Source organism: Drosophila albomicans, chromosome X, assembly GCF_009650485.2.
Source record: "Drosophila albomicans strain 15112-1751.03 chromosome X, ASM965048v2, whole genome shotgun sequence".
NCBI lineage: Eukaryota > Metazoa > Arthropoda > Insecta > Diptera > Drosophilidae > Drosophila > Drosophila albomicans.
Window position 1 is genome coordinate 32,558,045 of NC_047627.2, and position 68,454 is coordinate 32,626,498.

Below are 68,454 nucleotides of genomic sequence, written 5' to 3' on the forward strand. Positions count from 1 at the left end.
CCTTCTGCATATGCCATGTGACGTTGCATTGCATTTAATCAAATTGTGGCAAGCCAACCAAAAATGAACCGCAATAAATTTTGAACGCATGCAACATAATCGACACTTAGCAAGTGCAACATAACTAAACTCATAACGCAGCAAAACAAAAACGTAGCTCAATATCGGGGATATTATGCACAGTACAGTATTAACACGACGATAACGAACTCGATGTAAATTTAAAAAAAAAAGGAGAAGGGAGAATGGCTTAACTTTGTGAGCGTAAACAAACGTTGTGGTTGAATAGTTACTTAATTGGATACACGTTAGTTTGCTAGTACGATAAATATATAAAATTTTATCACTCATACGTCATGTGGTGCAGAACGAGAGGGAGAGGGAGTGGGGGAAGGGGGGGAGGCGAAGCACATGAATTTTAATGCCAGCTGAAGCTCAATCGAGCGAAATATTGAAAATTACAAACGGGCTCATGTGCATAAAATTAAATGCCACCACAAACATCGAGTGCGAGTGTGTGTATGTGTGGGTGTGTGTGTGTGTGGCATGCAACATCAGCATGCCACAGCACACCGAGACCACCGCACATTGACAAGCCACGAAGAGCAGCCACTTTTGGGGCAAATTGAGCGCACCACCGCAGTCCGGAGTTGTCTTTCGTTTGCTTCTCTTTCTCTTCTCTTTTTACTTTTTTTTTTTTTGCGTTTTTAAACACTCTCAAGTTTACCACTAAGCATGTGTGTATGTGTGTGCGTGCGTGCGTGTATGTGTGTGTGTGTGTGTGTGTTAATATTGACTTGCTACTTTAGCGGAAATTGGGTTAAATGGAGCAAAGCGGAGATTGTCTCCTTGGTGAAATTGCATTTGAATTAAATCAGCAGGCAATCTGCAGTCCATATTGCCTAACACCCCCTCTCCTGCCCCCCTCTCCACCTCTACACCCTCTTAATCCTCAACGAACTCTGCTCAGGGCACAAGTTGCTTTTTTGCAGCCCAATGCTCACTGGGCTACCAATTATGGGTATTAGTGGTTAATAAGTCACAGTGCCCTCAATTTGGATGCAAACTTACTAATTGAACAGCCGTTGGCTCAGAGAGCGAGCGAAAGAGCAAGAGAGTAGTATGAAAAGGATAGAGACAGATGGCGAACAAAGTCTAGTGGGAAATTGCTGACGAAGGCAGACATCACTTCAATTAAATTGAGCCAAATCAAAGAGCAGCTTAAAGCCAAAAGAACAAGACAATGCTTTTTATTGCTCCAACTGACATAGATAAATGAATAGAGAATAAAAAAATAAAACTGCTCCTGCTGCAGTTGTCCAGTTAAATCGCTCAATAGAGCGACAGATAATTTAATAGTTAATTGTTGCAAAAGGTTAAGTGAACAACTATTACAAAATAGCCAAGTGATAAAGAATGTAACAGCCTGATGGCCAACTATAAAAATGTAATTGAAACTAAGTTAGAGAGAGAGAAATGACGAGCCAAGAACATCGATAAATACCACATGACTCGATTACTAAAAGTTTAATATTGAGCCGCCAAAATTAAGCATAAAAATGTTATTGTAATGCATAGAAATGGAAAGCATACAAAACGCAAAAATCGAATTATGCCATTTATAACTAATAACAATAAAAAGAGACTACAAATATAAAGATACAAAAATGGGAATAAAAATACGTTGGTAAATATCAAAATGTGTCACAATAAACTTAAAGTTTAGATAAGAAGAAAACTTAAGACAGCAAAAATACTAAAAATATACCGATTAAGATATTTGGCATATCGGCATAGTAATACACTAGATACACATTTTCAATAAAACCATATTCTAATAATATAACAAATTAATATACCGATAAAATACTAAAATATACCCATTTTCAAACTAAACTTAAACTATATTGATATAATATACCAAATTATATACAATAATATACCGAAATAATAATGGTGAAATATACCAAAGGTTCTATTTGGTATGTTAATATAATACTGCATTCAAAATATACCAAACTTCAAGTATATTGATATAATATACCGAATTATATACAATAATTTACCCAATTTTATATAATAATATACCGAAATGATAAGGCTGAAATATACCAAAGGTTATATTTGGTATGTTAATATAATACTGCATTCAAAATATACCGATAAAATACTAAAATATGCCCATTTTCAAACTAAACTTAAACTATATTGATATAATATACCAAATTATATACAATAATATACCGAAATAATAATGCTGAAATATACCAAAGGTTCTATTTGGTATGTTAATATATTCCATAGAGTGCAACATTTTTATCTAATTGCAACCAAATTTTCAGGAATAAGGAATCTAGCTTCAAAATTTGCAGGGGCGAAAGTCAACGTGAAACAAACTTGATCTACGTAAAAATATAATATCTTTATCTCTAATAATCACTGAGAACTGAGTGTTGATATGGACGGACGGACAGACAGATGGACATAGCGACAACATCTCGGCTGTTGACTTTATGGGGTCCTTCTGCCTTTTAGATACATTTCGTGGAGGCACAAAGTTAATATTTTAAACATTCTATACATATTATATTTAAAACAAATTCAAACAAAAAAGTAAAATAAACTAAGCAAGTTCAAAGAGAACTAAGTAAACACTTATGTTATTATGTTACACTATATCAACACTTAGTTTGAAGCTGACGAGCAACATTGGAAATCAATTAATTGTCAAACTACGTCACACAATGATATGCCAAGATGCATCCTTAAATATATCCTTGGACTTGGCATTTAATTGGCATTTCCATTAGCCGACTCATCCAAAGCTCCCCTTGAAAGCTGCGTCCAATTCCCATCTTTCTCTCTCTCTCTCTCTCTCTCTGTCTCACTCTCTTGCTCTGTCTTGCTCGCCTTCTGCGTGCCATTAATTGCTTTTTTGCGTTTTATGCTTAAGATTATTCTCATTTTCACTTTTCACCTGCACCGAGGTCCTCTACCTGGGTCCTCAGCTCGCATTTGGCCCCGACTTTAGCTGCCCATTTAATAAACCCGACGCTTTACAGCACTCGGCCAACTTTTTGGAGCAACAGCGGCAGCAGCAGCAACTTTTTGGCAAGTTAACAACAATTTTTGGTTATGCAAACTTGCAACTTTTTCCCACCAACCTTGCACAGTGGATCACAATGCACAATCAGTGGAAAATAAGGGCCTGTATCACAATTAAATGTTAACTAAGAAGTATACTTTTGTGGGCGACAAACTAAGACAGCTAATTTTCCATTTTTGTAATAATTGTAATATAAAATTTACAAAATATATATACATAATAAAACAAATGAAATAAAAATACTGTAAAATGAAAAAAATATAAAATAAAAACTAAATAAATAACACAACATAGCAAGGAAAAATAAAATTGTAATAAAATTTAAAATAAAATCAAAATGAGATGAAATGAAATGAAATAATATAAAATTAATAGAAAGGAAGTGAAATGAAATAGAACGGAATGGAACGACGTGAAATGTAAGGAATGGAATGGAATGAAATGAAATGTAAGGAATGGAATGGAATAGAGCATAACAAAATTGAGTGAAACGAAATGAAATGGAATAGAATGAAATCAAATCAAATACTATTAATAGCTAATTTTTCATTTTTGTAATAATTGTAATAGAAAATTTAAAAAAAATATATAAATAATAAAACATGAAATGAAATGATTTTAAATATAATGAAATAAAAGAAAATACTGTAAAATGAAAAAATAATATACAACAAACTAAATAAATAAGACAATATAATAAGGAAAAATAGAATAATAAATGAAATGAAATAATATAAAATGAATGGAAAGAAATGAAATGAAAGGAAGTGAAATGAAATTAAAACAAATGAAATTATGTGCAATAACATGAAATAGAACGGAATGGAACGAAGTGAAATGTAAGAAATGGAATGGAACGAAATGAAATAGAATATAATAAAATAGAGTGAAACGAATGAAATGGAATAAAATGAAATCAAATCAAATACTATTAAGATAAATGAAAATAATAAAACCGAAATAAAATAAAATAAATAAATAATACTATACTATGTAAAATAAAATGCTAAAAAGAGTTAGCAAGCTTCTATCGTTAATTCATTAGCAAACAAAAAAGAGCAACAATTTTTATTTCTACCTTTTTTGTAGAATATCTAATTTTTGATATATAATTTAGTTATTTTTTAATAAGAAAAAAGTTAAATTGAAATGCTATGTTAAGCAGTTTCTTTTTGTGAATTTTTGTTGGCGAAAGACTTTTTGAAAGTAATGCTTTGTTAATAATGTGAATAATGTCAAAAAACATGAATCAAAACAATGAAATTATTAAAATTGTATTTAAAATGAATTTCAAGAAAACGTTGTAAAATTATCGAATAAAATCGCTTTTGTGCCACTGTGCGTGCCCACTTGCAACACAGAAAAGTTTTGGCGTTTTACGCGGTTAATGCTGAGAAGCTGAAAACTCGTTGCATGTGACGTAGTAATTTATGTGTAACCTGCACCACCAACAACAGCAACAACAACAGCAACACCGTCAACAACACCTTGGAAAGAATCGCGTCTGCCTCGAACCTGCAGCTCAATCCGAATCGCAATCGAAATCTCAATACCAAATCCCCAACGCAAACGTTCTCAGCTCATACTATTTATGGCCATTATTTGCGTGCCTGTCGAAAAAAGAAAAAAACTTTGCACCCAAAGCAAAGGTCATGCTATTGAATGACTTTCTCTCTCTCTCTCTCTCTCTCTCTCTCTCTCTCTCTCTCTTCTCTGTCTTTCTCTTTCCGTTAATTGGTCGAACAGTCTGTAGAAAGGGTTCAGTTCGATGCATTTGGAAATCTTCTGTTTGCGACATCTTTACGAAAAGAACTCGTCACCTGATTTTGAGTTGCTTTTGATGCTTCCCACACATTGTGTCAATCTTATTGATAAGGGTCTCTCTCTTAATTACTCACAGTTACTTTTCATTGGCAGCAACAACTAGCATAGCTTTTATAAATTTAAACACCATTTGCCCTAAGCAACAATTCATTTCAATGTTTTCAAATATTCTAATCGTTGTGGTAAATTGCTTTAACTTTGTTAATCATATTTGAAGTAAATCATAAGTGCAATTTGCTAATTATGAATTCAATGTTCAGAGTTATTTTAATAATTATAATGTAATTTCAGCCTAATTTGCTAAAAATTTTATCTAAACTTCTTTCTGTACGGCAACTTTTAGAAGATGATTCAATTTTTGTTACTAAAAAACTAACAAGATGATTACATTTTTGGTACTATACTAAAAAACTAACAATTATGAGTTTGTAATAACATAGAAAATCAGTAAATCAGTAAATAAAACAAGTAAGAAAGCTACAGTCGAGTGTACTCGATTGTGAGATACTTGCTACCTATTTTGAATAAAAGAAATATATTTTGCGGTATTTTTCTCAAAAACTCGCAACTCTAGCTTTAAAATTACGCTTGTTATTCGATTTTTTTGATTTACGGGGGCGGAAGTGGGCGTGGCAAAAATTTGAAACAATCTTGATCTGCGTGCAAACATAACAAATGCTGTCGAAAAAAATTATAGCTCTATCTCTTATAGTCTCTGAGATATAGGTGTTCATACGGACGGACGGACAGATGGACAGACACACAGACGGACATGGCTAGATCATTTCCTGCCGGCACAAAGTTATAATACCCTTCTACCCTATGGGTAGCGGGTATAAAAACTGTGCAGAAAATATATTTGCCAACTTTCAGCAAGCTTGCCTTGAAATTTACTTTTATTGTTCTTTTCATTTTTAATTGAATTTCATTCATTTATTTTACAATATGTTAAAATTAATAATTGTCAATTTATTTGACATTATTTATTAATTTGAATATTACCTTACTATATTTATTTCATTTTAAAAATAACAAGCCACAAAAAGTAAATTCAACCTTAATTAGAAAAACATTTTTAAACATGAATTTTCGTTATTTAAAATAAACTTTTCTAGGTTAAACCTTAAATGGAAAATTGAATTCTAAATTTGAATAACTAAGCTCTTTACTAAACCAATATATCATCGAATTCAAGGCTCAAACTACTTTCTTATTGATTTATCGACAAGGACTAAAGAAAAATAAAGATTTCATATCAAAATGCATTGCGAAGTTAACCTATTATTATGGCCAGCACGCTTGCCAAAAGCATAAATTATACAGGACATGAAGTAAGCGCTTAACTATCGCTTCCTCGTTTATGCACACACACAGACACACACACACACACACACATGGACACATGGACACTCAAGTCGTATATCTATTAGGTGGAAATTTGATTTGCTGAGCAACGCATTTTGCAAATTTTTGAATTGAAAATTAAACTGTCTAATAAATAATTTAGGTGGAAAAGTCGCCGTTACAGTGACGCCCATTCATAACGAACGCCAACGTCCAAGTCACTTTTCTCACTCACTCGCCAAGCGTGTGCGTGTGTGTGTGTGTGTGTGTGTTTGGGTCTGTCTGCTTCCGGTGTCGAAAGTTTTCCAGTATGTGGGTTGGTTGGCTGCGGTTGGCTGTTGTCTAAATTAAATTATAGCTGACACCACGCAGACCCCGAAAGACCTCCGACTTAGTACAGCAGGAAGTAAACTGGTGTTAGCCAGGACTCCCTCCCTTCCCTTCCCTTCCCTCTCCCATTCACACTCCCCCTCAGGTGAGTGCGCGGCTTGCATTTGTCTGCCAGAGTTTACTTCTCGTGTGTTTTTTTTTTTTTTTGCTTCTCGTGAAAACCGTAAAATTGTTGTGCAAAATTTATAAGTAAATTGCTTTTTATTTTGTGCCAAAGTAAACCACTGAAAAGCTGTTTAGTCTCGCGAAGTGTTAGCAAAATACTTTCGGCGGCTTGTAGTTGGCTTCGCTTTTTGGGGTTCTCTCTGGCTCTCGTTTTGGGTTTTAGTTGGGTTAGTTACACACAGCTTGCAACGCGGATGTTAAACCCCAAACAACCAACCAGTCAGCCAGTCATCCAGTCAGCCAACAAGGCAAGGATTCCGACAAGGATTCAGTCTTTAGTAGTGATGGTCACCCCATCATCTAACACATCACGAAATAACAATCCAAGTTCTTCTAACAGCTCAGAGAAGCTGGGTCCAGTGATTTGAGATATTCAAAAAAAAATTGGTGCCCATTGCTTTAAATCGCTTAGTTTCAAAATTATAAAAAAAAATTTTTTTTTTGTATATACAAAATTAACTATAGTATTTGTGATTCCTGAAAATTTGGATTTCATTTCATGTCACCAGAAGCTGTAATCAAAAGGCCCAACTATGAGTGACACGGAAGATGAGATTATGGAAGTAATTGAGGACTCACCATATCGGGCAAAGGTGCAGCAGCTGCGTGCTTGGGCTCCCTTTGTCGGGACATTGATGACGATCTTCAGGCATAAGATGACCGAAGATAAGTGGATAAAACTGAAAAACCTGGAGAGCGAGTACTACTACACTATGCAAATGATCATAATTACAATGCTAATCAAATCTCTTTTATATATAGCATGTCGTCGGCGATGTTTGCGTGCTATACCGAGTCCAGACTGACAAGATTGGAGACTATGCTTAACGAAGCCAAGATCAAATATGACAGTGTAAGTTGATAGTTTACAGTCGAGATATATCGATCTCATCAGACTTGCTAAATTCATTATTTCATATCATTTACAGTTATATCATCACACTCAGTTGATCGTAATTGATGACGATGCTTATCTTCCACAACCAGCCAACTAGAAAACTGAGTGTGCGTGTTGCACGTTGTGCGCAGTTAGAGGAAATGCTCAAGGAGTCTGAGCAAGCCAACAGCCAGCCAGTGCCTGAGCTATGGATGGTACAAGTACGTGCAACAAGTACGTGCAACACTAGAACCATTTGGGAATTGTAACAGGCAAAGAAGTAAAATTTACTGTTTACGTTTTCAATTTATGTAAACAAACCTGCAAGTATGCAATACAAATTTAAATTCAGTACCAAAGATGGAGAAATATCTTATGTGGAATATTATAAGAAACGCTACTATAATATTTCACATAAGATATTTCTCCATCTTTGGTACTGAATTTAAACATCGGGGATGATTCAAATTTGTGCCAAAGTAAACCACTGAAAAGCTGTTTAGTCTCGCGAAGTGTTAGCAAAATACTTTCGGCGGCTTGTAGTTGGCTTCGCTTTTTGGGGTTCTCTCTGGCTCTTGTTTTGGGTTTTAGTTGGGTTAGTTACACACAGCTTGCAACGCGAATGTTAAACCCCAAACAACCAACCAGTCAGCCAGTCATCCAGTCAGCCAACAAGGCAAGGATTCCGACAAGGATTCAGTCTTTAGTAGTGATGGTCACCCCATCATCTAACACATCACGAAATAACAACAAACAAAACGAAGCCAAGATCAAATATGACAGTGTAAGTTGATAGTTTACAGTCGAGATTAGAGGTGGACAACTATCGATGGCACTATCGACGCTATCGATGGTTTGGCGCTATCGCACCGCCATCGATGGCAGCCCTGCACTATCGATAGTTTTACACTCGGCGTCTCACATCACAAAGAAAAAATATAGCTGAAAGTGGACATCAAAAATATAGCACAAAGCAAAAATATAGTGGAAAGCCAAAATATTGTTGAAAGTGAAGAGTAAAAATAAGTTATAGCATGGAGAAGTTCCTAACAATTGTCGAAAAAGGTAAGTGCAAGTGTATTAAGTGAAATTCAGTAAATTCAGTTTTTTGTTTATAATTTCAGATGAACGAAACGGATCTGGAACTTATAAAAACCGGAATGTTTAAATTTTTGTGCGTACCCGCCACATCAGTGGAGTCCGAGCGCATGTTTAGCAAGGCCGGACAAATAGTCTCCGATCGCCGAACTCGACTGAAGGAGGAAAACATTAACATGTTATTGTTCCTCAATAAGAACAAATGGCTCTACCAAGAAGCTAAATGAAAATGTTTGTTAAATAAATGAAATGATTTATTAATTTGCATAACACAAAAGCAACAAATGAAATGTATTTTTTATTTTTAAGAGTTAAGAATGTAATAAAGTTTTGTTTAAATTTCATATTATAGCTTTTTTTACATTTAACAGTTAAAAAGCATGGCACTATCGATGGCATTATCGACACTATCGATGGTTTAAGAGAAAAAATCGCTCGCTATCGATGGCGCCGACTATCGATAGTTCTCCACCTCTAGTCGAGATATATCGATCTCATCAGACTTGCTAAATTCATTATTTCATATCATTTACAGTTATATCATCACACTCAGTTGATCGTGATTGATGACGATGCTTATCTTCCACAACAGGCTTTGCGTTGGCAGTAGGGTTGTCGAAAATTTTAAAAAATATCGTATCGATGATATTGATTTTATCAAATAATATGATAATAATATTTCTAAATATCACCGAAAAATATCGATATATTTGATATTTTTGATTTTTTTTAATAAAAATGTTTTTTCCTGGATAATAAAAAGAAAATAAGTTTTATAAACATACATTTTTTAATTATATTTTTAATCAATATATATATGTATATATATATACATGTCTTATGTCTTAATGTAACATCAAGCCCAATTGGCAGAATTTAAAGATTTTAAAAACACTCTTTACTTTACGTGTATGTCCGTCAAAAATTGCAAAAATTTCGCTATGCTTATTGCGCAAGTGCGACGACAGATTCGATGAATTACTGCTGGTTTTAATTGTTTTCTCACAATGAATGTACTTCGCGGTGCCGCCTGTTATGTTTGTGTAATTTGATTTAACATTCATTTTTCCCTTTATTCTTCTGTCAAATTTCAAATTTAATTTAAGTTTAAATTGAAAGTTTCAATCGACGCTTTGAATTTAGAGTGACCAAAGAAAAAATATAAAAAAAAATATCGTGATTTCGATATTTGGGCAAAAAAAATATCACGATATAAATATATCATTTTTAGAAAAAAATATCGATATATTGATATTTTGATATATTATCAACAACCCTAGTTGGCAGCCAACCAAAAAACTGAGACTGCGTGTTGCACGTTGTGCGCAGTTAGAGGAAATGCTCAAGGAGTCTGATCAAGCCAACAGCCAGCCAGTGCCTGAGCTATGGAACACTAGAACCATTTGGGAATTGCAACAGGCAAAGAAGTAAAATTTACTGTTTACGTTTTCAATTTATGTAAACAAACCTGCAAGTATGCAATACAAATTTAAATTCAGTACCAAAGATGGAGAAATATCTTATGTGGAATATTATAAGAAACGCTACTATAATATTTCACATAAGATATTTCTCCATCTTTGGTACTGAATTTAAACATCGGGAATGATTCAAAAGCGACATCATCTACTCGATATGTTTTATTAATAATAAAGGCGCCCTGATAATCATCATGCTCTCGAATGAATTTTTCATATTTCAAACCAATATTTTGATTATTTTGAATTTTTAAGTAATTATAAAAAAAAATAAGCACATTTTTTTTTTAGATTCACGTCCTATTTCTAATAAATTCGATCAATCAATGTGCACAAGCAACACTCACAAAGCCAAGTTACGCATAGACCCCAAAATTTTGAAATTCTAAAGGGTGGGCAAACAAAAATAGCGAATGGGCAGTCTGAAAAAGTCAAAAAAATTTGAAAAATTTTGAAATTTGGCAAAAATTTGAGACTTTGAAACTTGGGCAAACGATGAATTTGTATGGGCAATCAGAAAAGTTGAAAACCTTCATATTTCTCAAAATTTTGAAATTCTGAGATATGGGCAGACTTGAAAACACTTGAGGCTACCGTTGTAGAGCTTTAGTTTTCATATTTTCGTGGTGTGGGCGATTGATTTTGAGTCATTCGTGCCGAAAAAATGTCAAAATTTTTCAAAATTCAAAATTTTGAAAACGAAATTTTTTTTTTAAAAACTAAAAGATGGACAAACATGGGCAAACGATTTTAAAGCGATTTCCGCAAAAAAAATTTTGAAAAAAAAAAATTTTCGAATTTTCGAAAAAAAAAATTTTGAGCCATCGATAGTTTCGATAGTGCCATCGATAGTCTTTCACCTCTACTAAAGCATCAATCGTGAGAATTAAATCAGTCGTCAAAGGTAAAATAGCAGAAGTTGTAGCGAAGTCAGTCGTTAGCAGTATTATTTAAGTTCAATCAAACTGTTTTACAAATACTATCAAATATCCCACATATTAAACAATCAAAGGTTATATCTATAACCAACATTAAACAAATAAATAAGATAAAGAAAACTTATACAGTACAAAATTATTCCCTCACTTTGAAATTCATTTCAAGTTCAAACAACTCCTTCATATTTTTATGCATAAATTAATCATGCAACTAATTCACAGCATTAAACTGTTATATGTTTCATTGTCGGACAATCAAAACAAAGGTTACTCAAACTTCAAAGAACATGCATTTAAAGGAATTCTCTTAAACATTATTAAACTGTTAATGGTATTCTCAAAATTGTATCATCTAAATAATGTCCAATTCTTTTTTACATTCTTTTAAACATTACTAAACTCTTAATCTTATTCTCCAAACTTCAACATTTAAATAATTTCCATTTCTTTTTTAACATTATTAAACTCTTAAACCAAACTTCAACATCTAAATAATTTCCATTTCTTTTTCACACATCTCAAAAATTTTATATTGAACCGAACGAAGGTTCAATAAATACAAATAATTTAATTGAAGACCTTAAAAATAAATACCTAAATTCATTTTCATTCTATAATTAACCTTTAAGTTTGTTTGTTTCTTTCTTTCTAATAATAATTTAACTAATGACGTTAATAAAGAATACCTTAACTCATTTTCACTCTATAGCTAATCTTAAACAAAACAAAAATGCTTCAACAGTTTTCATTACAAGCGATTCATAAACGCGAGCATTATGTTTTGGTTAAATTACGTATTCAGAAAATTGCATAATTATTGCATAACTATTAAATACAATAGTCATGGCGAGTCAAAGTTTAGCGCAGTTTTCGAGTCACGCACTCATCTCTAATGCTTACACCTAACTAACTTTTATGCTGAAGTTGCAACTGAGGTGGAGAGAGAGGGAAGGGAGGTGTTGAGGGTCAGAAGGTGAGTGGAACAGGTGATAGGAAGAACCGCGTAAATGCTCTCTCTCTCTCTTTCTCTCTTTGAAGCTTGTTTGTATTTTGTGTGCGCGTAAGCAAAAGTGACGTTAAAAGGTTTATCCCATTGAAGTTTCAGTTACATTTTTGGCGTACAAAATTTTAAGTCAACGGATTAAGTGTTGCACTTGACTAAGCAGCAGCTAGGGAACTAGGCAACAACTTTCACTTGAACTCTCAAGTGTTTGGCAAAGTTAAAGATCATATACATGTATGTATAGCATATAGTATAGAATGTGCATTAATTGCAAACTTACCACTTGCGTAATACACAGCTACTGAAATTCCAATTTGCAGCCACAGCAAATCTGTGTGCTTGTTGGTTTGATGCATATCAAACAGTTTACAAGTTAATATATCACATATATAGATAGCGACTGCAACTGACACGACTGCAACACACACACACACACACACACAACTTGATGATAGACGGTGGTACAATTAGTTCCCAGCATACTTAATGCGTTGCCAAGACTTGTGGCAAGCACGAACATGATTCAAGATTGCAGAATATAGTTGTTTATGAAAGTTCAAGGCAGCATAAGCTTAATCGCTTTGTTTCAATTTCATTATTGAGCCAGCTTTCAGGTCTCTCTAATATGAATGTGTTTTAGTAGAAAGAGAGGCGTCTTCTAGGTCTTCCAAAAACGGATCATATTGAAGTTAAGTTTGAAGTTACATATGTATGCTTGGTGACAGATAGTTAAAGTTGAAGTTGAAGTTATGCTTGATGACAGATAGTTAAAGTTAAAGTTGAGGTTGGGTTTGGTGACAGAAGATGTAACGCGAGTGTTTAAAGAAATTAGTTGTTGATGTGTGTGGAACGTAGTTAGTTGAAAATTCCAATTAAAGTTTGTCCAAAATTACAAGTTGATAGTTAAGAGTTAATTGATGAAAGATGAAGTGTGATTAATATTCCATTATCATGCAGAAGAATACTTTATAAAGGTAGTTTAGATGATGATTTTGTTGTGTGTGGTCGAAATTAGTTTAAAATTCCAATGACAACTTATGATTGAATGGCTCTTTCACTATTGGTTTGTTGCAGATGAACAAAGGTATTAGAAGATGATAATTTAGAGTTGGATGATGGAAGATATAGTGTGATTAATAATCCATTATTATGCAGAATACATTTTAGAGGTAGTTTAGATGATGATGCTGTTGTGTGTGCGTCGCAAACTTATGACTCAATGACTCTTTCACACTTTCTTTTTAGAAGATGATAGAGTTAGGTATTGATGAAAGATGTTTCATTAATAAGTGTTTAAAGATGACCATGATTAAAGGATGTTGTATAATTGAAGATGATAATCAATATCATAGTTTGCAATTCCAATACATATTTCATGTTGCTTCAAATGACTTTTGCAAAACGTTTATTCAACTGCATCTATTATGTTAGGTAGTTACTACCAAAAGTTTCCAGAGTTTCAAGTTCAATTTGATGTATAAATTTTGAAATACGTCGATCTACTTTTTGCGTTTCTTTGGCTTGGAGACAGCAGCTTTCTTTTCTTTCTCTTCCGTTGTTGATTCCTTTTCCGACTTGTCCTGAAACTGCGGCAAATCGGCGCAGAATAAAACCTGCAGTCGAAACAAATCAAACAAAAAGTAACTGCGTAATTCTTTTAACTCTATATTAACTAGAAAAACTTACCGCCTGTGCCCATCCAGCGTATTTGCCATGCAGCTGCTGGAAATGTTGCGCCACCTCGGCATAGATCTTGTTGGTGACGCTCTTTTGCCCCACCAAATGTGGCATATAATAACGCTGAGCAATCTTATAGATATGTGTATCAATTGGCACCGACTCCAAATGTCCCAAAGACATCAGGCAAATGCAATCGGCCACCTTGTAGCCAATGCCTGGCAGTTGCACCAAAGCCTCGCGTGCCTCCACATACGGCAGCTGACGCAGTGCCTCAAACCAAGCCAAACCGCCGCGTTCCACAATTTGTTGCAATGTGCGCGCTATAAACTTGGCGCGATAACCAAATTTAGCTGCACGCAGCTCCACATCGAGCTCTTCACAGCTTCGCGAACTGAGGGCGTCAAGTGTGGGAAACGTATACTCATCCTGGCCATGGAAATGACCAATTTTCCGCCCATATGCGCTGCAGAACCATTGAATCATGGACGAGATGCTACAAATTGAGAGCGAACGTTATTAAAGGGTAAAGTGAGGTAAGGAATTTATAGCCTACCGCTTGATGTTGTTATTCTGGCTGCACATGAAGCACACAATGTTCTCCAGTGGCTGTTGGCACAACATGCGCACAGGCTTGCCCACAAATTTAACAAACTGCTCGTCCGCTTGCATCCAAAGCGCCTGTTGCTGCTGCAAATCGAAATCGGCCCGCAAATAGTCGGCTAATTGGACATCAAAGTCCTGATCCGGCACAACCGTATGCGCCTCATAGTCAATGTGCTCGCTATCGGGCGTTAGCACCCAATAGGTGTCCAAGGCGACGCCACAATATTTTGGCTTTGGCGCCTCGCATAATTTGCGCCAACTGTAAATGCGCCAAACGTTTATCGATTTGCACCTTCCGCAAGTGATTTATGCGCTCACCGAAAACTTTGGCCGCCAAGCAGTGTGCGCTCCAGATCACACACATTCGTTGCCAAACGTATTTTACCGCATTGTTTAACAACTTTCGTCATTTGTCGTTTTAAATTGCAAATCAAAAGAACACAAATTGCGCGTGCAGCGACTGCATTACCGATAACTGATTGTTATTTTTTTTTAGCCGATAGGCTATCGGCAAGACTACATTCGATAGGTTTCTTGTTCAGCGCAGGCATCAATATACTCAAAAATACCAAAATAAAATACACAGCTACATGCACCGATAACCATAATATAAAGTTCGATAGATTCTTGTGCTTGGGCGCGTGACAAAATTCCAAAAATATTTACCAACATAAGCGCATCAGTGAAATTTGTAAGCAAATAATGGTTTTATTGAACATTTAATTTATTAACACCTTGCATTTGTGATTTTGATATGTTGTGGAGTAGTGTAAATAGTGGCGCTCACATCGTGCTGTGAGTGCTTGTATCACGCGCTCATCTCTAGTTTAAATTCATAGAGCTCTATGGGAAATAACTTTGATTTAGTATTTTAAACAAAACGATTGTGAAGCAGCATTAGCAGCAGGCTCACACATCAACAACAATAACAAGAACAGCAGCAAGAACAAACGGGGGCCTCATAAGGAATACTACACCATAGAAGGGGCAACTGAAAGCGCACGCAGCACACACACACACAAACAACTACACATACCACAACATATTATGTCAGGCAGCATCAACAATTACTCAACTCTAATGTAAGTATTATATGTTTAGCACAAGTATGTGAATATTAACTATACTAATCATAATACCACACACCCAAGGCATGCAACGAATCGGGGCTACGGCGAGGAGACGCAGTCACAAGCCGAGGCACTCAGAACAATGCAAAAGCTGCCGCACATCGTCAGTGATCCCGGCATGCAGCTGACGCACAGGTAAAGCATTTTAATATACCCAGCACTGCAGAGAGGAGCGATGGGCATATGCATGGACAGCTGCTCCGAAATTCCATACACTTCCGATTCTCTGTCTGTCCGTCAAAATAAACACCCAAATCTCTGAGACTATGCAAGCTATAGCCTTCAAATTCATTTGCAGGGAAACAACAGAAAGGAGCGATGGGCACATGCATGGACAGCTGCTTCTTTAACTCGAAATTCCATACAGTTCCGTTTCTCTGTCTGTCCGTCCATATAAACACCCAAATCTCTGAGACTATGCAAGCTATAGCCTTCAAATTCATTTGCAGGGAAACAACAGAAAGGAGCGATGGGCACATGCATGGACAGCTGCTTCTTTAACCCGAAATTCCATACACGTTCGTTTCTCTGTCTGTCCGTCCATACAAGCATCCAAATCTCTGAAACTATGCAAGCTATAGCCTTCAAATTCATTCACTATATAAACAACTATATATCAAGAGTCTATTGGCCTCTCTAAATTACAATACTGTCATCGACTATACGCAGACCAGATCCGTCGGTCCATCTACAAAAACACCTTGAAATTTGCGACAGTCTCATTGCAATCCTTCGATATTATTATTTTGAACTATAAATAACATAACATTCTGCACTCGTTTCTGTCTTCAGCATTGACGATCGCGAAAAGGCAATTGTGGACAATATAAATGCGGATCAGAATGCCGTCACACATCTCAAGTACATCAACTCGGAGCGGGACAAGATGCCGTTGGATAAGCTGAACAAAGCGCTGGACAAATACCTGGATAGCCAGGAGGAAGGTTAGTAGAAGGCCATAAAAGATGAGCAATTAAAAGTAATATTGACTCAACATCTGCTTCTTTTAGCAGATGTGTCGCTGCGCAAGTATCTGGTCTTTGGCGTCCAATGGGTGTCGCTGGTCACGGAGAATCTGCTGAGCCATCCGTTCATTGTGCTGCGCCGGCAGTGTCAGGTTTACAATGCCTCACATCGCTATCACTTGCATCCATTTCAATTGCTGCCCAGCATTGTTCATCTGCATCGACGCCAGGGCGTGACAACGCTGTGGAAAGGTCTGGGCAGTTGTCTCCTGGTGCGCGGCATGACGCTGGCCATTGACGATGTCATCTGCAAGGTGACCAGTTGGCCCAAGGAAGTCGACAGTCGCACCACACTCAAGCGCTTCGGTCAGCACATACTGCTTAAATGGTAAGTGCTCCAAAATGTCCAAGATCGTATCCACTCACTCCATCCCTTTGCAGCATTAGCATTGGCTTGGTTGTGCCTTTTTATGCCGCCTCGCTGGTGGAGACGGTCCAGAGTGACATTGCCAGCGAGAAGCCCGGCTTGCTGGACGTGTTTCGCGAGGGCAGCCTGCGACTGTTCTACTGGAGTTCACCGCAAAAGGGACGCATGCTGCCCGCTTGGGCGTTAATCGGTCCCAGCGTCTCGATGGGCATCACGAAGTATCTGTTCAGTTTGGTTATACGCGGCGTCTCGTCGCGCATCATGCGACGTCGTCTCACACAGAAGCAGGAGCAACGCGGCGCCAAATACAGAGACGATACGCTGGAGCATCAGAATGCCGAGATCTATGCCAGCCTCATTGCCATGCTGACCACCGAGGTGTTGTTCTTTCCCTTCGAGACCATATTGCATCGGCTGCAGTTGCAGGGAACACGCACGATCATCGATAATCTGGACAATGGTTATGCTGTGGTCCCCATACTAACCAATTATCAGGGCGCCATCGACTGTTATCGCACCACATTGGTCACGGAGGGATTTAGTGGACTGTATAAGGGATTCGGTGCGATGATTTTGCAGTTTGCCGCCCATGTTGCTGTCATTAAGCTAACCAAATGGATTGTTGGCCAAATCACGGAATGTGTCTCGAATCGACCGCCAGCGCGTATTGTGCAATATTATAATCTGGATCGTGGTGCTGGCCATTCAGATTCAACGACCATCTCGCCAAGCATTTCCAGCACCGAACTCGACGTTCACAGCGTGGGACAGAATTCGCTTGACTAGTTTTTCCTTCTCCTCCTTCCCCCGATCTTTTCCAAAATTCAATGTACCAACTTTTTTTTTTTTTTTGTTTTTAAGGGGGTTTCTACTCTATATATATTCTGTTTTCATTTTGCTGTGATAACTTCCGTGCTCGTCCAAAGCAAGCGAGACGATTTGTTTGATTTGCATTCAATTATCATTGATATTGAAGTGCATTATATATCGTAATATATCTTTTTTTTTCTCCCCCCTGCACTATAAAAGAAGACTAGCCAAGAATGTTATTTATTGAGTACCGAATAAGAGCCAAATTTCAATTCGAAAAAATAAAACACAAAACATAATAAATTACAAAAGTCATAACAAAAAATAATAGAAAATTTTCGAAAAACCCAACAAAAGTTAAATTAAAAAAATGTTTTGCTTTAAAATTGAAACGAAAATTCTTGGATTTTTATGGAATGGGACTTATAGATATGGAAGACTTCCATCTATAGACAATTTGGGCTATGAAAGTGAGATTCACCTCTAAATTATTAACCTTATGAAATCCCCCAGACTTTTCTAAAAGTAATAGTTAAATAAAGAATAAGAAACTATATAAAACAAGTCGAAATGAGTGAGATTATACTCTAAATTATATAGTTTATAAAATACCACAGGATATTCTAAAAGTAGTTTAGTTAAATAAAAAGAAACTACAAAAAAAACTGAACTTAGTTTACTTCAAAATATAGTAAAAGTAAATAATTTAGTTCTCAAAATGAGCTTTAGTTAACTTTCTGAAAAATTCCGTATAATATTTTAATATATCCGAAAGTTATGCATAAAATAGTTCTCAAAATAAGTTGTAGTTATCTTTCTGAAATATTTCGTATATTATTATAATCTATCCAAAGTTTCGCTTGCCAAAAAGGAAAGAATCGTTAACATGACGTAATTTCAGTTTGCCGAAATCTTTTTTCTAAAGTATTTCGAATATCTTTATAAAAACGTATTAAAACAAATGATATAGATTTTTTTCTCGACATTACGTTTATCTAGTTAGATTTCTATCAAATTATACAACAAATGTGGGTTTTTTGTTTTTGTTTTAAACAAATTGGGCAGAGGAACATGAAATGCTTTACTCTGGCTTATAGGTGATGGACTCCTCGTTGAAATTGTGCACCTGCTCATGCCAAATATCCTCGGGCAACTGCTCCTCCGCATCATTGTCGTAGAGTGTGGGAAATGGAGGCGCAAGCTGAGGTCTGCGCAACGGCAATATCGTATCGTAGATGTAGACGAGGCCATTGGTGGAGCCGGGCACCGAGCTGCCCTGCACCCACATCACATTGTATTTGGTATTGACGCGCCAGATGCGCAGTCCCTTGATGATCCGCCAGCGATTGCCCATGTGTCCGGGCATCTTGGTGCCGGGCCAGACGCGACCCTTCTCACCGCCGCCGCCAATGTTGCCGGGGCGACGATGTGTCTTCGTCACACCGTGGGAGGCGGGCATGCCCTTGAAGCCGTGACGCTTAACCACACCCTGGAAGCCATGATCGACACTGTGAAGAAGCAAAATACAAGTTAGAGAGTGAGCTGAGAAAGTTGAAAGCATTTAAAATTGTAACTAACAGAATTTGTAACATTTACATTACAGTTTGTTTACTTAACAGCTACGTTGCATGTTAGATAACAGCGCTGTTAAATTTAACACTGTGTCTATCCTACATTGTTTCCTTAATAACTCACAAGTTTAACATGCGATTGCAATGAAATTTTCAGAAATTATTTATGCTTTCGTTAGTAATGTGTGTGCGTAAATTAAGCACTCTAACTTTAAGCTTGTAACTAGATCTTAGAATCTCTTGAGATCAACACAGACGGACAGACTGCTGTCCATCACTTATATTCTCTACCTTCAACCAATTGATCAACTCACGTCTTGCCGCGCACATCGACAAAGTCGCCGACGCGAAAGTGTCCCACGTTGAGGGGCGTGCCAGGCGCCAGGGCCGCCTGTGGCGAGACAATGAAGCGTGCCAGATTCTTGGTGGGCATGACACCCGAGTCCTTAAACAGGCCGCAATACTCCTTGGTCAATAGGGCGGGATTTGTGCTCTCGGCACCAACGACAAGGCAACCATAGCGATGCAGATGCTTCACATCGGGCTGCTGGGCGGGACGATACTCCTCAGGCGGTATGTACTTCACCACATGATTGTCCACCACCTGCAGCAGTGTGGTGCGCACACGTTCGCCATTCTTCAGCCACAACGGATATTGGCCAATTTTGCGTGCAATTAAACCACAACGACGCACATTTGGTGTCCAGGGCTGAGCATCCTCGGTGGCGGATGCTTGTGGTGTCTTAATCAGCTGTCGCTGTTCGTAGGTCTGCACGCCTTTGATGAGTGCCGGAACGCCGTAGGTATCATGGATGACCTCCTTGATGAAGCTGCGATTCTCGCCCGTCACCAGATCATCCGTTTGCTGGGCAGTGATATATCACATAAATAAGTATATGATATTGTCAGTATCGGTATTATCACTTACCGAGCGCTGTGGGCGTATAAACCAATACGGATTCCGTAAACGAGGCCGGCTCAAATGGCCCTTCTCACGGACTTGTGTAACCACAACAGCGGCCGAACTTGCGGTGCTGCCACTTAGCCTGCCGAAAATGCGAAAATGGGGTTATATTAGGAGGATTAAGGTGTTTAAGTTGTGTGTTACGTACCGTAGGCGAGCCAGATCGCATATGACAGTGCGCAGCATATTAATTATATAATTGTTTAATACAATAAATCAACTAAAATACATAAATAATAATAACAACATGCAGCGCACTCGAGTTTGGGAATTTAGTTATGCGCGAATGGAGCTGGTTCAGTTGAACGAATCAGCGGCTAAAAGTTATCGATAGGTCATTAGCAGCAGAGGCAGCTCATCATTTAATATATTTTTATTGTCAATAAATAAACAACTGCAATAAGCAATTATAATATTTTATAAGTGCGTAGCATATTAATTATATAATTGTTTAATACAAGAAATCAACTAAAATACATAAATAATAATAACAACATGCAGCGCACTCGAGTTTGGGAATTTAGTTATGCGCGAATGGAACTGGTTCAGTTGAACGAATCAGCGGCTGAAAGTTATCGATAGCTCATTAGCAGCAGAGGCAGCTCATTTAATATATTTTTATTGTCAATAAATAAACAACTGCAATAAGCAATTATAATATTTTATATTATTTTATTTAATTTAATTTCAAATTTAGTTTATACTTGTAATTTACAAAATGCATTTAAATTAATTGAATCGCGCAGCGGCTATCGCTTATCGATAGCACATAAACAAAGTGGCAGCGCTCGCTCACAGCAGCTGTTCGATCTATGTGGCATCGCTCGACAACCGAGAATTTACAAACACGTGCGCGCCTGGTGTCGGCGTGTTTCTTATTTCGCTGTGAATTAAGTGAATTTTAAATACATTTTGATTGCATTTGCAAAGACGACACCAGCCACAGCACAATGGGCAAGAAGAGTAAAGTTGGAAAGACGCGCAAGGATAAGTTCTATCAGTTAGCCAAGGAGACTGGCTTTCGATCGCGTGCCGCCTTCAAATTGATCCAGTTGAATCGCAAATTTGGCTTCCTTCAACAGTCGCAAGTATGCATCGATTTGTGTGCCGCACCCGGCGGCTGGATGCAGGTGGCCAAACAGAATATGCCCGTCTCCAGCATTGTGGTGGGCGTTGATCTGTTCCCCATTCGTCCCATTGCCGGTTGCATTGGCCTCGTCGAGGACATCACAACGGAAAAGTGTCGCCAATCGCTGACCAAAGAGCTGCAATCGTGGAAAGCCGATGTGGTGCTTCACGACGGTGCACCCAATGTGGGTCGCAATTGGCTGTACGATGCCTATCAACAGATTTGCCTCACGCTCAACGCTCTCAAGTTGGGCACACAATTCTTGCGCAGCGGCGGTTGGTTCATCACCAAAGTGTTTCGCTCCAAGGACTACAATGCATTGCTCTGGGTGCTGAAGCAGCTGTTCAAGAAGGTGCATGCCACCAAGCCAAGTGCATCGCGTAAGGAATCCGCCGAGATATTCGTTGTTTGCCAAGGCTATTTGGCTCCCGATCGCATCGATCCTCGCCTGCTCGATGCCAAATATGTGTTCGAGGAACTCGATCTGGATGGTGGCAAACAAAAGAACAGTTTGCTGCATCCCGAGAAGCAGAAACGCATCAAGGCCGAAGGTTACACCGAACAGGATATTGCGCTGCGCAATGATTTGGCCGCCTCCGAGTTTATGCAGGCGGAGAATGCTTTGGCTGCCCTGCAGGGCATCGGCTCCATAACCATCGATGATCCGCGCATTGCTCAGCATAAGCGCACCACCACCGAGATACTCGAGTGCTGCAAAGATCTGAAGGTGCTCGGTCGCAAGGATATCAAGGGTTTGCTGCTGTGGTGGAAGCACATCAAGCAGGATCTGTACAAAACAGACAAGGAGGGCGTCATTGAGGATGCCGACAATGAGGCGGAGTCCGCCCCGCAGCCGCTGACGCAGGAGCAGCTCGAGGACATGGAGGATGAGGAGTTGCAGCAACAGATCGAAACGTTGGCGGATGAGGAGCAAAAGGAGCTGAAGCGTAAGCGCAAAAAGACGCTCAAATCGAAGGCGAAACTGCACGAGAAGATGAACCTCAACATGGTGATCAAAGGCGACGATGGTCCCAAGGAGGAGACAGAGCATGAGATCTTTGATCTCAAGGATATCAATAGCAATGCCGAGCTCGATGATATGCTGGATGTGGAGCCCGATTTCGATGTCGAGGGCGAACAGCAAGAGTTACCCAAGCTACCCAAGTACAAGAAGTACGATAAGGATGACAAACGTCTGGACGACGATGCCAACTATGAGAACGACGATGAGCCCGAGGTGAGCCAGGACGAGGACAGTGAAAGCGACTATGACCAGCAGGGTCTTGGCCTCAGTGACAACGAGGATGAGGAGCCACAGAAATCCGGCAAAGCGGGCAAGGGCAAGAAGAAGCGCGGCGATCATCCGCTGATCAAGTCGGGCGATTTTCGCGACAAGGACACAAAGCGTCAGCAGCGTGTGCAGCTTTGGTACGAGAAGGATGCACTGCAGCAGCTCGACGACGACATGGACAATGACGACGAGGAGAACTACGATCTGGACAATTTGGCCAAGGCGTACAAAGCCAAGGGCGTCGCAGTGCTAGGCGAGAATCGTCCGGCGCCTGTAGAGACTGGAACATTGGCGCTGGGAAAGAAGGCGAAACGTCGTGCCCGCCATGATGTGGCCAAGGATGAGAGCAGCAGTGAATCGTCCGATTCGGAGGAGGAAGTCGATGAGCAAGATGAAAACGTTGCTGGCGACATGTCCAAAGGTGAGAGCAGCACAACAACACACACATATTAGAGCGAGAGGGAAATAGAGAAATACATTTTAATACTGATGTCTGTCCGTCCGACTGTTTGAGAGTCTATAACTCTGAGAATACAGAAGCTAGCGTCTAGATTTTCTACACTCATCAATGTGAACATCTTCTAAATAGTTTATGAAAGTTTCATTTCATTCGAGAGTTATTTAAGCTATAATTTAATAGCTCAAAGATTAATTGTTAGTCATTACTTGAACTAATCCTTCAACTCTCTCTTTTCGCAGCACCCAAAGCGAAGAAGATACGTCTCAGCGAGGAGGAATTGGCGCTGGGTGCGCTGCTTGTGCGAGGCAAGAAAACGCGTCGCGATCTCATCGATGCCGCCTGGAATCGCTATGCCTTCAACGATGATCATCTGCCCGCCTGGTTTGTGCAGGACGAACAGGAGCACATGACGAAACCTCAGCCGGTGCCCAAGGAACTCACCGAGGAATATCAGCGCAAGGTCCAGGAGCTGAATGTGCGCCCCATCAAGAAGGTGATGGAGGCGAAGGCGCGCAAGAAGCGTCGTGCCACCAAGCGTATGGCCAAGGCCAAGAAGATGGCCGAAAAGATCATGGAGAACGCAGACGCAACGTCCCAGGAGAAGGCCAAGCAGCTGAAGAAGATCTACAAGAAGGCCCAGGAGAAGAAGAAGGAGATCACCTATGTGGTGGCCAAGAAGCACACAGCATCCCGACGTGCTCGTCGTCCGGCCGGTGTCAAGGGACGTTATCGTGTCGTTGATCCACGTGAGAAGAAGGACAAACGCTCCATTGTGGCCAAGAAGCGGCGTGAGAAGGGCAGCAAGGGTGGTGCCAAGGGGGGCAAGGGACGAGGCAAGCGTTAAATCGTCGACCACACACTTCCACACTTCTCCATATGTAAATGATAATGTGTAGCATAAATATAAATCTAGTGCATAATCCTTTAAAACTGCTTAACGCTTATTTCGTGGGTAGGGAACAATCGATTGTCGAAGATAGTAAAGCCAAGAGTGCCCTAAAAATTGAATTTATATACAGATTTCCATGTTTCAATCTTTTCAATATAAAAAACTATCGATAAACGGCGATAGTATGCCCGATATAAGAGTGATAGTATATTCAAATTACAATCAAAAATGTCCATTTATGAAATTTATATTAATATTATATCTTCAACATAAGCAAACTCTACTTTAGAGTTTTATGTTCGCCTACATTATTTTTTTTTTAAATCATATATATTTAAAAATTTATTGCAATTACAATATACAATTATTTTAATTAAAGTTTTGTTTTAAAAAGAACAAGTTTGCATTTTTTACATTGCAGAAATTCATTTTAAATAACAATTTATAACTTTACAAAACGTCTACAATCGATAGAGTATCAAATCATCGATAGTTTCAGCTACAGTTCTCCAGCACGACTCTAGAGGGCGCTGTTTGCTTGGTAGCTGTAGGATTTGGCGTCATCGTCACTGCTGTTCAGCTGCAGTTTCCCCTCTTTGTGCAGCTTGCTAAGATGATGGTCCACATTGTAGGCAGCCGCTGGCCACAGATGCTCGGGCGTCTCCTTGTACACCACTTTGACCACATCCATGGCCTGCCATGGTGCACAGGGTCGCTCCACAAAGAACTGAAGTATCTGCTGTTCGCGCTGATTGCGATGCTGGATGTAATACTCGATTTTGCCCAGCGGCTCCTCAATCACATTGCCATGGCCGGGGAAGATGCGTTTCGGTTCGATCTTGAGGATTTTATCCAGACTGCGCATGTAATCGAACAGATCCTCGAACACAGCGGTGCCTTCGCCTAAAGATCGAAAGTTGTAAATAGAGGACTAGTTGTCTCTCTCTCTCTCTCTCTCACGCTTACTCACCCAGTATACAATCGCCGCTGAACAAAGTGCCGTCATCTGTGGTGAGCACAACATGATCTGTGGTGTGGCCAGGAGTATGCACAATGCGCACCTTGGCGCCATCTACCGCAAATTCTTGGCTGTCGGCAAGCGGTTGTACTTGGATGTGACTTGGTATCTCGGGGCAGAGGTCGGGAGTTTGATCGCTGCGCTTGAATTTGAACACCTGGCAATCTGCATTGAGGCGAACTTTAATGGGCAAGATAAAGAAACGTACACAGAGATAGTATGTTCATATGCATGTAATGCGGATGGCGGACGTAAGCACAGTTTTAAGCGTTTGTCAATGTCTCTTCCTTTTTTTTTGTATACACATGAAATTTGGCAACACTGCTCCACTCTGCTTAGTCTACATGTATTCTAAGTGTATACACACCCTTGTCGGCCAACGTGCTGCCCACAATATCCTTCACACCCCCCACATGATCGTGATGCCAATGCGTCAATATGATTGTGCCAATGGTTGCCTTCTCCTGCTGCAACACTCCATTCAGCTGCTCTATGTACTCCGGCACATTCTCATCGCCCGTGTCAATTAATATGCGCCTGAGAAGAACAAACACCAATTTTATTATAATTCAAGTGAACTTTGGATTCCCCAAAATAAATTGGCGGCTCACTTTTTACCGTTGCCCAGCAGATAGGTGTTGGTGCCTTGCAATGTCATGGGACTGGGATTGCAGCCCAAGATCCGTATGATGGAGGAGGTGAGACGTGTTACCGGCGGTATTAGTGCCATGATTCTGCCACTTTTAATCGCTTCTTAAAAGTTGCCCACACAAAACAAGCAAACAAGCAGCAGCTTATCACGTAAATAAAAAACAAAAACAATGCAAACACTGCACAGCTGCTCCGCAACAGTTGCGCTTCTAACGAACTGGTGTGTACACACTGTTCTAGCCGTTATCGGTGTGTGCGCGCAGTTTGCACAAATATTTAAATAATTCATTTTATTATGTAATTCTCAATTAGTTGTCCAGCATTGTGGAGTTAAAAGTTGCCCACACAAAACAAGCGGCAGCTTATCACGTAAATAAAAAACAAAAACAATGCAAACACTGCTCAGCTGCTCCGCAACAGTTGTGCTTCTAACGAACTGGTGTGTACACACTGTTCTAGCCGTTATCGGTGTGTGCGCGCAATTTGCACAAATATTTAAATAATTCATTTTATTATGTAATTCTCAATTAGTTGTCCAGCATTGTGGAGTTTGAAATTTATATAATAAAATTTTTAGTTTACCCCTACTAAAAACTTTAACCTACGCAGTTCAATGCTCGATTTACCTGTTATCGATATTGCTATCGATACACAATAAGCTTTCTTATCGAATTGAAAAATTTGAATTGCATTTTTGAAGTAATTGAAACAGCTTTTAATTTTTGTTTATTATTTCTCGTAAGTTTTGTTTATTTTTGTTTTGTTTGCTTTTCTTTTGACTAGGATGCAGATGCTGTATACATACATATATATATATAAGTTTATATATATGTATACTTGTATATATAGATAACTATTTGTTTTATCTTCTTAATCATTTTGATGCGTTACAAATTACAATTATGAACTTAAATGTTTCTCAAAAAGTTCAGCTACGTCATTATTTGTGTTTCATTTTCATTTCACATACATACGAATTGCAATTGGTAATATAAAGAGACGAGACGCATTTTATTTAATGCATTTAGAGATGATGATCATGAATAGAGAAAGTTGTATGAATGCTTCCAAGCAAAAGTATTGTACACACATACAAAATAAAATACAAAAAATAAATACAAGTCAAATGTTGCCTGCATACAAGGTAAAACAAATACAAATCATTATCAAACAAAAAAAAAACTCGTTAGTTAAAAGTATTGAAAATGCAACTGAGTACGCGATGAGTCTCTGCATAATATACATAATAATAGTAGTAATACATAATAGAGAGATAATAGTTCGTGAATATAGTATAATTAACTTGTGTATGTATGCTTTTAAAATATGTATATATGTGTGTGTGTATATATATATTTATATGTATTAATATGTATATTCCATATCAAGCTTAAATCAATTAATAAGACGAAAAGTATTTTCATAATATTGCATTATTTTCATTCATTATTAAATGTACTTATTTTTTGTTATTTTTTTTTTTTTTGTTTTCTTGTATTCTTTTTTTTGTTTTGCTTTGTTGAATTTAATGGCCACGCGTGTTTCTTATGTCTTTTTATTTGTATTTTAAAGACACAATTGCAAAAAAATGTATAAATACTTTTTGTTGTTGTTCGTTTCGTTTTCCTCTCATCTTTTCCCTTTTTAATCAGATTTTCAGTTAGTTGTTGCTGTTGTTGTTGTTGTTGCTGAACACATTTTTCGACCTGGCTAATTACTAAATTACTTTATTTGCTTTTTTTTCGTTTTAGCTGCTTGCTGCATTTTCATAATGTATAATTTCGATTTGTATAAAAATAAAAAAAAGACACACACTATACGCTATACATATAATATAATATATAATATACATACATATATTATATTTGGACTCTATCTGTACTTTCACCCTAGATAGAGAAAGAGCGAGAGAGAGAGAGAATGTGAAAGTACAGAAAGAAACCAAAACGAAAAAATGCCGCGAGAAAAGCTTGACTAATCCTACTGGAACTATTCTCACAATATGCACTAAGTAATTTCTTGATTTCTGATTCTGTTCTGTGTGTGTGTTTCGGGCGATCAACTGTCTATATACTATATATGTATATGTGTGTGTGTGTGTGTGTTGTATATGTAAATATCTATATAAAAATGTAATATCTATATATAAACTGACTGTTGCGTTGTGGCTCTTCTGCTTTCTGTTTTCTGCTTTCGGCCTGTCTCTATTCCCCTTCTGTTCCTTCTGTTCCTGCTGCTCCTATTCCTCTCCTCTCCCTTAGCTGATCATCTCGCGATACTTCAATTTGTGCTTGGTCAGCATATCGGTGACCGTGACGAGCTTCTTGATCGACAGGATATTCGATAGCTCTTGCAGTTCCGGCAAATAGGAGACACAAATGTGATGCAATGTCGCCAACTCACGTCCTGCGAAATCGAAACGGAATTTGCATCAATCGAAGAATCGAAGAAATAATAAGGAAATTATGCTACTTACCTGTGTCCTGTGCATTGTGATTCGAGTTCTGTTCGACAAACATGCCCAGCGGCGGATTGGGATCGGTGACCAGCGACAATTGATCCAAGAACACAATCATGCGCTCCTTGTTCTTCAATATAAACGGATTGACCACCTCCATGTATTGCTCCTGCAGTGATTGATTCGATTTTCAAATGATTATTCCTAGTTTTCATTCATTATACATTACCTTGCCACCGAACTCAATGAGATTGGCGAGATTCTGCAGACATTTGGCCACCATGATGAGGGAACGCGTTGCCGCCGTTGGCGGTGTCTCGCTGACAAGACCAAACTGGCGCGGATTAAGCAGCGCCGGGCAGAGCAGACGCAGGAATATAAAACCGGAGACGACACGAGTGCGCACCAAGCGCTCCGTTGGCCATTTGGCCACCACCGCCTTCTGCAGGCAATTGCAAATGTATCGCACATTGCGTGGACACGCATCCGGTGATGTGAATATCGATTGGGTCACCAGATCGAGTATCTGCAGCAGAAATTCCGCATTTGTGCACGCATCATCGTTGACATCCATTTTAGTGGGATTCAATTCGGCTGACTGTTTGCTCTCCAGTATGCGTTGCACCGTCTCGCTGACCGCTGACTGCAGGAATCCGCTGCACTCGGTCCGCATATACAAATCCATCAGCGTGGTGGCCAACGAAGCGCCCCGAAAGAGTGTGGTTGTCTCATTCTCACGCGCCACTTCCGCCTGACACAGGATGCGTATCAATTCCGTTTCGCGTTTCTCGTGCCGAAATACGCGCAGCAGCGCCGTCGCCAACGGAACACGATCGTTGTGACAGAGCTCAGCGAGGGCTTTGACCGCATACAGCTCGGGCTCGAGGAGCAGCTGCTGCAGTGGACTGTACTCCTCGCAGGGCATGATCAGATCGTCCAGATAGCGCATGCGCAGACGCAGCGATCCCCATTCGCCCATCGGTGTCATGCCCGTTAGCTGGTACCATCCCTCGGTCTCCTGGCCATTCTTCAAGCTGGCCAAATCGATGGTCAGCTCGGCCACCTCCGAGTCCTTGCCGCGTTTGCCGCGCGAGACTAGCGTGATGGTCAGGGAGACGACATCGGGTGGCACGTCGCTACAAGAGAGAGAGAGAGATATAGAGAGCGGAAAAGTGAAAATTTAATATGGAACGAGATGGAATGAAACATTGGATATAGTGAAACGAAAGCTAAGTGAAATGACATCAAATATAATAAAGAAAAGTGAACATTTGCTTTGGAACTGTGGAATGGAACAAGAAAGTATAAAGACTTGCGCAAATGGAACAGAGTAAAGTGAAAATTTAATATGGAACGCGATGGAATGAAACATTGGCTATAGTGAAATTAAAGTAAAGTCAAATGACATGAAATAGAATAAAGAAAAGTGCATTTTGATTTTGGAACAGTGGAATGGAACAAGAAAGTATAAAGAAATGCGAAAGTGGAACAGAGTAAAGTGAAAATTTAATATGAAATGCAATGGAATGAAACATTGGATATAGTGAAATTCAAGTAAAGTGAAAAGATATGAAATAGAATAAAGAAAAGTGTGTTTTGATTTTGGAACAGTGGAATGGAACAAGAAAGTATGAGGGAATGGGAAAATGGAACATAGTAAATTGAATAGTAGTGAAGTTAAACATATTAAGGGAGATCAAAATGCATTAATAGAAACATTGAACTGGAACAGCAATAAGAATAACTTAATGAAACAGTTGAATGGAGCAAGAAAGTATAAAAAGTATAAAGGAATTGGGAAATAGAACAGAGTAAATTGAAATGTAGTGAAATGGAACATGGAACACACAATCAGAACAGTAATAAGAATAACTTTGTGGAACAGTGGAATCTGATTCCAGTATAAAGTATAAAAAATAAAGGAATTGGGAAATGAAAAAGAGTAAATTGAAATAAAATATGTTGTGAGAGATTACAATGTATAAGTAAAAACAAAGAAATAGAACACAATTAGGGCAAACTCTATGGAACAGTGGAATGGTACAAAGGAATGGGAATATGGAACTGTGCAAATGGAAATGTAGTCCAATGGAAGATTACAATGCATATGTACATAGGAACTTAGAATAGATATAGAAATAAGCAGAACTCTATGGAACAGTGGAATGAGACAGAAAGTATAAATAAATTGAAATGTAGTGAAATGGAACATGTTATGGGGAAATTACAATGCATTAATAATGACAACATAGAATGCAGTACACTCGAAAGCAAATGAATACAAGGCATAAATGATAGCTTAATAAGGGATAAGTAGAATCCCAACTCACTCGAGCACAAACTCCTCTTCCCAGACGGGCTCGGGTGCAATCTTGACGCGTGTCTTGCCCACCTTGACCTGGTTGAGCGAAATACTGCAGTAGGGATGTGGCACCAGTTTAAATGGCAATCGATGCGCCTCGAGCACATGCAAATTGAGGCAACGCAACTCGCGCAGTCGCGACACCTTCTTCTGTGCCCGACTCAACTGCGAATCGCATTGGGCCTTCAATGCATTTATCCACTCCACATAGCTCTCCTGGCTGGGCGCACACAGATACGTGACGGTGGCCAAACAGGGCAACGCACGCTCCACAATTTGGAAGCAATAGGGTCGCTCCCAGAGCGAATCATGGCACTGATACAAATACGCACACGACAGATCAATTAGACCCTTGGGCTTAGTCTTTTTGGGATTGTCATAGAAGCACAATTGGGTCTCGGTGCCATCGTTGATGAGGGCAAAGTACAATTGCTTCCATTTGGTTGTCTTGTCAGACTTTTTATTCAAATGCCCATGATGCTTGATGCCCTTGATCTTCTTGAGGCCAATCTGATCGCGACATTCGCGCAGCGTGGCGTAAATCTTCTCGGCGGCCTTCTCAACCACATACTGTTGATTGAACTCCGGCTGTGAGCCATTGACCACGGGATGATTGAGTGAATGTCCCTCGACAATTTGCTCTTTGCGATAACGATTGATCACAGCGTCGAGGCATTCGAATGTCCGACCGCCCATCAGATAGCGAACGCCTTTCTTCTCGATGCGAAATCGTTGGATCTGATTGTTAATGTGGAAGAAGAGCGAATAGTCCCCGGGAGAATTGTCACTGGGGCGCACCAGAAAGCTACCAGGACCAGCTGCAAGCAAGAAAGTGATTTAGTATTCACGATTTTACGATATTCAATTGAAGAGAGTATTAATATTGATACCGAAATATGAAATAGCATACTAAATCAAAATTCAAATACTATATTACAATATTTGTTCGTAATTTTTAGTTACGATATTCGATAGCAAAGAAAGATATTACATTTGCGATATTCATATGCAATATCGTAACATCGTTGGTAAATTTCCCATATTGAATTGATGTCGACTCATAATTTATATATTAAATTTCATAGAAAATTGAAATTTTTGTTTAACTTTGTAATTAGTTTTCACTAAAATTAAATTGCGAATAAAAATAGATATGACACTATTTTAATTAACAATATTCCATTGATTCATGGCTGACGTTATTTAGTGACATTTGGCATTAATCAATGATTGCAATCAACAATGTTGTCACGACATTAAATAGCAATTAAACAGATGTACAATTAGTAATCACGATTTATATTAGCAATTTACGGCATTACGATATTCATGTCTACATGAATTCCAACCTAAATTTATGTACATATGTATACTTATTATTTGCGATATTCAATTCAAATCCTATATTAATGTTTAATACTTGGTACTCACCCTTGACTAGCATGTCGACGGCCTCGTTTTTGGTGCAATTGGGATGGAACCAGGGAAACACGGTATTCGGATCGATGGAGACATCCAAATCATCGACAAGCTCACGGAAAATCATTCCCTGTTCGCCAGTACGATGAGCAGTCACCCAAAGCCAACCGTCGCCCATGTCGTTGTGCACAAAGAAGATGTCGCCCTTCTGGAAGCTCAACTCATCCGTTTCCGGCATTTTCGTGTACGGCAAAATGGCCACCACACGTTTCTTATCGTTAACCGGCTCCGGCGGTGCAACGGGAAACACAAGGCGTTCACGCTTCAACAGATCACTGCATGAGGTGTAATAGCCAACGAGATCGCTCAATGAGATAAACTGACGACCGCCAATGTAAAAGTCACCGCATACGGCCGTAATTCTACGGAGAAGAGAGAATGCGAAAAAAACAATAGTAGTTAAAAATACAAAAGACGACAATCTGATTAAAAACAAACCGGAAATGATTGATGCCCGTGCGTCCATAATAGCTGAGCACATAAGAGCCGGGTTTCCGATCACTTTCGCGCACTGCAAAACCGATCGATATACATGTTATGTTGTAATTATGTTGAATGGGAATTCTGTGTGATCGATAAGTATTGATCATCACACAATGAGAGTTACGCACCTAGATAACTGCCCAATTTGCCGCTGCCGCGAAGACGCGCCTCTGCCGAATAGCGATCGAGTCGTCCATGGTACCATTCACTTTCCGGCGGCGCAATTATCGCCGGCCTTTCGCCTGCAAACAAATAATGTTGAAAAATGTGCCAAATTAACAACATTGCACAACACACAGCACACACGCGACACGAAACTGTGCAGAAAGCACAAACACATTTCGATGCTTGCATCAAGAAAAAAACAAAGAAAAACGAAGCCAATACCCTGCACTAATACTTTAAGGGGTAGATAAGTTTGACGAAACAAAAAACGTACAAATTCAAATATACTGTTATCAATAAGTTCAGAGTTATCGTTCGCCGATAGCAAGACATGTTATCTAAAGTATAGGGCATCGGCTAGTCGATCATGCATCAACATGAATTTAGTTCTGCATATCAAATTATAGACAATAAAAACAAAAACAAAAAATGCCGATTCTATTGGACACCTGCAATGTACAGCAGGTGAAGACATCGATAAATATCGATAAATGTCGACAAGTTAACGACAAGTAGGCAGAAGTTTCAACTTACAACTACTGGGGGACATTCGTGAGTACGTCCGTGTGTGTGTGTGTATGCTTGCAATTGTTATAATTAACAAATGCAAAAAACAAAAACAAAAATACGCAAAAACGAAAACAAAGCGCGCACACACACACACACACACGAAGAAAGCAAAAACAAAGCGATTAAACGCGACCGCAACAGCGCAGCCTTTTGTCATAAATAGAAACGTGACGGCGTCAAGAAACGTTCTGAAAATACTGAGTTTACTGAAAAGCTAGCGTCGTTTTCTAATCATTTGACGACAACGCTGCTGGCCATTAAACATTAATAAAAATGAAAATATATAATATACATTTACATTGATATGCATGTGCATATGCGTGTGCTTGTTTATGTGAATGGCGATAAAAACTAATGGCTAGACATACATACGTATATGTATGTATGTATGTGTGTGCGTCATTCAAACAAAACGACAGACAATTGATAAACGATAGCAATTTGGAGACGAAATGCATGTGGACCACCATTTTGCTAGCCAACAGCTACGATCAATTGTCAACAGTTGAGAAAATGTCGTTATCGATTACCAATGCATATACAAACGTTGTACATGCGATAAGCGCAATGTACACATAGCTAAAGGTCACGGCACGCACACTAATGCAGCCAATGAGAGCAAGCGTCAAGAGACTGAGCGAAGAGAGCGAGAGTGTTGGCGCATGCGCATGACTCACACAGCTACGCAGACGCAATAATTGCCAAGCTGTTGTTTGTTGTTGTTGTTGTTATTGTCGTGGTCGTTTTTGTTGCTGTTCTTTTATGACGCACGGCTGACACAGTAGCAGTGCATTGCACCTTGAAAGCATGAAAGGTAGCAGCAAATCTAGAAGCTGGAGGCTAAGCCAACACAGCTGATGAATCACCTGCTGTGTTTACTCATACACACACAATGCTACTACTTACGATTGCTTGTGTGCGTACTATGTTTGTGGTTTTGTAAAATAACCGCAAATTTATATGTAATTTGCTGGTAATCGATAGTTGTGTGTGGTTACTCACCATTTAGCATGTGCGGCCCATCGAATTCATCCTGATCCAATTCCTGTGCCAGATCGGCCAAATCAATGCCGCCAGCTGCCATCATGGCGCCGAGACCCGTTATACCGCCCAATGCCGCTAGGTTGCCGTCATCGGAGCCGCCCGTTGGCGAGCCAAGTTTATCTTTCTGAATGACAACGTCCACATTACCCAAACGCATTAAATCTGCCATTGATTGGTATTTTGTTGTTTGTTTATGTGTGCGTGTGTGTGTGTGTGTTTTGGTATTTTTTGGTTAGTTTTCTAATGCAAATGCGCGTATATGTATGTATGTATTGAATGTTTATGTATGTATGTATGTATGTGCGTAAGCAGCTGTGCAGTTGTTTATGCGTACGTTTATGCGTGTCTAAAAAATGTTCTTGTTCTTCTTGCTTGTTGTTTGCGGTTTTTTTTTCTTTGGCGGCAGCAGCAGCGCGCACGCTGCGCCTCACAATAATAAATGTCGTATGAGTTTTGTTTTGGCTGTTCTTGATGTTGTTGTTGTTATTATTGTTGTGATGCCGGGTGATGCGGCGCGCTGTAATAATAATGCAAAATAGATGCAGGCAAAGAAGCCACAAAGTGAGAGAAAGAGAGCGAGAGAGAAAGCATGAGTGAGTGAGAGCTGGTATATGCATGTAAGTGTGTTGGTGAGTCTATGCGAAGCGACTCTTGACCAGTGCTGCCAACTTTTCGGATAATTAAGAAAAACAGCTGTTTTTAAAGGCAATCAAAAATGAAATAAAGAGTATATAAATACGCATTTCTAACTCATTCAAAGTGTTATACAGAAAATAGCAAATGTTTACAAAAATAAACAAATGAGAGATGAGAATATAGGTTGGATGGTTTGCAAATTGGATCCACAAATCGATTATCAACAAAAAAGCTAGATTTGACAAAGGCAAAAACTAGCAAAATTGGCAACACTGCTCTTGACTGTGCATGCGTGTGAGAGAGACAGCAATGGGACTTTGCATTTATGTATGTGTGTGTCTGTAGTTGTATTTGTGTGGGTGGCGAGTGAATTTTTACAAGCAATTTGTTATAAACAACAAAGTGCAATATGCTTGACTGCCGCTAGCACACGCGTGTGTGTGTGTGTGTGTGTCTGCCGGCAAAAAAGCATGCAACTGTAAATTGCAAGCTCGCTAAGCGGCGCAACAGCGCAGCGCAGACAAGCAGACGTCGCGCCGCCGTCTCGTCATTGTCGCGCACTCTTGCGAGTATGTGTGTGTCTGAGTGTATGTATGTACATACATACATACATGCATACAAGGAGCAATGGCACAATAAAAATCAAATGGAACCAAGAAAAAAACGTTGAATGAAAATTTCTCGTTTCCGTTTCGTTTGTTGCTGCATCTCGCTCGCACCCCCATGACATCCCCCATCCCCCATAACACCATCATACACACTCAGCAAGAACGACGAGTGAAGTTTAGTTTTTATGAGGGCAAAACACTTCAGAGTGGAGCCAACAATGATGATGGCGATGCTTATGATGATGATGATGATGATGAGTATGTTTATTTCACATGTTTGTGTTACTCTCGTGCCAACAACTAATTGCTAAACAATTGTGTCTATTTAACGGATAAATAAATACACAAAAAAAAAAACAGGGTAAAAAGCAAAAAACTAACGGATAGAAAAGAAGAAATATACTGAGACTCCACCCTCTTGGGGTTTGGGCGGCCACCCCTTTTAAATACATACAGATACACGGACAATATGCGACACGCACACAACGAAGCGACGACGTCAGATCCACACACACACACACACACATACACTAACAAAAGATTCGAGGGGGGCAATGCAAACGAATAAGGCAACAAAAGAAAGCAGCAGAAATTTTCTACACTTACAATGTATACGTTTCGATATATGTATGTGTTTGTTTGTTTGTATTTGTGTGAGTGTGTGTGTGAGTGTATGCGTGTGTGTTGTGTGTGTGTAGGTGGGTTTGTGTAAATTTTAGCACCATACACGAGACGACGACACACACACTAAGAAAAACACACGAAACGCACTCTCACTGCACACACACGCTCTTCTCGCTTAACAACAACAAAGGCTTTTGTTGGTGGCAAACACTTTCAGGACATTTCCAATACGTTTGATTTTGTTTTGCATTTATTTGATAAAAACAGTAAAAAATTCACCGTCAATGATTTGGTTGCTCACAATTCACAATTCACACAAAATATACAACACTTCGTAAATTGCCTTTCGCTGTGTGCGCCCGCACCGTGCCCGACAGACAATACGCGTTTTGTTTTTGCGGCGCACACACACACACATTGGGTAGAGCTGGAACCGATTCGATTATTAATCGATTCTAGTCGATTGCTTTTGTATTCGGCAAAATATCGATTGCCTTTGGTTTTGGGTAAATTCATCTTTATTAATTTTTAAAAACTATTTCAAAACAATTAATTAACTGTCACTTTATAAAACAAACAAATATTTGGCTCATTGAAAAAAAAAGTCTGCTTGTAATTTTCTGATTGGAATAACTAAGGCCTGTATTGATAGTGCATTTGCAAGCTGACAATAGGCGTCCAATTAAAAATAAAGACAGATATAACAAATAAAACGAATTGAAAGTGAAATTGTCGGTCAAGTTCCCCCAAAAGTATAAACAAACGGTTGCAATATTATTGTCGTTGCATATCGATAAGCTTCATAGTGCATGGTTCAGTGTGTTTGAACTTGTATCGGAATTTGTGTTACATGAAAAAGCCGTTACTTCTTATATTCCTATTTGCCACATTGCGGATATAATACAAGTTTGGTAATAATCCGATCAGTGCGAAAAAAAAAAATTATATTGCTCTAAAAAAGGAGTAATCTGTTTTTTTTTGTTATGTATTAAAAAAAATAATTCAACGAAACAAACTGCAGTTTTCAAAAACTACTGCATGTCTAATAATGTGACCAGTTGACGATGGTGCAAAAGATGCATGTAGTATATTTTTGGCTTTAAAAAGTACATTTTAAAATACTACTTACGGTAACTTGCTGCTGACTAAAATAAATGATAATATTTTTGACAATGCGTGCGCGTTTTTAGTTTTTTTTTGTACTATTGCGATGAGTGCTGAAACGTGCGCGTAAATTTAGTTAAATGTAAGCCAAAGTGGATAAATGCAATAAACAAGTAGAACAACGAACGACAGCAGAGAGTGAGATATAGAGAGGAGAGCAGGGCAGCTACATACATATTTATTTGGTGCACTGTGGTGGGTAGCCAGCGACCATCGACCAACAAAAAAGTCCATAATTGGCTGCAGGTTGCTGCAGCTGCTGTAGAAAAACGTAACAACGGCGACGTAACGATTGTCAATATGATTAATTTGGATACGACAAACAAAATTCAATCGCCAATAATGCAGCCGCTACCCTATTTCCAGGTAAGATGAGAGACCGAGGTCATGCAGCGGCAACAACAAAAAATCATATGTTCAAAAGTTGTTTGGTCAAAAAGCACCAACAAAACCTATTGCGCATTGTTATTTCATGATTGTTCCATGACAATCGCACGTTGATAAAAACAAACACACACACACACACACTCATACACACACATACACGCACCCACACCCACAAACATACACAAGTGTATGTATTACAACAAGGCTTCTGGCGTATCAAGATTAACTACTAGCTTAAAGCCCAGCCCCAAAAACAGCTGCGACGCACTTTACATACGAAAAGGGGCACGGCAAGCAATGAAAATGTAAACAAGTAAACACTAGTTTCAAATTGTAGCAAAACAAAAGCAATTCCAATTCCAATTCCACTTGAACAGCAACAACAATAACAACAGTGACAGAGAAGCTACGCTTTAATTTGACTTTGCCTTTGATCCATTTGCCATCTCGCTCACTCACATGTTGTTGTCTTATGGCGAAATTGAATTAAAAACAAATAAATGTACTGCAGCTCTTGTGTGAGTTTTCAGTGATAAGCATTTGATAAGCAAAACTATTTGCTTATAATATATGATTTTTAATGAAAAACTAAAATATAACATGCTAGCTGTTGTCATAAGCAAAGACAGTAACAAGGCGAAAGCACAAGAATAAGCGTTAAAATGTTATTGATAGCAGAATGCAAACTGTTAATGGGCTGTTAAGTGAATGACGTTTAGAGCAGCGCTGTTACACACACATCCACACACAACTCATACACATGCACACACACTACATGCAGAGATATTCAGCAAGCAATAACAAAAGAAATACCAGACGTTTTTTTTAAATTGCGTCGTCACTTATTTGAGCAGCAACTCTAGCCAGCAGCAGCAATACGTTGACTCACAACAAAATACAAAATAACAGAACAAAAAAAAACAAATCTGCGTTCAGCCGCCAGCGCAGCTGCTGCTGGTGGGCCAACGGCACCTGTAAATTCAGTTTTTATTGCTGCTGCTATTAATGCGGCCGCTTTCAGTTGTTGTTCTTGTTAAGTGATGGCATTTTTAGTGTCCATAACAGAGGTACGAACACTGCAATTAAACGCCTGTTAATTAACAGTTGACACTTCGTCTCTCTCTCTCTTTCTTTTCTCTTTTGCTCTCTTCATACAGGACGAGGCACTGCGGCCCGATGTGATTAACGATGCCGAATTCAAATCGATACCGTTTATCAACACAAACGAATACGATTCGATAGACAATGCAAATGGGAGCGGCAATCGAGGATTTCTATTCCTCGATGCCGATGAAAATCTACAGATTGCCACACCGGAGCTTTTCTGCAAGAAACTGAAATGCCAGGAAATGGACAAAATCAAAGTGATCTCAATATTTGGCAACACTGGCGATGGCAAATCGCATACAATGAATCAAGTATTTTTCGATGGCGAGCCCGTATTTCGCACCTCCACCGAGCAAAGCTCCTGCACCATTGGCGTCTATGCGGCCATGCAGCGGGAGCAGGGCGTCCTCTGTCTGGACACTGAGGGGCTGCTGGGGACCACGGCCAAAAGCAATAAACGCATGCGTATGCTGCTCAAGGTGAGTGGCGATAAGTTGCAGGTGTAATCGATAAATCGATCTACGCTATACTTTCTTGCAGATACTCGCGATATCGGACATTGTTATTTATCGCACACGCTCGGAACGCTTGCATAGCGATATGTATGAATTCCTGGGCACCGCATCGAAGGCATTCTGCTTGCATTTCACCCAAGCGCTGCAGTCCATGGGCAATGGCAGCACTCTGGGACCCGCTGTGATCATTTTCCACGAGACGCACTACACCAAACCACTCGAGAGCAGTACGTAGATACTTATTAAAACCGAGCAATCGTTGGGTAGAACGGTATTTGAGCTTAGGGTCAATCGTTCTTCCTAATCTACAAGTTATTAATGAAATACTATGAATCCGTCTGTCTGTCTGCCCGTTGACATTATCTTATATGAATCCGTCTGTCTGACCGTTCACAATATCATCTATATCTCAGAAACTAAATGAGCTAGGGATATGAAATTTGCTATCAACATTCTTTACACTGAAACGCAGCTCCACATTATTAATGAAAGTTATTAATGAAATACTATGATTCCGTCTGTCTGTCTGTCCGTTGACACTTTCTTATATGAATCCGTCTGTCTGACCGTTCACATTATCATCTATATCTCAGAAACTAGAGGAGCTAGGGATATGAAATTTGCTACCAACATTCCTTATACTGAAACGCAGCTCCAAATTCGAAATTCACTCGTTGGGTAGAAGGGTATTTGAGCTTACTACAAGTTATTAATGAAATACTATGATTCCGTCTGTCTGTCTGCCCGTTGACACTTTCTTATATGAATCCGTCTGTCTGTCTGACCGTTCACAATGTCATCTATATCTCAGAAACTAAAGGAGCTAGGGATATGAAATTTGCTAGCAACATTCTTTAAAATGAAACGCAACTCCAAATTCTAAATTCACTCGTTGGGTAGAAGGGTATTTGAGCTTACTACAAGTTATTAATGAAATACTATGATTCCGTCTGTCTGTCTGCCCGTTGACACTTTCTTATATGAATCCGTCTGTCTATCTGTCTGACCGTTCACATTATCATCTATATCTCAGAAACTAAAGGAGCTAGGGATATGAAATTTGCTAACAACATTCTTTACTGAAACGCAGCTCCACATTATTAATGAAAGTTATTAATGAAATACTATGAATCGGTTTGGCTGTCTGACCGTTCACATTATCATCTATATCTCAGAAACTAGAGGAGCTAGGGATATGAAATTTGCTAGCAACATTCTTTACACTGAAACGCAGCTCCAAATTATTAATGAAAGTTATTACTGAAATACTATGAATCGGTCTGTCTGTCTGCCCGTTGACACTTTCTTATATGAATCCGTCTGTCTGTCTGTCTGACCGTTCACATTATCATCTATATCTCAGAAACTAGAGGAGCTAGGGATATGAAATTTGCTAGCAACATTCCTTGCACTGAAACGCAGCTCCAAATTCGAAATTCACTTTAAATTCTTCTTTTAGCTGTGGAGGAGAGCGCCGAGGATAAGTTGCGAAATAGTTTTGCGCGCTTGAATTACGAGACGAATGCATTCAGCTCATTGCGCTATGTGGGCATTCAGACCGATGCGAAAAAGTCGACGAATTTCCAAAAGATCAGCGATGCACTGCGTCTGGAGATTGAGAATACCGCCGTGCGTTCGCCGCGACAACCGTCGGTGGTGTTCAAGGCGATGAAGTTGTTGAATCAGAAATTTGCCGGCGAGATCATTGAGAAGGCAATCAATCCGTTTCCCGAGCAGTATTTCACATGTGGCGCCCACTGCGAATCGTGCAGTCGTCGCTGTCAACGCTCCATGGGCCATGTGAGCGATGGTGAGCCGCATTTCAATACACAGCACTGCAACTATCAGCATCAGTATGAGAACAAGCTGTATCTCTGCAAGGCCTGCTACAACAATGGCAAGGAGATTGTCGTCAGCATACGGGCGCAATCGCAAACGGACACCGCGTGGTCCGGTTGGGCCAAATACATGTGGAAGGGCGATGTCATCGAGTGTCCCTATTGCGGTGAAATCTATCGTGCTCGCCAGTATTGGTATGGCAATCGATCACCCGAGGTTTCGGTGGTGCAGTAAGTCTGCTATTTAATAAATTTCCATTCGATGGTTAATTAAATGTTCTCTCTCTCTCTTTGACAGCGTGCAAGTGGTGCATGTGTGGAAGGGCGGCAGTGCGGCGCAGCGTGCAAACGCACATTCGGCTCAGATGGTGCTCGATAGCGTCAACAGTCTCAGCGAGGCGTTCACAAACATTTCAGGGCCCTGGGCGAAGGCCTTCAGCGATCTGCTCGCCGACAAAGTGGCGCCCAGCTATTGGCGGCCCAATCAGGAGATCATTGTGAGTAGTTCTTAGACTACGCGGAGTTCTCATTCAGCTCGACTTTGGCAACATTTTGACTGTATTTTTTCTACTATTCCTATTTCATATTTCTATCTTCACTTGTATTTAAACTTTGATCTTTCTCCTGTCACTATTCCCATAATTATTATTATGCTTTATTTACTGTCAATTTAATCGTATTCCTCATTCTTACAGCTGTGCCACGCTTGCAAGCGCAACTTTGAAAAGACTGGCATGCCGAAGCACCATTGTCGTGGCTGTGGCGAGGGATTCTGTCACACGTGCAGCCAACACAAGTTGCCTGTCCCAGCTCGTGGCTGGCTTCAGCCAGTGCGTGTCTGCAACGATTGCCACCAACAGTTGCAGCGCAAATCGGATGCAACGCCGGGTAAGAAACAGCGCACATCCTTCATCACTTCTTGCTTGTGTCAATTGTAATTCCTCTTTCCCACCTTGGATTTGAAGTTCTCGTTTATTAAAACCCTTTTTCAGTTCACCAAAAGTTAAGGGTCTCCAACTTTACTATCGTTTTCTTGAATTCCTTCTGTACATACATTGACTTTTTATAGTTTATTTATTGTAATTGCAACTACTTATTACAAACTTTATAGATCTTTTTCAATTGTTTATGAAAAATGTCTAAAAATTCGTATTCTTTATTCTTCTAAATAATTCGTAATTTCCATTTTCACGTTTGCTTTTTCTATATTGTATTTACTTGAAAGTAATTGCTTTTTTAAATTTCGATAAACTTTTTCACTTTTACCAAAACTATCTACAACTATATTTTACATAAATTTCACTAATTTCAACTGTATAGACTTTCATAGACCCTTTTTCATCTCTTTAAGATGTAAAGAACCTACAAATTCGTATTTTTTATTCTTCTAATTAATTCTTATTTACTGTTTAGTTTAATTTCCATTTTCACCTTTTGCTATTTCTATATTTACTTTGCTCTTTTAAATTTTGACAAACTTGGTAGACTCTTTTTCACATTTGTAACAAGTTAAGGGTCTACAAATGGAATTTCCGAATGATTCATAATTTTAGAATTTGTCAATAAAAGTATATTCTTGTTTAGCTTAGACATTAGTTGGATTCAATATCTCTTTCATCATCACATAGACTTTCATATACCCTTTTTCATCTCTTTAAGATGTAAAGAACCTACAAATTCGTATTTTTTATTCTTCTAATTAATTCTTATTTACTGTTTAGTTTAATTTCCATTTTCACCTTTTGCTATTTCTATATTTACTTTGCTCTTTTAAATTTTGACAAACTTGGTAGACCTTTTTTCACATTTGTAACAAGTTAAGGGTCGACAAATGGAATTTCCGAATGATTCATAATTTTAGAATTTGTTAATAAAAGTATATTCTTGTTTAGCTTAGACATTAGTTGGATTCAATATCTCTTTCATCTTCACACTTCAGTCTATCTATCTCGCTCTGCTTGCACAGTCTTTGTTCCTCTCTCTTTCTTTGTCTGCCTTCACACGTCTCTTTCTGTTTCTATTGCTGTTGTCTGTCTGCCTTTGGTGTTGTTGTTTGTCACAACGTTTCTTCGTTTGTTACACAGCAGCTGAAGCTGACTTTACTTATTGCAATTCCCATCTGTCTGTTGTCGCATGCACAGGATCGAAGCCAAGCAACGATGAGGGCGATATCCTGGTGCGCAAATACGGCGAGACCATCTACAACACGATCAGCAGCGTGGCCGCCGTTGCCATCGACTATCCCAAAGGTAAGTCACACTTTATATCCGACTTCACTTCACACAAACTTACATCTTTCTTCCATACACAGAGATGATCAAGGACAGCGCACGTCCATCGTATTGGGTGCCAGATGCCGAGTCGCCCAGCTGCTTCATTTGCAAATCGATCTTTGGCAGCGCCGAGGAACTGGAGCTAGGTCAGCATACCAAGCCCAACGCAGCACAGTCAGCGCTCAAAAGCCAAAAGGAACGCAATGCGCCTTTGGCTGTGAATGGAGGAGGAGGAGGAGGAGGTCCGTATGTGCCGGGTGAATGCCGGCGACATCATTGCCGCCGTTGCGGTCAGGCTGTGTGCAGCGACTGCTCCAAGAACCGGATGCCGGTGCCGGAACGTGGCTGGCAAACGGAGGTGCGTGTCTGTGATTCTTGTGCCTGTGTGCCGCACTCATCGTCGAGCAACGGCAGTCGCAACAGCATCTCTAGCGCCATCTCGGATGCCATCAATGGCGATGATTCCATAACAGAGAGAGATCAACAACAGCAGCAGCAGCATCAACAGCAACAGCAGCGACGTCGCAGCAGCAGCAGCAATGCGAGCTGTCAGCAAGACTATCGCAATGGCAATGGGAATGCTGGCAATGGCAATGGCAATGGCAATTGCAATGCCAGCGATGATGCCAAGGCCAAGACCGAATGAGACGCGGCCCAATGGGGCAGCAACGATGTCACAACAATCTGGAGCAAATGCCCAGGCAGGCATTAGCAAACAGCAAACGACAACAACGATTGCCGCCGGCTTTCTCCTAAGCTTAAGCTGCTGCTCAACAAATCGAAGAATCGTACAATGTGATACTATATGTTCTGATACATCAGTTGTCTATATGCACGAGATCACAGTACTAAAATCTACAACCAAGGCATATAGCTCTGATTATCACCTTTGCCTGTACATACATTTAAACACACTAGTTATATCTCTATGTATATCTTTATCCTATACTCTGTATTCAAATATTACCTGCATCTCTTAATCCTCAACATTTCTTACTTGATCTTTTGTTTTCTTTTTTTTTTGTACCTATACATATACATATTTTTGCCTGATCTTGAAAGTCACTTAGTGTAATTGTTTGAATTGAACAAGTCCAATAAATTGAAACCAAAAAACCTCGAATAATCAACTTTTTTTTGTAAAAGGGGGAAGGGTATCTTAATAGTAATATATTATTATATTAAAGAAGATCTAAATATATTAAAAAACCCATACCTATTTTTAATGCAAAGTAGAGGGGTATTAATTTTTAAATATACCGAATTTATATACCACAAAAATACTGAAAGACTATGTTTGGTATATTGACATAACACTACATTTGAAATATACCATAAAGTGAAAAATATACCAGATGACCAACCAAATTAGTCTAAAATATACCAAAATACTGAAAGGCTATATTTGGTATATTGATATAACACTACATTTAAAATATACCGTAAAGTGAAAAATATACCAGATAACCAAATAGTCTAAAATATACCAAAATACTGCAAGGCTATATTTGGTATATTGACATAACGCGACATTTGAATTATACCATAAAGTGAAAAATATACCAGATGGCCAACCAAATTAGTCGAAAATATACCAAAATACTGCAAGGCTATATTTGGTATATTGATATAACACTACATTTGATTTATACCATAAAGTGAAAAATATACCAGATGGCCAACCAAATTAGTCTAAAATATACCAAAATACTGCAAGGCTATATTTGGTATATTGACATAACACTACATTTGAAATATACCATAAAGTGAAAAATATACCAGATGGCCAACCAAATTAGTCTAAAATATACCAAAATACTGCAAGGCTATATTTGGTATATTGACATAACACTACATTTGATTTATACCATAAAGTGAAAAATATACCAGATGGCCAACCAAATTAGTCAAAAATACACCAAATTAACATACCGTTAGGATATGCCAAAAGTTATATTTGGTATATTGATATAGTCCAACATTTAAAATATACCACACAGTGCAAAATATACCAGATTGTCAGCCAAAGACAAGAAGAATATTTCCACATATGCAAATTCTGAAACAAATAATTCATCATACATATATTTAAAAAAAAGAAAATACGCAATATTATTTGCCACAATTTTGTTGTTGTTTATTTAATTATAATATAGCATTGTTTTGTTTTCGTATTACTTTAAAATAATTATAGTTTATACCCATATATAGATTTATGTATATACGCGTATATACATATATATTCATGTATATATATACTATATATATTCAGATCTGTTGTGGTTTAACAGTTGGCTGACAATTATGCGTTAGTACAATACTTTTTCCATCGAATACTAGGAGGAAGGAAGTTAATTATATTTTGTTTTTCTTTTCTTTTCGTTTCGTTTTTCTTTTGCGATTCTAATTATTTTTTATGTTGTAAATTATATTGCATTCATAAATCATTATTTTAGTATTTATATATACCAAGATTTTGGGGATTGTGATGTTTAAGTATTTTTTTTGTGCAACAAAAACAAAACAAAGTGAACAAATATATATAAGAGAAAAAAATATATATGAAAAACAGAGAAACAAACAATTGTTAAATTGGATTTACATCGTATACATGCTTTTGTTTTTGTTAAATTGTTTTTTCATTTTTTTGTGTGTTTGTTTTAAGTTTAATTTGCCATAAATATTTAATAAAAAGTTGTTCGTTTCCGTGTTTTCGTTAATGTTATTCGTAATACTTTGTTGTTTTTGCTGTTTTACGTTAACGTATCGACTGTTATACGGCAGCGTATAACAGTTTTGTTTGCTGGTATACAATTGGTATGGTATTTTCTTTTCTTTTTTGTTTTTGTATATATATATATTTATGATAAATGGGAGTTTCGTACTAGTATACATTTGTTCTTGTTCTTCTTAAGCGAAGGTATACAAATTTTCTTGAATCGCAAATCGTGTGAAGTATACGTATTTGTTTTTGTATATATATTTATATATAGAGTTGCTCTTCTTCGTATTTAATTTTTAGTATACATTGTGTTGTTGTTGTTTGTAAATTTAATTTTAGTATACAATTGTTTACGTTCTGCTCCAACGTCTAGTTAGTTTTTAGCGGCTTAAAGACTACGAAAAAAATATATAAACTATTTAAACTAATGCCTAAGTCGAAAGTTTTCGTTTTCATTATTTTTTTTTATAATAGTTTTCATTAGTTGTGATTTGTTACGTATTTGAGGTTCACAATTAACGTTAGAGCGCAAAAAGCTAAAAAAATTGATTCGTTTTATATATTTTTTTTGTGGTTTTTTCTTTTTTTTTTCTTGTTTGTAATCATATTTCTCATTAATTTTCTTTTTATATTATTATTTTCATGGCCTTCGTGGGGGCGGCAAACGAGGAAGGAAAAAGGGGAGGCTTAGAAATAATACAAAAACTTTAGTTACTTAAGCTAAGCACACACAAAAAGCTAAATGAATAATAATTATTGTTAAAAAAAAAAAATAAACACCAAAAATTACACAATTTGTTTAGCAAAAAAAAATACAAATTTGTTTTTATTATGTATTTTATTATGTATGTATATTATATGTATATGTTACGTATGTATGTGTGTGTGTGTGGGAACTGAATTTACAAAGCTCTGGCACAATGTGTATGTGTGTGTGTGTGTGAGTTTCGTTAAGTTGATTTTCAGTACATAATACTAATTAAGACATAATCGTATACATAATTGATTGTATGTTACATACATGCACACACACACGCACACACACACACACACACTCGACATACACACACACACACAGACAGTCGATCGACTGTTATACATAATGTAATATGTATGTTTGAAGAGTTTTTGGGGGGAAAACATAAAAAAAAAAATGATTTCTATTAATGATTACGCACACACACACACACACACAGACACACAAACAGAAAGTTATGCAAATGTTTGTTAGCTTTGGCAAGCCTATCCTCAAGGGCTAAGATCCTGATGCAAATTGGGATCATAGCCGCCCATGCTATTGTCATACGGCTGCTGTTGATCATAGCCACCGGAGCCCATGGGATAACCCATTGAATCCTGTGGCGGTGCGGGCGACATCATTGGCGTTGTGGTGCCACTTGGCGGACCGGCCATCGAATATGGCGAGGCGCCGGCTGCCTTCTTGGCCGCATACAGATTGGCCTCCTCCTGGGCCTTGCCGATGTTCTTCTTGTAGCGAATGCGCTTGTTGCCAAACCAATTCGATACTTGCGAAACCTAATAATGATGATGCAAGGGAAAATGAAATGAAATGCAAATTTCGTTACAAGGCAAAAATGCAATTTTGCTCACTGTTATGCCGCATTTGCGCGCCAACTCCTCCTTGGCCTCTTCGGATGGATACGGATTGCTCAGATGACTATAGAAATACTCGTTAAGGATTTCGGATGCCTGCTTGCTGAAATTGCGACGCTTGCGACGGGCGTCAAGGAAACGTGAGCGAAGGATCATAACCGCCTCGCATGTCGATTGCTTCAGTTGCATTTGAATCGAACTGAATTTCTTGTGTATGATCTGCACCATGCGCTCAATCTCTTTGGGTGTAATGGGTCTGCAAAAGCAAGAAGAAAAATTACCGATTTGAATGAATTTATTGTTATCGATTTATTTACCTGGTGCGACTCTGCTCGCGCAGCAAGTTCATGACGTGTGTGGTGAACTCATTGCAAGCCTGCTCATATTTCTCCAGCTCCTGGTGATAGATCTGACGGATCTGTGCCAATTTGGCGCGATAATCCGAATGCTCGATTGCGTTATCGGCACCATCGATAGACAGTGAACCGCCCTGGCTGGCTGCCGCTGCTGAGGCGGCTGCAGCGCCACCGCCGCCCTTTTCGGGACCGGCCACGCCCTCGGCAATCAGCATGTTATCCAGGCGCATCAATTGCGGATCTGGGGGCTCCTCCTCTTGCGTGTTGCGAATCGACAGCACTGCAAGCAAAACAAAACAAAACAAATGCAAAAAAAACACATTTTAAAATTTCAAGCTTGAAGAAAATTGCAAATGGCATCCAGGAGGCGGACAGTGTTGCCACCCCCCCTTGTGCAAAATAAAACTACTTGCACGTAGCTAAGAAAACAGTGTTGTCCCCCCACACGCACACGCACACTCACAAAAGCTTATTGCATTGTCTCTACTAAGGATGTCTGTGTGTGTGTAAGAGAGAACGCATAAAATTTTATTATGCGTCGCTGTCGAACAAGTAGAAGATGAAGAAGAAGAAGAAGCAGCAGCACCAACATCACCACAAACACATGGACAAAGCTGCCTTATTGTCTAGGGAAATGCGTGTGTGTGTGTGTGTGTTCTTGTTTGTTTTGTTTTTGGCTTCTTCTATTATTTGCAAGTCATGGCTATGCATGAATTAGATTTTGCGCCAGTTGCCAGTTGCTTCTGCTGCTCTTCCTGAATCTTAATCACGTTGCCAAGGAGTTAGTCGAAGAAGTAGCAAACATTTCGCGAATGCCAACAATTGACTCCCCACTCCCCTTCCTCCCCCTCACCCACCACACATCTTCCACTTTTTCGCACGCAAAAGCTCATCAGCATTTCGACAGCGTTCCAACAACAATGGTCCCGTTGTCTTCCATCTATTATGTATGTGTGTGCGTCGCTCTCTCTGTGTGTGTGTGTGTGTGTTTGGTGCAACCAGCAAGAGTCTAACTCGAGTAATGAAATCTAAAGCCAAACTTCCTTGTGCTCTTCTTTTCCTTCTCGTTCTCGTTCTCACGCCCCTCGACAACTACAGTTAAGCTCAACTGCAAGGCTGCCTTTGAATAATACATGACTCTGTCTCTCTCACACGCTACTTGGCTCGTTTTAATGCTGTCGGACTGCAAACTGATAAAACTCATAGCCAAAGTTGGCTATGAAAGCGACAATGGAATATTAGATTAGCCTAATGAAACTACATTAAATGCCATTAGTTAGAGCGAGAGGCATATAATGTGCATAGTGTGTAACGCTTGCAAAGAGCTTTTCAGCTTTAATGTGCTTTTAAAACTCTTACAGCAAATTCGAGTAATTTATTAATGACATTACTATTATTGCGGACTATTTTGTTGGTATATTCATATTTTTCTAGTTTAATTTTTCTGAAATATTAAAATATTCAAGTCTAAGCCAATTTTTTATCAAATTTTAAGATTTATTTTGTATATATATTGCTTCTTTTCAAAAGTTTAGCTCATAAATTTATTTATTATTTCTTTTCATTACTTGTTAATCTCATTCCATATTAAATGCTTAATGTGAACTAATATTTTGTGTAAAAATAAGAATTAATTCCTTTACTTGGATGCTAACAGCTCATTTACAGCGAACTAAAGGTGTTCAGACATAAATTAACATTAACAGTGTCACATTAACATTTCTGTCGTCTGCAATTAAAGTCTGTATTAAACTTTGCTGCTCTTGAGCTTAACTGGAACACGTTGCGCCAATGGCGACAGTTGGGAAGAGGGGGAATGGAGGATGGATGCTAGAAGGATACACAGTGTGGAGAAAGAGAGAGGAGAAATTGTGTGACTGCTGCGTCGTGACATCGGTGGTTGCTTTATTTGGTTAAGGTTAGCCAGAATATTGCCAAAGTTTTGCAAACACATTTAAGGGGGAGAGAGAGTGGAAGGAGTGTGGGAAGGGGGTGGGAGTGAGACGTAGGCGTGGCTGGTCACAAGAGTTGGGTCTTCAAAGTAGTTGCTATCTATCGAGAAATCAATCCATAAACATTTTAAAGCAAGCTCAAGTTGATGATACCTTAGGCTAAGCACAGAATAGTCAAGTAGGGAAGAGCTTAAAATACCCTATAATGAATAGGGTATAAATAGGGATAACCATTTTAAAGTTAGAAAGGGAAATATAAATATTTCTTTTAATACTTCACTAATAATAGAAAAGATTGCCTATTTAACTTGTCTTTAATCCTAAATAGTTTCTTTTATTTCTAAATTAATTGTTAAGGAAAACTAAATTTGAAATGGAACTTCCAGCTATTTATTCCTTTTAGTTTTATTTAAATCTCGAAGTTTAAGAAATTGTGAATTATATTTATATTTCTTCATTCATTGTCTCCACTTTACAGGATTTCATTGTCTTTTATCCTAAATAGTTTCTTTAATTCCTTAATTAATTTTTAAGATAATCTATTTTAAATGGAACATCCATTTCCTGTACTTTCGCTTAAAAAACTCTTAAATTATATTTATTTTTATTTTTTCATTGTCTCCACTTTACAGTCTTTTATTGCTTTTAATCCTAAATAGTTTCTTTAATTCCTAATGTAAATTTTAAGAGGAAAACTCAAATTTTTAATGAAAATTTTACCTATTTATTGCCCGTTCTTTTCTTAATATTTCTTCCTTTACTGCCTCCACTTTACTGGATTTCATTGTCTTTTATCCTAAATAGTTTCTTCAATTCCTAATGTAAATTTTAAGAGGAAAACTCAAATTTTAAATGAATATTTTACCTATTTATTCTCTGTACTTTTCTTAATATTTCTTCCTTTATTGCCTCCACTTTACAGGGTATTGCGGTAAACAAATATGGGTAGCAAGATCTGTCGAATGTGAATTACAAACAGTTGCAATTTGAAGAAGACACTAAGCCCAAGTCTACAACCCTTTTGTTTACAGCAAATTGCAGAGAGGAAGGCGGCGGCAGTCAGGGGAATCAGGGATATTGGTAGGGAGCTCAGGCTCAGGCTAAGGCTAAAGCATCATTTGCGTATCTAATGAAGCATTTAAAAGCGGTAACAGCAGCCGGAGCAGCAGCAACAATGATAGTAGATACATAGGACAATGCTTAGACTGAGACTGATACTGAAGCGGGGATGGGGATGAGGATGAGGACAAGGACTTTGGCTTAAATGGCATTTCCAGCTCGTAAATTTGAATGGGGCATACGGAAAATGGTGAAGAAAAGACACGCAGACGAAAAAGGAGGCAACGGCAAATGGAAGGAGGATTATGAGAGGAGGAGCGAGGAGCTTTTGTATTTTTGGTCGGGTCGGATCGGGAAGGCGGCGCGTTTTGTGTAATAAACATGTCGCGAACTGTTGCCGGTTGAGTCAGATACAATATTATACATACTATATATACACACACACACCCACAAACTGAAGCACAACCATTTGCATGCCTGTCGAACAGGTTTGCGCATTTCAGAAACTAATTTCAAGACGCGGCAAACACACACACACACACACACACACACACAGAGTCAAACAACAGTCACTGATAAAATATGTTAAAGAGTGGAGAGACATAAAACTGTAGCAAACAATTTCTCTAATACCCTTTTACAACTGTTTATTTGTAAATTTGTATCGTATATTTCATCCTGCGTTCTGTCTGTCTACGAATTGCAGTTAAAGATTTCTTGAAACTGAAGGGGATAAGGCCAAAATTTCACAAATAATTCTTTTCTAAGAAGTATTTAGTATTTAAATAGATAAAGATCTTATGAAAATTTGAACGGATAATACCAAAATTTTCTAAGGAATATTAACTTCAATTATTAAACAAAATCTTTATTATATTAAAAGCTGAATTCCTTATGAAAATTTGAAAATATTTTAAGGATTATTTTGTATATTCAAATTCCTTTTCAACTTCTATTGTAAGTAGCTAAATTTCTGATGAAAATTTCAAAGAAATAATGCAAAAATTTGACATTGACATGATTCTTTTTTAAGGAATATTTTGGATGTTGAAAGTCCCTTCAAATTTCTTTGGTATTTCGTATATATGTCATTATAGGTAATGTTGTGAAATAAATATCAAGTTATATTTTAATCTATGTAATAAGGATTGACTTTTGTATTAAAGTGTATTGCAACTACGTTTATTGGAGAGAAGTTGTTATACACCAAGTACATCCTGCTGCCCGTCTGACCGTTTGTTACTAACATAATAAATCAAAAAGTTCGCATGCTAGTTCCATAAAACTCGCCTTTTTAACAAAGGAAATTAAAACATTTTTGACTACATCAAGTGACATAAAGAAACACATATCAAATGAAATACTAATAAAATGAATCGTAGGGTATTTAATAGTCGGTTTGCTAGTGTTGTCGCATTTCTCGCTTGTTCATTTTATTCTCAATTCATTTCACATGTTGTGTATTTTTAAAATACTCGTTTCGCTCATCAGCAGTTCCTCTTCAGCCCAACATCAACTCCGCCCCCCCTCCCGCATAACCCCTTCAACTCAACACGCTACTTTCAAGCACTTTAACTTGGGTCAAGTGCTCTTCTTGTTTACTTTGTCGGCGCCCCAAAACATCGATATCTTGCCCCAAAGCGTTATCGCCTTGTACACACGCATACGCATAGATAAAAAAACCCCACAATATACATATTTATATAGATACCTATGTGTGTGTGTGTGAGACATCATATTTTTTGTATACGCTGTGCGGCTTCTCGAGCAATTATAGCAGGGATCTAGGTCGCATTACAGACAGCAGACAGCAGTTGCAAAAGCTCCACGTGGGTCAGCTGATTGTCAAAAGGCTTATCAAAATCAAAGGTCTATCAGCAGTCCCTTAACATGCAGTTATGCAATGTTCTGATACTGTCCCATAGTTAAAAGACACGATCGAGTCATCAGAAGTGTCTATTGACTCATCATTCACGCTCATCTCTAGTCAGAGATGGAACAAACAATAGTGAGGAGACAACAAAAGATCGAGTGTCTATCGACTCATCACTTAACGGATCTTCTATGTTCATCTCTAGCTAGAGATGGCACAAATAATAGTGAGGAGACAAAACAAGCTCTCACTAGTTAAAAGAAAGATCGAGTGTCTATCTAGCTAGAGATGGGACAAATAATAGTGAGGGGACAACACAAGCTCTCACTAGTTAAAAGAAAAGATCGAGTGTCTATCGTCTCATCACTCAACGGATCTTCTACGCTCATCTCTAGTTAGAGATGGGACAAATAATAGTGAGGGGACAACACAAGCTCTCACTATCTATTTCACATATATGCCAGAAGATTTTTTGCTTTCAATAGAAATTTGTCAATGCAATGTCAGCCATCTCAGAGTTTTAGACAATGCCTAGCTAAGTGTTTAGTGTATGCCATTGATACTGAAAAGCAGCTTCAAGATAAACGGATAAATTTAAGAGCCCGCGAAACACAACAAAAAAAAAAACCCAAACCCAAAAAAGCGTAAATGAAACCCAAACTTGAAAACTGAAATTGTAACTAGAGCCCAGATCCCCGTTCCCAGGACCAAGGACCAAGGACCAAGAACTGAGGAGCAATACTAAGACAAGACGTTGAGAGCATGGAAAAGAAGCTGGGCCCAAAGCAATTTCGCAACGGTGCGCATTGGGGGTTTCTTTAGGTGGGCAGCGGGCAAAAGGACGACAGGAGCAACAGAGGAAAGGAAGGGAAGGGAATGGAATGGAAGGAGCAGGGTGGGTTCTACGTGGTACGTTGATTCGCATTTGTTTCTGGGTTTGAGGTGGACTTGGGGTTGGGGTTTGGGAAGGAGAGAGATGTGTTGGGGTTGCTGGCGCGTGTACTTTAGGGTTAGGCCAATGCCAATGGCAAAGGCAATGGCAATGGCAATAGCAGAGAAGAAGCGTTGGAGCCATTCAAAACATCTGGCCCACAATCAAAACGCGCTGTTATTGCCCATTTTGCGTCTCTGCGTGGTTGTAATATAAAGGAAAACAGAAAAAAAAAACAACACAACACGACTAAGAAAAAGGAAAATAAAAATATAATATAAAGGGAAAATAAAGGCAGCAGGCAAAACTCGATTTCAAAAAATCGCTAGAGGAACGGGGCAAACCGAAATAAAGGAATTTCAGAAGAGAGAAGTTTGAATGCTGATTTCTGTTATTAAATGTTAAACAAGTTTCGGTTTCGGTTTCAGTTTCAATTTAGTATAGGTTAGTTAAATTATACAGCAACAATCGGCGGGGTTCTCAATGCAAATTCTTGATGAACAAGCGATTTCAGTTTCTTAAAATTGTGTTGTAAGTGTAGAACTATTCTATCTAAAGACTCAAACACTTTTTATAGTTAGTATAGTTTTTTATGGACTTACCGGTCTTCTCTTTAATCTCGCAGAGCACGGAGAACAGAGCTGGCTTCATGCGATGACAGTTGAGTGTGTGCTTCCTGGCCTGCGCCTCGTCCAGCGATTGCTCCGAGATGCTCATGATCTGTTGCAATATTTCTCCAATGTCCTTCTGCTTGCGCACCTCGTTCTCATTGCCGGCATTTTGGCCATCGTCCTGGCCAGGCAGACCGTAGCCCTGGGGTGCCATCATGCCACCGGTGTGGGCCATCATGCGATCCTCCATGATGATGATGATTGCAGCAGTAACAACACTTGCACCGACAACAACAACGCTTCACACTGCAATCAATTCAAACAATCAAAAAAAAAACACGTTTCAACTTGTTTCGATTTGTTTTGAACGCCCAACACACTCACGCACAAACACACAGACACAATAACAAAAATGAAGTGTGAACAACAATAATATAACGATATTTCTTCTATCAACTGCAATTCAAAATATTTCGTTTAGTATGTTTCGTTTGTTTGGTATTTTATGCGCACACTAAACGTCCGCACGCATCGGCAACGCGTTACCAACTAACTGATTGAACAAACAGTCGGCAACGCGATGCGTTCGTGTTCGTTCGTTTGTCGTTCGCTGTTGCTTCGGCTTTTGTTGCCTTTGCACTGTGTTTTCTTTTACTATTTTATCTCTCACTCGGCTAGCGACGAAACGAACAAAAGATAATCCCCGACTCTGCATATGTGTGAGTGCGTGTGTGTGTGTACTGTGTACTTGTGACTTCTTCGTCTGCGCCATTTGCCATCGATGTTGTCTTTCGTTGCACACTGTGCAAAGAATGCTGATAATAGAAGAGATATTCACTTGCTCAACAGGGGGGCGGAGGCAGGGTCGCTTGAGGTAAAACAAACTTCGGTTTATTTTGCTCACTTTTTGTTTTTGCGTGGCCGTCGGCTGCTGCAGCCTGTTGAAAGGGGCGTGACGCTTGAATAATTGAATTTGTCAAAAAGGATTTTCAAATCGTTATATCAATAGCACATCTTTTTTAATATCTGTGCAGAAATGCAACGTACTCAAGATCAGCGAATTAGTTGAACTTGATAAAAACATTAAGCTTATCATTGCAAAGCAACTGCAATAAAGACGAAAACAAATTTACACTGTAAGCTAAGCTATGACTAAAATATCTTACAACGTTGTGTAGACTATAATGAAGACCAAATGCATCTACTCAGATTATCTGTACATTTTATCAGTACGCTCTAGAGAATTAAAGCTATAGAAAAATTGTCTACTTAAGTTGCATTATTATCAAAGATACATGCATAGATAAATAGAGCTATCGATAGCAATGGCAACAAACACAAGTGTCGATAGCTTTGGGGGCCGATGAAAGTGTCATCAATGCGACGCCTGTTAGGGCTGCGCACCTTGCTCCTGTGCTTGGCGTTGCTGCAGCCCTGCAGCCATCGTATGCAAAACTACAACTATGCGTGTTTGCGTTAAGTATGTTTATCTCGGTGTGCGTGTTGTGCATTGTGTGTGGGTGGTTGAAATAGCGGGCAGCTGACACACGCCACAACTACAACTGCAAGACACACACTCATTGACTGCTTCCCGCTGTGTGTGTGTGCGTGTGTGTGGAGTGCATTCACATTTGCGCAAAATGAGAATGAAGAACCGAAAATGTTAATGTTAATTACTTTTTTCAAGTGGCCATAAAAAGTAAAAGAAAACCCTAATTATGTTTGCACAGCAGCCCAAAATAACTGGAGAAAGCATCGTTGACCTTCAATGCGGCGGCCGCACATACACACACACGCGCGCAATATGCACAATGCATTGCACGGCACACACACACATATATGCATACATTGCATAGGTACAAAGCGCATCAAAGGCTGCGCAAAAATAAAAACAGCAACAACATTGCACACCCAAATAAAAGCGAATGAAAACCTGTTTAATACACATACATACACACGCACACACACACTCGCACACTTTGGAACAAAAAATTCTTGGAAATCACAACCGCTTTTTATAATTCTTTGCTACAGTTGTTCCTCTTGTTGTTGTGTAGCACAGTCGTATAACAGTGCTACATTGTTATATGGCCTGCGCTACAGTTTTTCTTTTTTCGTTTCTGTGTATGTATATTTGTGTTTTGACAATAAATAATCCAAACTTACATGTTGTTCACGTCACGAACGTTTTTATAAAGATATTGCGCAGTTGATATTTAGTTATTAAATTGTTGTTTTTCGCCGAGCTGCAATTAGATTGAAGCAAAACAAATACAATGCACTTGCTGTATGAAAATATGGGAGTGTATAGTTGGGAGCACTGAATTTTCGTTTTTCGTGTAAATTTTTCAATGCGCTGCTGCTCTTCTTCTTCCACCCATAAGCAGCACACAACGTCGCCACTTTTTTTTCGTGATACACAATTTTCTATTTCAAATCAAGTTAACTGGCTTGTTTGCTTGCATTGTTGTTAATTGCATTGACTCACACTTTTAGCAGGCACAACACCTGTAATTACGTTTACTTTGTTGTTGACATTAATATTGCACCATAAATAAATCAACGAAAATTATTTACCACCAAAAAAATCTGCTGCTGACAAAAATGTATCTTATATTAGAGATGGAGAATCATCGTTGGCGCTATCGATGTATCGATGTTTTTATTGTTGAAATGTTTAGTATCGATTTTTTAAAGAAATATCGGAGTTATAATATCTATGTTATGAATCATATAAAATATTTAATTAAAGAAAGAACTATTAATTGGAAGAAGAGCCTGTATTTAATGACAAATACATGTATATGACATATCCAGCGTAATATCAAAATTACTTCAAATACGGTTCCGATTATTTTAACTTGGAAACAATTCCAATGATAAAATTATATTTTTCTAACATGCGCTTTCAAATCGAGCTATTTTAAAAAATCTAGATATTCCTAGCAAAGACTTTTATATATTTTATGAAATATAGACGCTATGTAGAAAATTTCCATTGCTCGCTTTTATCGATGTTCTTGAATTTAGCGGTCACACTGGTGTTTGTGTCAGGGTTGTTATTTGCCATTACGTACGCGTATTGTATTACGTTACGGGCTTGCGCTTACGCTGCTCGTTGAGCATTGGAAAATTGTATGTCGGTGGAGAAGCGCATATTTCAAAAATATTATTAACATCAATATTTTTTTAACAAATTTGTTAAATACAATAGAAATTACAGAAAACGATCAATACATGCAAACACATTGTCAATTGGACGATGTAATTTTAACCGGCTTACGTATTCACACACGTTACGTGTGGAGCAAAAATGTTAATTTTAAATTTTCCTATTGCGCATCCACTTGAGCGCGTATAATTTAACATGTCCACTTAACAGCGCGATGTTAGTTGAGAAGATTGCGCTTCGATGGGCCGCAACAGCTGTTATGCGAATGTTACTTCAAATTGACAACTCGTTGAATGCGGTCGTGTATCGCGTAAAACGAGTTCCCTCCGAAGAACAGTTTTCGTTTTGTTTCGAATGCGAATTTGCGCGGGTTTCAACAATATGCAATGAAGAAAGCTTTAACTACGGCAGTTAATAATATAAACTAAATGCGTTTTGCATAAGTGAATTAATGAAATAGTGTACGCGTGTGTATTTGTCCTGCAAAAAATTATACTTTTGCATGCGCTAGTGTTGTGTTTTTTTTTTGTCAATTTTTTTTTTTGTGTTGTGTGTTTGTTGTTGGAAAGAAGGGTGTGTACTGCAGCTGTAAACAGGAGAGAGGAGACATAGCCAAAAAGCAGGAACGAAGAGAGCAACAGCAGCTGCCGAAAGTGTTTGTGTGAGAGCGAGAAGGCGCTATCAAGGAGTGCAGACGGTAAGTGCATGCTTAGTGTGTGGGGGAAGGATGGGGTGAAGAGTAATCGTAACAGTAAAAGTAACAGTAACAATAGCAAATGCAAGAAGTTGTTGTAGTTGTTGCTCTTCAATGTTTTGCTTATCTAGCTGCTCCTTGCTGTTGTTGTCGTTGTGTGTGTGTGTGAAAAATCAATAAAATGCCACTGACTCCATGTGTGTGAGTGTGTGCGTGTGCGTTTGTTTGTGTTTGTGCAGCAGCCGGCTGCTGCTCCTGGGCGCTGCTATTCTTCCTCTTTCTCTTGCTCGGCGTGGGCGTTGCATGAGCAAAGAAAGCCGAACAACTAACAACAATTGAAATACAGTAACGAATACATTCTACAACGAAAATGTTGTTAATAATTTTCAAAGTCAGATAAGTCGGCTGTGTATTTTGATTTGATTAGCGTGTTTAATTAGTTTAAAGCATGTTAATTTACCTAATGTTGTTGTTTTTGCAACCACCAAAAACACGACAAAAAAACAAAAAAAAAAACTGGAAAAGCAGAGGAAGCAGTTGCAGAGCAACAACAACAAACGATAACAAAGCGTCCGGTGGAAAAACGTCGACTGCGCTGCTCTAACGGTGCCCCGGCACCAAAGCAGCAGCTTAATGTAAGCGCAGTGAGCGAATAAAGAGCACAGCGCACTGTGAGAGCAAAAGCGCCGGGAGAGAACGGCAGACACAGTGTGTGCGAGAGAGAGGGAGAGTGAGAGGGAGAGAGTTTGCAAAAGAGAGTGTCTGATAAGAAAAGAGCGCAATATGCAAAGCATGCTTAGGGCATTAAATCATGCAGTTGTTGTTTTTGCAAACATTTTTATCAAATTTGCTAACATTGTACGTGACAACAGTTCGATGCCCAAGCTATGCTTGTGCATGTGTGTGTGTGTGTGTGTCGTAATTTTTGTGTTTCTTTCTGTTGCGCTTGACTAGCTTCCTTATGCGCCCTATTTTCGTATCAAACAATTTTTGGCACTCGCGATGACTCATTTCATAAGCGTGACTCACACACATACACACACATAGGTCAGGCCTGCAAGTGTGTGTGTCCTTGACTGTGAGATTAACATCTTGAATTGCCACTTAACACACACAAACACACGCATAAGACTCCTTCAAGCTTTCGGCGCCTATGGCGTCACTTTTGGGGCGTGGCTCAGTACAAGAATTTAACTGAAAGTTTCAATGATGAGCTCACAACAAGCACAACAATGTTAAGAACTTCTTCTTATACACGAACTTGACATTGAACTCATTCCTCCTCCCGCTTTACTCGTAAGCGAGGCACATTTGAGGTTTCCTCGGAAGCTTCTGTTGAACTCAATTAATGCAATCGCAAGCAGCATTCCAAAACGGATTCCAATATCAACATCAATTCAGCAAACATGTGTTGCATCAACAGCAGCAATAAAAAGGGGCGTTAGGGCGGGGCAGCTTCCAAATTTCATCGAACTATGTTTTAGTTGAAATCTCGAGTTTTAAAGATGATTCTCAGAATATATTCTTAAATGCCATGCAATTTTCGATAATAATGGAAAATTGTAAAAAGTTCATTAGCATTATTATTCATTTTTAATTAATAACTTAGAAGTATTTGTATCTAGAAAGATTCTCTTTGAAAATACAAAAAATTATACTAAAAATCATATTAAAACCTTTCTTATATTAAATTTGTGTTTAAAATGGGACTTTAATGGGATCTTTCAGAAACGCTTTACTTGATTTTTCACAAAGGTTTTAATTGAAAATTTGCCGAATTTATTGTTGTTAATGTGTTTTGAGCTTAAATTTAATTTAGTGTTTTAGTGTTCTTTTGAAAACTTAGAACTTTTAATACCATAAAGAGTTTTAAGTATTTGGGTTTTCGTTTCCGTCTTTCATTAAAAAGCTGATAACAAAGTGCTTAGAATTTGTAGATCTAAAAGGGTTCTAAGAAAATCTTAATCGTGAAAAGTTTCCCATAACTGATAATGATTATTTCCAAGCTTCTTCGAAATGATAAATTCTTTAAAGAATCAAGAAATTATAAGGTATTTGAAATAGTTTCAAGAATTTTAAATTTGAAGAAATGTTAATTTTTAAAAGAATACAGATATTTTAAATGCTTTCGAAGATATTTATTTACGATTTCATGCAATTTGAAATTGAATTGAATTCTGTACAGAGTAAAGAAATTATAAATAATTTCTAATTTGAAGCAACTAATAAAAAGTTGAAAATATTTATGTTAAGTGTATTATTTATTATGTGGTATGTGTAAACATTTTGAAATAGTTTTGATTATTCGGAATGTGGAAATACTTTTAAATATTTATAATATTAAACAAAGATTGTATTATTTAGAGTGCAAATATTTAGATTATCTTTGTGTGATTCATAAATTAGAAGTTTGTAAACATACAGGGTATTGCATAGTGTATACAACTTTCGAGTTTATGTCTCAGCGATGGCAGATCAGTGTTGCCATTTTAGCTAATTTATTGCTAGATCAAGCTATTTTGAAACTGCAAAAGCTATAAGTTTTTGTGAAATGCTATTAGCTAGAAATCTAGCATTTTTTTTCAAAGCTTCGGCTACTTTTGGCACTTTTTAAAAAGTTCCGATAGCTCTTTTACCGATAGGATGTATTTTGAGGTTTACTCATAAAATTTGCATTATAGTTCGATTCTGTTTATAGTTCATGTGCGAACTTAGTTCGTTCACTCATTAGCTAAATACAAATTGTGAAATTGTGAAACTGTGAAGCAGTGCTGCCAGTTTAGCAATTTAGTTGCTTTAGTTAATTTGCAACTTTTAAACTTAAAAATGCTTAACGACAAATTTAGCAACTTTTTATTTCTCTTTTGGCAATTTTAGCTATTTTACTTAAATCCTTTTTATTATGTATTCCTTTTGACATTCACTGCAAAAATTGCGATTAACAGTTTGCAATAAAAACTGGGCTTGTATTTAACCAAGTGGTTCGATTATATGAGCTACTTGAGTTCATTGACTTGAAAAGTTAACTGCATTTCAAGTGTAATATTTGCCCCCTAAGTGTTAACAAAATACGAAATCCTGTTTTTTATTTTTAATTTCAAGATTTTATTCTTAAATGAATTAAAAATGTTCAAACTTGATGAATAATGTTATTTAAAATATTTAGCAATTTTGTTGGCTATTTCTTGTATAATTTTAGCAATATTTTTTCTGAAATCCAGCAATTTTTGCTCCAATGATTCTGGCAACACTGTTGCAGATGAGGCAGAGGCAGAGGCAGACGCAGAGTCAGAAGGCGCATGGGAACCGAGCCAATGTTGCAGTCACAGTCACAGCCGCCGAATCAGATTGAGAAACGAGAATCAGAATCCGTTGCCCCCGCTTATTCTTCTCTCTCTCTCTCTCTCTCTACAGTCTACAGAAATTACTGCCCTTTTTTGGGCTGCTGATCTTGCTGCTGACGTTCATTCGCCTGCGCAAATTCCATTGCATCGTTTGGGGGACGACGGCGCGTGCTCCACGTTACGCTCCAAGGAAACTGGGTAGCTGGATAGCTGGATAACTCGATAGCCGGTTACCCGGTTAGCAGCTTAGCTTCTTAGCTTCAAGCTGCCGCTAAATTTATCGCGCTGCAGCGTGAGGTTTCGGCTTGATTTTCGTTAAGTGTTTGCTTGCCGCAAATTCTCTTCTTCTCTTCTTTTGTTGGGTATTGCGTTTAAGTCGAGGCGTTAGTTCATTCTTATTTATACAGAAATCTTATTCAAACTTGAGTTTTTTCAAACAGCCACCAAATAATTTAGAAGATTTTACGGTCACCCTAATAATGTATTATATAAGACATTTGTTTATGATTACGTTCATCATAATCTTATAGTCTTATGTAAGACTTTGTTCATCAGTTACCATTGGACTCAAAAAGTTTATAATTGTTTATAAAAAATTTTGAAATCATTAAGTTTTTTTCATTATTCACAATTTTGACTTGTTTACGGTCTCTCTAAAGCTAAGTACTCATAAATATAAATTATTATTTAGTCTTCAAGCATTAGGTGCTTATTTTATCAAATGTGTTATGTTCACCCTAAAGACTTTTAAACTTTTTGTTTACGGTCTCTCTAAAATTATTATTTAGTCTTCAAGCATTAGGTGCTTATTTTATCAAATGAATTGATAGCAAATGTGTTATGGTCACCCTAAAGACGGTTATTGCACTTTTAGTTGTACATATTATCTTAAACATAAGTTTAATTTATAAAAGTCTTATCATTTCCTATTTAAATTGTTATATGGGCTGTTCATCAGATGAATAACTTACCAAACCAATTAGCTTTTTTTTTTTTCATTCACAATTTCAAAAGGTTTGGAGTCACTCTAAAGCGTCACGGTCACCCTACATATGATTATTTACTTTAGGTAGTTATGTTTATAAGCAAATATTTATTTATTATTATTAGTTTATATAAGGTATTATCTATTTATTACATAGATCTTTTAAAGTTGTATTCATCTTTGAAATAGTTGATGGTCACTCTAAAGCAATCAGTTCTTTTCCAGTTGAAATTCATTATTATTGAGAGTTCAACTATTCTTTATCTTTTCGCAATTAATCATTTCAAAGTATTTATTATTATGATTTATCTATTTTTTGCAATTAATCATTTCAAAGAGTATTTAGATTACGGTCACCCTGAAGTTAACTGTTTCGTGCTTCTTCTTCTGCTGCACGTTGCTTTCTTCGCTTCGCTTTGCCGTTGGGCGTCTCTTCAACTTCGAGTTGAGGGCATTTTTACGATCTTGTTTATGAGTTTGCCGTCAATGTCACACATTTGCGACAAATGTTCAAAATACAAAAATCTCAGACTGAAATTGAAACCAAGTCGTGTCTCTTTCTCTTTCTCTCTCTATCTCTGTCTCTTTTTCTGGCGCTCCGCAATGAGGGATTCGTTTTTATACTTATTTTTTTTTCTTTCTGCTGTTGTTATTTTTGCCGCTGACTTGGCAAATTACGCGAGTCGACAAAGCTGAATAATTTTACATATAAGATTGAAGAGCTAGAGCTAAAGATGCAGCTGAAGTTGAAGCTCGAGTTAAACAGATAAAGATCTATTTGCTATTTTGCTAACGATTGAATTGTACCTAAGGTATTTAAGATACACATGCAATCACTGTTGAGTCGAAGCAGCTACAATCTCACCTCAAATGCAGTGCTTCAACTTGAGGTATTTACAAAGTCAGAGATAAAAGAAGATATTAAACATAACTCGAACTCAAGAAAAAAGATGATTAAACGAGAAACGAGAAATTTAATATAGATTCGATAAGGTAAAGAATGTTCGATCAATTTTTAAGGTAAATATATAAATAGATTACCAAAGTAATCGCTTAGTACACAGAAAACAAAGTTCTAAAATCAAGATTTTGGTCTCAAAAGTTCGTCAAGAACATGATCATCTCAATGCTTTATTAATAGGAAGAATAAAATTGTATAGTTTTAAGACCAAAAATCTCATTATAAGATCACAAAAATATTATTTTCTATATAGTATTCTTTTTTTATGAACGAAAATTCAAATAACAACTATATGAATTTCGATGAATTACAGAATTTTGTATCCTAAATCTAGAATTTGTTTTTTTTTGTTACTAATGTTTTTAGTTTTAAGAATTTATTCTTAAAATGGCTCAAGAACACAATTTTTAAGATGAATGCTCTTGATTTTATAACTTGGTCATTTTTGTTCAGTTATTTTTTAATGTTTATTAAATTTTAATAAGCGTGTTATATTTAGCCGTTTTTTTTCTGTCGTGCTGCTATTTTTAAGTTTGCAGCTGTAAATCAGTCGAATTTATGCCTAAAGATTCATTAGTTACAGCTATAAACAAAATATCTTTCAAACTCCCGCAGAACAAAAAAAAAAATTATGCGCTAGTTGCGATTTTGTTGCTGACAGTGATGAGATGAAAAAACCGCTTGTCGAAATTCTTTGCTCCGCATTCACACTCTTCTCTCTCTCTCTCTCTCTCTCTGTTCCCTCTCTCTCTCTCTTTCTGATTGTGTTCTGGTTTGCCAAACATAATTAGCATAAGCGGATGGTCTGCAAATTAAGCGCCCGAAGAGCCCAACTAACTAACTGTTTATAACAAAAGCCAACAGTCGAATGTAGCTGAAGAAGATGCGAAGACTGTCAGTGAGGATGATGGGGAGAGGGAAGGGGAAGGGGTGAACCAAGTGACCGTCGCCGTCATCCATTCATAAAGTTTATTGCTCCACATGCTCCACATTCTTCGTGAGTTCCCGAGTTCGAAACAAATCAAAGAGTCCATCCGTAATCAGCGATCAAAAAAAAAGGGCAACAACAAACAAACAACAAACATAAATTACTAAATTGCTGATGCTCTGCTCTGCTCTGCTCTCTTTTCTGCTCTCTTCTCCCTAGTCTAGTCTCTCAATTGTCCCATAAATTGCACAATATACCATAATATACCATACAATATATAGTATATACTATGATGGCAAATTCAGATCTACATCTCGCATCTCGCTTTCCCACTGTGTCACTTTCTGTTCCCACTGGGTGATGCGTTGTCCACTTGAAGCGCAAATTAAATTAACTGCACCACATGCAAAACAAGTCAAACTATGAATATTCATGAATATATACTCAAATATATTCATCTATTCGGGTCATCTTAGCTGCTAATTCCATTGCACTTACAAAATTCTAACGGCAAAAATAATTGATCTTACATAGCTTATGGAAATTTTCTACTATATATATATATATATAGTATTAAGATTTGCTGGTAGAAAAAATATCTATTTTGGCAGAGATAAAAACTACAGACTCGTAAACAGCTAGATAAGATAGATAAGCTAGCGATTAGATACTTGGACTTGACTTGTTTTTAATAAATTAGTGAAAAAAGCGCTATAAATTGAGGATGAACAATATTTGAAGAATGAGAAATATACTAAATAAAATTAACGAGAGATGAAGATAATTTTTAGAGAATTTATTCATTTGAAGAATGATAAATATACTCAATAAAGATACTCATCTCTCGGTTAGTTTCCAGAGAATTTAACAATAATTCATTTAATATTTTTCATATTACATTTCTATTAATTAGTTTTCTAGCAAGTTCTGAGTAATTGACTTCTTATGTAAGACAAGGGCTATAAATTGAGAATGACAAATTTTTGAAGAATCAGAAATATATAAAATAGAGATGCCGATATATGAAGCTAATTTTTACAGAATTTCGATATAACCAAATAAATATTTTGCATGTTATATTCATATCAACAATTTGTCTAACATTTTCTGTATAATCGATTTCTTTTTAGTTGATTATTTTGGAAAACAAGAACTATATGTTGAGTATTTCAAATATTTGAAGATTGAGAAATTTACTATATAGAGATACAGAAAGATACAAATTGGGTTGAGGGGTAGTATAACTTTGTACCTCCAGGAAATGTATGTAACAGATAGAAGAAGGCCGCCCCTATAAAATATATATGTATATTCTTGTTATATTTTGCACTCTATGGTATATTTTGAATGTTGTACTATATCAATATACATATATATTTTGAATATAGTACTATACGAATATACATTAAACACAACATTCGGTATATATTTATAGTATTTTTGTGGTATTTTTAAAATTAATACCGCACATATATTCTTGTTATATTTTATTATATTTATGGTATATTTTGAATGTTGTACTATATCAATATACCAAATGTATACTTTGGTATATTTGAGTACGGTATATTTTGAATATAGTACTATACGAATATACCAAATATAACATATCTTCGATTTTTAGTATTTTTGTAGTACATTAAACACAACATTCGATATATTTATAGTATTTTTGTGGTATATTATTTTGGTATATTTTAAAATTAATACCACACATATATTCTTGTTATATTTTATTATATTTATGGTATATTTTAAATGTTGTACTATATCAATATACCAAATGTAGACTTTGGTATATTTGAGTACGGTATATTTTGAATATAACATTATACGAATATACCAAATATAACATATCGTCCATTTTTAGTATTTTTGTAGTACATTAAACACAACATTCGGCATATATATACATATATACCACATTTTTGTGGTATATTATTTTGGTATATTTTAAAATTAATACCACACTCTTTCACTTTCATTAAAAATAGGTAGCGGGTATATCGCAGTCGAGCACACTTGACTGAATTTTCTCACTTGTTCATATTACATTTCAAATCAACAATTTTTCTAGCAAATCCTTCTTTTTAGTTGTTGTTTATGTAAGACAATTGTGCCTTAGCTTAGATCACATTTAATGCCAAGTTAAGGCCTCTTAAACAGCTCTCGACCGACTTTGACTGAAGCCCTATGATAGAGCAGTCTCTTTCTCTCTCTCTCTCTCTCTCACTATCCTCTGCGCTCTATTAATTTAGCATACAAATTGCGCTGTTTTCAATTGAGAAATACTCGTATCCCAAGTGATTTGATTAATTGCGCAGTCATCGCAGCCATTATGGGGGGTAGAAAACCCCCGCTTCGAACCTCCCGCCACCCACTTTTCCCATCTCTTCAGATCTAGTCGAAGATCTTTGCGGTTTGTGTGGTCTTTGGCTTTGGCTTTGGCGTTGGATTATTGCTTTTTGTCATGGCATCGGAAAACTTTCCAAGCTGTTTTTCCTCACATTTTTCTCAGCTGCTTTTCTTGTTGTGCTTACCTTTGGCTTAAGTAATTGCTCCGTCTCTCTTTCTCTCTCTCTCGCTCTTGATTTTATCTCCCTGTCTCAATCGAATGCGTGCGTAATAATAGCGACTGTCATCTGCAGAAGTGGATGCCACACTCAAGGGCACTTAGCAATCGAGTCGAGGCGACTCAAGAGGAAGGGAAGGGAAGGGGGAGAGTTGCAAGGGAGGCACTCGATCATGTGATAAGAAGCAGCAGCCATTTGTCGTGTATAACAAGCGAGGGCTGCTCAAGTAGTTTGCACAATTTTTAGGGCGCCAACAAATTTGAAAGTTGTAGTCGACTTTGAGATACCTGCACTCGATTTTAATTCTGATAAATAATATGAAGTTACAAGTTTTGAAATTGCGATTGCTGCGACTTTCAAAATGACAATACAACTATTATAAGTTTTGTTTAATTGCAAAGATTATAAGAATAATATTTCAGACAAGATCTATTTTATTGGGCTTTTTAATAGATTAAAGATTTTGACATTTGGAGGATTTCAAATAAAGCAATTAGTTATTGATTTTTATAAAGATAATACAGATATGATTTAATATTTAATTTTAGTTTTTTTTTATTAAAAATGCAAATAGAATCATTTTAATGAGGATCAATGTAATAGTTCAGACAAGAATTATTTATTTTGAATAAATACAATTTAGCTATTGATTTTTAGAAAGATAATAAATATTAGATAAATTTAATATTTAATATTTGTTGTGATACATCACAATATTGAGGATCGATGTAAATCATCAACACGTTCATAATATACCCTCCTATCCCACAATTACCGGGTGTGAACACAAAACTTGTTAAATAATATTGATAATCAATGATTATATTAATATTCATAGTATTGATATACCCTACTATTCCACAATTACCGGGTATGAGTACAAAAGTTTTCAAATTACAACAGAATGTTAAATACATTTTACATAATTGACAAATGAATTATTGTGTTGTTTTGTGTCTGTCGAATTGAGACTGCAGTAAGCAGATATCTTTTTATATATATCCCACACACAGATACATATACTATATATATATATATGTGTGTTGTGAACTGTATTTTCCGAGTCTGCCGCAAAACAATTAAATGTAACTTAATTTAAGTCCGCACGTGCCTGGGGCGAAAACGTTTCTTCTGGCCCCTCGGTTGAACTAATTT

The 68,454-nt window shown here is 37.8% G+C and overlaps 9 protein-coding genes across 21 annotated transcripts; 4 read left to right on the top strand and 5 right to left on the bottom strand.

Moving 5' to 3' along the window:
- Nucleotides 1-7,321: 7,321 nt before the first annotated feature.
- LOC117577565 (uncharacterized) lies at nt 7,322-9,414 on the top strand. The gene is made up of 3 exons (XM_052008462.1): nt 7,322-7,529; nt 7,592-7,682; nt 9,340-9,414. The coding sequence occupies exons 1-3, from the start codon at nt 7,363-7,365 to the stop codon at nt 9,412-9,414; spliced, it is 333 nt and encodes a 110-aa protein (XP_051864422.1). The 5' UTR covers nt 7,322-7,362.
- Nucleotides 9,415-13,584: 4,170 nt separating this feature from the next.
- On the bottom strand, nt 13,585-14,997 carry LOC117573861 (N-glycosylase/DNA lyase). The gene is made up of 4 exons (XM_034257337.2): nt 14,825-14,997; nt 14,457-14,765; nt 13,910-14,396; nt 13,585-13,836 (listed from the first exon to the last, which is right to left on the bottom strand). The coding sequence occupies exons 1-4, from the start codon at nt 14,914-14,916 to the stop codon at nt 13,723-13,725; spliced, it is 1,002 nt and encodes a 333-aa protein (XP_034113228.2). The 5' UTR covers nt 14,917-14,997; the 3' UTR covers nt 13,585-13,722.
- Nucleotides 14,998-15,310: 313 nt separating this feature from the next.
- LOC117573846 (mitochondrial outer membrane protein SLC25A46) lies at nt 15,311-18,236 on the top strand. Of its 3 annotated transcripts, none has more exons than XM_034257327.2 (5): nt 15,311-15,588; nt 15,658-15,771; nt 16,429-16,580; nt 16,650-16,989; nt 17,043-18,236. In XM_034257327.2, the coding sequence occupies exons 1-5, from the start codon at nt 15,554-15,556 to the stop codon at nt 17,812-17,814; spliced, it is 1,413 nt and encodes a 470-aa protein (XP_034113218.1). In that variant the 5' UTR covers nt 15,311-15,553; the 3' UTR covers nt 17,815-18,236. The 3 variants fall into 3 exon arrangements, with proteins under 3 accessions (XP_034113218.1, XP_051864079.1, XP_034113209.1); XM_052008119.1 differs by having other exon boundaries at nt 15,695-15,771; nt 16,647-16,989; XM_034257318.2 differs by having other exon boundaries at nt 15,312-15,588; nt 16,647-16,989.
- Nucleotides 18,237-18,793: 557 nt separating this feature from the next.
- LOC117577692 (39S ribosomal protein L3, mitochondrial) lies at nt 18,794-20,669 on the bottom strand. The gene is made up of 4 exons (XM_034262592.2): nt 20,522-20,669; nt 20,338-20,455; nt 19,724-20,274; nt 18,794-19,346 (listed from the first exon to the last, which is right to left on the bottom strand). The coding sequence occupies exons 1-4, from the start codon at nt 20,557-20,559 to the stop codon at nt 18,920-18,922; spliced, it is 1,134 nt and encodes a 377-aa protein (XP_034118483.1). The 5' UTR covers nt 20,560-20,669; the 3' UTR covers nt 18,794-18,919.
- A 541-nt stretch (nt 20,670-21,210) lies between these two features.
- Nucleotides 21,211-24,350, top strand: LOC117569774 (pre-rRNA 2'-O-ribose RNA methyltransferase FTSJ3). The gene is made up of 2 exons (XM_034251076.2): nt 21,211-23,214; nt 23,493-24,350. The coding sequence occupies exons 1-2, from the start codon at nt 21,324-21,326 to the stop codon at nt 24,095-24,097; spliced, it is 2,496 nt and encodes an 831-aa protein (XP_034106967.1). The 5' UTR covers nt 21,211-21,323; the 3' UTR covers nt 24,098-24,350.
- Nucleotides 24,351-24,540: 190 nt separating this feature from the next.
- Nucleotides 24,541-26,206, bottom strand: LOC117569784 (beta-lactamase-like protein 2 homolog). Of its 2 annotated transcripts, none has more exons than XM_034251096.2 (5): nt 26,169-26,206; nt 25,772-25,941; nt 25,528-25,697; nt 25,113-25,325; nt 24,541-25,045 (listed from the first exon to the last, which is right to left on the bottom strand). In XM_034251096.2, exons 2-5 carry the CDS (start codon nt 25,888-25,890, stop codon nt 24,663-24,665), a joined length of 885 nt encoding a protein of 294 aa, XP_034106987.1. In that variant the 5' UTR covers nt 25,891-25,941; nt 26,169-26,206; the 3' UTR covers nt 24,541-24,662. The 2 variants fall into 2 exon arrangements, with proteins under 2 accessions (XP_034106987.1, XP_034106979.1); XM_034251088.2 differs by having other exon boundaries at nt 24,543-25,045; nt 25,113-25,340; nt 26,169-26,204.
- A 320-nt stretch (nt 26,207-26,526) lies between these two features.
- Nucleotides 26,527-36,654, bottom strand: LOC117569362 (ras GTPase-activating protein 1). Of its 6 annotated transcripts, none has more exons than XM_052008061.1 (9): nt 36,520-36,654; nt 34,331-34,496; nt 32,722-32,835; nt 32,549-32,621; nt 32,063-32,472; nt 30,600-31,449; nt 28,499-29,405; nt 28,288-28,438; nt 26,528-28,217 (listed from the first exon to the last, which is right to left on the bottom strand). In XM_052008061.1, exons 2-9 carry the CDS (start codon nt 34,413-34,415, stop codon nt 28,069-28,071), a joined length of 2,739 nt encoding a protein of 912 aa, XP_051864021.1. In that variant the 5' UTR covers nt 34,416-34,496; nt 36,520-36,654; the 3' UTR covers nt 26,528-28,068. The 6 variants fall into 6 exon arrangements, with proteins under 6 accessions (XP_051864015.1, XP_051864021.1, XP_051864010.1 ...); XM_052008050.1 differs by having other exon boundaries at nt 34,331-34,889; nt 36,520-36,649; XM_034250497.2 differs by having other exon boundaries at nt 34,331-34,889; nt 36,223-36,644.
- Nucleotides 36,655-37,393: 739 nt separating this feature from the next.
- Nucleotides 37,394-44,619, top strand: LOC117570755 (zinc finger FYVE domain-containing protein 1-like). 4 transcript variants are annotated; one of them, XM_034252581.2, is made up of 8 exons: nt 37,394-37,770; nt 38,949-39,377; nt 39,439-39,640; nt 40,873-41,482; nt 41,550-41,748; nt 41,947-42,139; nt 43,336-43,500; nt 43,563-44,619. In XM_034252581.2, the coding sequence occupies exons 1-8, from the start codon at nt 37,705-37,707 to the stop codon at nt 44,168-44,170; spliced, it is 2,472 nt and encodes an 823-aa protein (XP_034108472.1). In that variant the 5' UTR covers nt 37,394-37,704; the 3' UTR covers nt 44,171-44,619. The 4 variants fall into 4 exon arrangements, with proteins under 4 accessions (XP_034108472.1, XP_051864039.1, XP_034108489.1 ...); XM_052008079.1 differs by having other exon boundaries at nt 43,339-43,500; XM_034252598.2 differs by having other exon boundaries at nt 37,396-37,770; nt 43,393-43,500; nt 43,563-44,616.
- A 1,489-nt stretch (nt 44,620-46,108) lies between these two features.
- On the bottom strand, nt 46,109-57,293 carry LOC117574061 (homeobox protein extradenticle). Of its 2 annotated transcripts, none has more exons than XM_034257683.2 (6): nt 57,220-57,293; nt 56,809-56,888; nt 54,634-54,948; nt 48,178-48,496; nt 47,858-48,116; nt 46,109-47,782 (listed from the first exon to the last, which is right to left on the bottom strand). In XM_034257683.2, the coding sequence occupies exons 3-6, from the start codon at nt 54,890-54,892 to the stop codon at nt 47,495-47,497; spliced, it is 1,125 nt and encodes a 374-aa protein (XP_034113574.1). In that variant the 5' UTR covers nt 54,893-54,948; nt 56,809-56,888; nt 57,220-57,293; the 3' UTR covers nt 46,109-47,494. The 2 variants fall into 2 exon arrangements, with proteins under 2 accessions (XP_034113574.1, XP_034113583.1); XM_034257692.2 differs by having other exon boundaries at nt 57,131-57,250.
- Nucleotides 57,294-68,454: the final 11,161 nt, after the last annotated feature.

What these genes read in the sequence shown, in the direction of transcription:
- LOC117577565 (XM_052008462.1), top strand. Translation starts at nt 7,363, where the DNA reads ATGAGTGACACGGAAGATGAGATTATGGAAGTAATTGAGGACTCACCA. An exon ending in CTGAAAAACCTGGAGAGCGA is followed by an intron (nt 7,530 to 7,591) that starts GTACTACTACAC and finishes TTTTATATATAG; the next exon opens with CATGTCGTCGGCGATGTTTG. An exon ending in CCAAGATCAAATATGACAGT is followed by an intron (nt 7,683 to 9,339) that starts GTAAGTTGATAG and finishes TATCATTTACAG; the next exon opens with TTATATCATCACACTCAGTT.
- LOC117573861 (XM_034257337.2), bottom strand. Translation starts at nt 14,916, where the DNA reads ATGACGAAAGTTGTTAAACAATGCGGTAAAATACGTTTGGCAACGAAT. An exon ending in CTTGGCGGCCAAAGTTTTCG is followed by an intron (nt 14,766 to 14,824) that starts GTGAGCGCATAA and finishes GCGCATTTACAG; the next exon opens with TTGGCGCAAATTATGCGAGG. An exon ending in ACGCTGGATGGGCACAGGCG is followed by an intron (nt 13,837 to 13,909) that starts GTAAGTTTTTCT and finishes TTTCGACTGCAG; the next exon opens with GTTTTATTCTGCGCCGATTT.
- LOC117573846 (XM_034257318.2), top strand. Translation starts at nt 15,554, where the DNA reads ATGTCAGGCAGCATCAACAATTACTCAACTCTAAT. An exon ending in GGCATGCAGCTGACGCACAG is followed by an intron (nt 15,772 to 16,428) that starts GTAAAGCATTTT and finishes TTCTGTCTTCAG; the next exon opens with CATTGACGATCGCGAAAAGG. An exon ending in CCTGGATAGCCAGGAGGAAG is followed by an intron (nt 16,581 to 16,646) that starts GTTAGTAGAAGG and finishes TGCTTCTTTTAG; the next exon opens with CAGATGTGTCGCTGCGCAAG.
- LOC117577692 (XM_034262592.2), bottom strand. Translation starts at nt 20,559, where the DNA reads ATGCTGCGCACTGTCATATGCGATCTGGCTCGCCTACG. An exon ending in TGCGATCTGGCTCGCCTACG is followed by an intron (nt 20,456 to 20,521) that starts GTACGTAACACA and finishes CATTTTCGGCAG; the next exon opens with GCTAAGTGGCAGCACCGCAA. An exon ending in GTCGATGTGCGCGGCAAGAC is followed by an intron (nt 19,347 to 19,723) that starts GTGAGTTGATCA and finishes GCTTCTTCACAG; the next exon opens with TGTCGATCATGGCTTCCAGG.
- LOC117569774 (XM_034251076.2), top strand. Translation starts at nt 21,324, where the DNA reads ATGGGCAAGAAGAGTAAAGTTGGAAAGACGCGCAAGGATAAGTTCTAT. An exon ending in TGCTGGCGACATGTCCAAAG is followed by an intron (nt 23,215 to 23,492) that starts GTGAGAGCAGCA and finishes CTCTTTTCGCAG; the next exon opens with CACCCAAAGCGAAGAAGATA.
- LOC117569784 (XM_034251088.2), bottom strand. Translation starts at nt 25,890, where the DNA reads ATGGCACTAATACCGCCGGTAACACGTCTCACCTCCTCCATCATACGG. An exon ending in CAGCACGTTGGCCGACAAGG is followed by an intron (nt 25,341 to 25,527) that starts GTGTGTATACAC and finishes TGCCCATTAAAG; the next exon opens with TTCGCCTCAATGCAGATTGC. An exon ending in CAGCGGCGATTGTATACTGG is followed by an intron (nt 25,046 to 25,112) that starts GTGAGTAAGCGT and finishes TTCGATCTTTAG; the next exon opens with GCGAAGGCACCGCTGTGTTC.
- LOC117569362 (XM_052008050.1), bottom strand. Translation starts at nt 34,541, where the DNA reads ATGGCAGATTTAATGCGTTTGGGTAATGTGGACGTTGTCATTCAGAAA. An exon ending in TGGGCCGCACATGCTAAATG is followed by an intron (nt 32,836 to 34,330) that starts GTGAGTAACCAC and finishes ATTTGTTTGCAG; the next exon opens with GCGAAAGGCCGGCGATAATT. An exon ending in GAAGAGGAGTTTGTGCTCGA is followed by an intron (nt 29,406 to 30,599) that starts GTGAGTTGGGAT and finishes TCTCTCTTGTAG; the next exon opens with CGACGTGCCACCCGATGTCG.
- LOC117570755 (XM_034252581.2), top strand. Translation starts at nt 37,705, where the DNA reads ATGATTAATTTGGATACGACAAACAAAATTCAATCGCCAATAATGCAG. An exon ending in CCCGAGGTTTCGGTGGTGCA is followed by an intron (nt 41,483 to 41,549) that starts GTAAGTCTGCTA and finishes TCTCTTTGACAG; the next exon opens with CGTGCAAGTGGTGCATGTGT. An exon ending in CAAATCGGATGCAACGCCGG is followed by an intron (nt 42,140 to 43,335) that starts GTAAGAAACAGC and finishes TTTGTTACACAG; the next exon opens with CAGCTGAAGCTGACTTTACT.
- LOC117574061 (XM_034257683.2), bottom strand. Translation starts at nt 54,892, where the DNA reads ATGGAGGATCGCATGATGGCCCACACCGGTGGCATGATGGCACCCCAG. An exon ending in CGCGAGCAGAGTCGCACCAG is followed by an intron (nt 48,117 to 48,177) that starts GTAAATAAATCG and finishes TTGCTTTTGCAG; the next exon opens with ACCCATTACACCCAAAGAGA. An exon ending in CGCGCAAATGCGGCATAACA is followed by an intron (nt 47,783 to 47,857) that starts GTGAGCAAAATT and finishes CATCATTATTAG; the next exon opens with GTTTCGCAAGTATCGAATTG.